Here is a 71,646-nt window from a genome sequence, read left to right on the forward strand (position 1 = left end):
CTCTCTTATTGAAGGTTGTGGACATTCTGTTCTGATAGAGTCGCCCATGGTAGATTACATTCATTCTCTTTCCGCCTATAAGGTCTAGTTGCTCATAACGACTCTTTACCCACTCTGCGTCGTCGAGCTCAACTTCCTGTATGATCCTTAGGGAAGGAATTTCTACCTCAGCGGGAATGACAACCTCTGTTCCGTAAACCAGCATATAGGGGGTTGCCCTTGTTGATGTACGGACTGTGGTGAGATACCCCAATAGAGCAAATTATAACCTCTTGTGCTACTATTTATGCTTCTCTATCATTTTCCTCAATATATTGTTGATATTCTTGTTGGCGGCTCCTACAGCTCCATTGATTTGAGGCCTATAGGTTGTGGAATTCTTGTGTCTGATCTTGAAAGATTCACACATAGCTTTCATCAAGTCGCTATTGAGGTTGGAGCCATTATCAGTAATGATTGACTCCGGAATTCCAAATCGACAAACAATGCGGTCGCGAACAAAGTCTGCCATGACTTTCTTAATTACTGCCTTGTAGGATGCTGCTTCGACCCATTTGGTGAAATAATCGATGGCTACTAGGATAAACCTATGTCCGTTAGATGCAACAGGCTCAATTTGTCCAATAACGTCCATTCCCCAGGCGACAAACTGCCATGGTGAGCTTGTTGTGTGAAGCTCGCTTGGAGGTACCTTTATCATGTCTACATGTATCTGACAGCGGTGGCTTTTCCGGACATACTAGATGCAGTCCGTTTCCATAGTCATCCAAAATTAACTAGCCCGGAGTATCTTTTTTGCTAAGACAAAACCGTTCATATGTGGACCGCAAGTCCCAGCATGAATTTCCTCTAGTAGCCTGGATGCTTCCTTTGCGTCGACACATCTTAATAATCCCAAATCGGGAGTCCTCCTATACAGATTCCTCCGTTGTGAAAGAAATTGTTGGACCATCTCTGCAGTGTGCATTTCTGAGTAGGATTTGCAAGCTCTGGGTACTCCCCTTTTGCCAAATATTTCTTGATATCATGAAACCAAGGCTTTTCGTCTGCTTCTTCTTCAACATAGGCACAGTATCCTGGATGATCATGGATATTTACCAGAATGGGATCAATGAAATTCTTATCTGGATGCTGTATCATGGATGAAAAGGTAGCCAATGCATCGACGAACTCATTCTGGATTCTGGGAACATGCTGGAATTCCGTCTTTGTGAACCTCTTTCTCAATTCCTATACATGATGCAGATACGAGAGTATCTTGGAGTCCTTGGTTTCCCATTCTTCTCGTACCTGCTGTATAAGTAAGTCTGAATCTCCAGTTACTAGCAGCTCTTGAACGTTCATGTCAATGGCTATTTTAAGCCCTAAGATGCAGGCTTCATATTCAGCCATATTGTTGGTGCAGGGGAACCTGAGTTTGGCAGACACCGGATAATGCTCACCGGTTTCTGATACTAGGACTGCTCCTAGGCCAACTCCTTTTAAATTTGCTGCTCCATCGAAGAACATTCTCCAATCATCATACGGTTCTGCAATGTGTCTTTATCAGGAAAATACATTTTTAGGGGTTCGTATCCTCCATCCACAGGATTTTCAGCAAGATTATCTGCCAGTGCCTGTCCCTTGACCGCTTTCTGAGTTACGTAAATAATATCGAACTCACTCAGCAGGATTTGCCATTTGGCTAGCTTGCCAGTGGGCATGGGCTTCTGAAAGATGTACTTCAAAGATCCATTCTCGATATGAGATATGTGGTATAGGCACAGAAGTAATGTCTTAGCTTCTGAGCTACCCAAGTCAAAGCACAACACGTGCGTTCCAATAGAGAATACCAAGCCTCGTACGAGGTGAACTTCTTACTGAGATAATAGATGGCTTGTTCCTTTTTCCCCGTTTCATCATGCTGCCCCAGGACGCAACCAAAAGCTCCATCCAATACTGCAAGGTAGAGTAATAAGGGTCTACCTAACTCGGGCGGGACTAAGATTGGTGGTGTTGACAGATACTCTTTGATTTTGTCGAAGGCATTTTGGCAGTCATCGGTCCATTTGGTTCCTTCTTCAACATCTTAAAGATTGGTTCACATATAACTGTAGTCTGTGCTATGAATCGGCTGATGTAGTTAAGCCTTCCCAAGAAACTCATCACATCCTTCTTGTTCTTTGGCGGTGGTAGTTCCTGAATAGCTTTGACTTTCGACGGATCCTGCTCTATCCCTCGGCGGCTCACAATAAACCCAAGCAACTTCCCAGCAGGAACCCAAATGCATACTTTGCAGGGTTTAGTTTCAGGTTGTATCTCCGCAATCTACTGAAGAACTTCCTCAGATCTTCCATGTGGTTAGTGGCCTTCTTGGATTTGATGATAACATTGTCCACATATACCTCTATCTCCTTGTGTATCATATCATGGAAAATGGTAGTCATGGCCCTCATGTAGGTGGCCCCTGCGTTCTTCAGGCCGAATGGCATCATCTTGTAGCAGTACATTCCACATGGCGTAATGAAAGCCGTTTTCTCAGCATCTTCCTCATCCATCCAGATCTGATAATAACCAGCGAAACAATCTACGAATGACTGTAACTCATGCTTGGCACAATTGTCAATCAATATGTGTATATTTGGCAAAGGGAAGTCGTCTTTCGGATTGGCCTGGTTGAGATCTCGGTAGTCGACACAGACTTTGACCTTCCCATCCTTCTTTGGTACTAGCACAATATTGGCTAACCATGTCGGGTATTCTACTACCCTGAGAACCTTAGCTTTGATCTGCTTGTTGACTTCTTCCTTGATTTTCAAACTCATATCAGGCTTGAACTTTCTGAGCTTTTGCTTTACCGATGGACACATTGGATCGGTTGGTAGTTTGTGAGCTACAATGGACGTACTCAGACCAGTCATGTCATCATACGACAAGGCGAATATGTCCTCATACTCTTTAGGAATTTTGTATATTCTTCCTTCTCTGATGGTGATAGGTGAATGTTGATTCGTGTTTCCTTGATGTTTTCTACATCTCCCAAGTTGACAATCTTGGTGTCGTCCAGGTTGGACTTAGGTCTGTTCTCAAAGTTCTCAACTTCTTTAACAATCTCGTCAGGTATGTCATCTTCCTCTAAGTCAATGTCCGTTTTTTGTGTTGTTTCATTGCATGTCACAGTCATTGGTTCATTAAGACAAGTAATAGTAATGTTGTACAAGTAAAGTAATAAGAGAAAACGATAACAATGAGTGTTGATTCATAAGAAAAGTCAAAATGCTTTGATAAATTGCATAACTGTTTTGAACATTGAAGATCTTATTGCGGGAATTAAAAATGCGAAAAGAAAATCATTTAGTAAAAACAATGGATAATGCTTGTTTTAGCCTTACTACCCCGAGGCATGTCGGGCTTTGGTTGTCCTGATGGTCCAATTCTTGAGATAGGCCCCTCTGCTCACAGCATGTATGGAAGGGCCTTCCTTCCCCTCTTCCTCGAGAATAACACAACAGTCCTTAACAGGACTAAGATGAGGAGTGGGTGGAGGGCCCCTGGATCTTGTAAAATAAGATGATGATGCCAGAGTGCACGAACTAACCTTTGGGGAGGGGAATAATAAAAACAAAAATAAAAACAAAAGGTAATCAAGTTAGTGAGGATTATAGAAAGTATTGCAATATTTAAACACATCGTGCGGGAATGTAAAGTGTGTCCTAATTTGGAAACCTCTTTTGTGCCCGAGGTAGGCCTAGCGACAAATTGATTTGGAGAACTTAGAATGCTAAATGCCTCACTTTATTGATAAAAAAATAGACGAATCCCAATTCTTCAAGTTGAATGCTCTCGTTGATCAATTCTTCCAGCTCGCGTAGGTTCACCAGTAAAAATGCCTTTGCCAGGTGTTCTTCTTCATTTCCCTCAGCGTTCTGGCAGTCGGTGACTCTCTTCCTCACTTTTCCTTCCAATTCCAGCAGACTGTATTCTAGATATTCCAACATTTTGCTAGCTTTTGTGGCCCTCTCTTTCCATTCATTGATTTGGTCATTTGATGGAAGACTCATCCACCAGTCTAGTAAGAGTGAGAGTGTGCTAACCATATCGAAGCTGGGGACCTCGTTCTTCATTTTCTGCAAAACAAAAGGGTTTAGACCATACCTCCACCGGACTCGACTATATAATATCAACAATTTAGCATGAAGCATTTAGTTCTCCAAATAAATGCACAGAACGTGATGATGTCCGTTTGGGTTTAGGTAAACCCAGTGGACTTTTGGACAAGGCTATCTTAAAGGATCATTATGTGGATAACATAACTGACCCAACTAGGTTTGACCATGATGCATGCACAATTTAAATAGAGTAAGGTTTCTATGGGGTTTTAGACTGGTACCCTTGAGCGGACAACTAAAGGGAGAAGGCTCAGAACCGTCAACTGCACCACTGACGGACTAGTTTTACCGCAAATATGCCTTTCCGAATTTAGGGGGTAATGATATAGGAAGAGCGCAACCAATCATCAAGCGTTGCTATGGTATTTGTTTGGCACGAGTGGAGTATGATGTTGAGCATTATCATGCAATAATTAAAAGTATGTTGACATTTATTTGCACATTAAGAAAGCAATAAATACAATAGTTTTATAATTTAAAGCGACAATAAAGGAAAGCAAAGAAGATATGTCAGTTTCGCTTTTGAAAAAGAAATTGAATGCTTAAAGAAATTAAACAAGTAATTGCACATAGGTAGGTATACAAATCCACAAAAAACAATATGAAATGGTAAAAGCCTAAAAATCCCCAGCAGAGTCGCCATGCCGCCACGCCCCCTTTTTTCCTCTTCACATCGGAAAATCGGGTTTATGACATTCAGTATGGGATAACTCATTTCTTTTGGGAAGGGGTTGAAGAGTCGCCACCTAATGATTTAAGGTGCATTAGGACACCTATAAGGTTCATCTACAACTATGTTAGATAACCAGAGACAGGGTAAGAGCTTAAAATTATCCTAAGGGGAAGGTGTTAGACACCCCTCAGGATCCACTAGTGTGGTTCTCGGCCAAACAGGTTTTGTGAATTTATACAAATAGGAAAGTATTGGCTCAAATAGTAGGGGATTTAAGTTTTAATACACATATATAAAAAAACAACTAAAAAGAGGCGAGATTTTGAAAAGAGTTACAATTTTAACATACTTGAGAATGTAAAAGGGATGGGGTCCTAGGTTTGTTTATAATATGGATCACAACAATGCAATACCCGGTATGACACTCCTCAAAAGAGGGGCTACACGTGGTATTAATGCATCGGTCATCATATCCATATCTTCCCTTTCCCACCCTATAAAGGTAATTAGAGCGATGATTGGTCTCGACTCATATTGCATGCTGCTACCTGTCCCTTCCTATCAGTCCCGGAGGAATTTTACGACTCCTATTCCTAAAAGAAGGAGGTTCTAGGCAGACTTGAGTTTTAAAGGTAAAAATGCTAAAGCGACATACAAAACATATAAGACTGCAATTAGGGGGGAAACATGTAAGCAGATAGAAGGCTCAGTTATACCTCCACAAATAATGCACACAAACAACATGACTTATACACAGTTAAGGTCTGAATTAAAAAAATACCAAAGCATGGTGTTTAAGTTGTTGAAGCAGAACCAAATTTATTACATGACTCAGATAAGAAGTCTGAATCAGGCCTGCCTGCTGGTTGTAGTAGTTGATAATTAAATAAAGGCAGTTCTGTTTTTAGTCAGGTTATTACCTAAGGCTTGCCTAGGTATAAAACCATATGCAGTAGTTATTCCAAGTCATTAAGACAGTTGCAGATGATTATTACCTAAACAGGTCGTTCTACTCGTAGAAGTTGTTGCCAATTTTATTCAAAAAACGCAGTGCGAAAATTATTACTTTACTACTTTTTTCATGAATCAGTAGTTAACTAGGGGTTTGGACGAAATGTAAACAGGATCCTAGACAGGATATCTAATATGCATATGCAAATGGCAGAGTTGTTAAAGAAATAGAGTCCCTAAGACATGATTTCTAAATGTATGCGTGAGTTACAGAATTATCAGAATATAACTTTGTGAATACAACTTTTATAGCAATACTATTATTGCCCTAGGAGCAAGATTTCTAAGCGATAGAGATAAAGCATGGATTAGTGAATGAGATGCTGAAGCAAGAAACATGAATCCTAAGAACATGATTTCTAATGCATTGTATGAATTCCTAGACATGGTTTCTATTGCACGATTTGAAAATGTAAACCTAATAACATGTTTTCTACCCTTTAACAACTATAGCATGCATATTTTCCACCCCATTTCACTAACCAACCCCATACTTGTTTACAAATTATTACAGACCGTGCGATTGAATTACATAAGAAAAATGTAAAAATAAGAAGTTACAACTACAGGAAACCTGATTCTGACTTCCTCTCTGAGTTATGGAATAAACCACCTCAAATGCCAATGTTGTTCTAAAGCCTTCTCATATCTGGGTGTGTCAGAGTTCCCTAAGGACCTCAAGGGATCCCGGACAGTGCTCACACCCAGATTTGCATAACCAAATAGAGTAAGTGCAGTGTGAAAGAGCCAGTCTGTCACGACCCGGATTTCCCACCCTCGGGAGTCGTGATAGCGCCTATTCGTAGAAGCTAGGCAAGCCATAAAATATATAAAATTCAATCTCTTTCATTTTTAACTCTTTTTAACGAATTGAATTAACAGGTGATCAACATTTAAATAATAACAAAAAATATAATTCCAATATCAGTACGAAAATGCCAACATGCGTCTCTACCCAGAAACCGGTGTCACAATATCCACGGAATGTCTATAAATACTACATACAAATGTCTGAACAAGGAAATACAGTCTGTCTCGGAAACAAGTAGAAACAGAACATATAAATAGATAGAAGAGAACGTCGGGCCTGCAGACGCCTGCAAGACTACCTCGGGATCTCTGAGTAGACTAAAGTCTGCTCCCCAAGTGCTACTGTCCAAATGCTGCTCTGGTATCTGCACATAGTGCAGAGTGTAGCATCAACACAACTGACCCTATATACTAGTAAGTGTCTGGCCTAACCCCGACGAGGTAGTGACGAGGCTAGGACCAGACTCCCGATAAAACTGTGCAGTTATATAATATACATAAAAAAACAGGAATAAACAATGTAAATGGGAGGGCAGGTACATGCTACGGGGAACATATCAAATCCAACAGAAGCTAAAAAGTGATAAGAGAGAACAGTTCAAGTTCTACAACAAACAATAATAACACTATTGCGGCGCGATTTCCTTCATGATTCCCAATTGCTATCGTCGCAACTATGGTGCTTTAGTCCATTTGCTTCTTCATTCCCGATTGGCTACTCAATTTCCACTTTTTTGCTTCTTTTCTTCTATTTTCATATGCTCTTTCTCCTGCGAAGTATGTTAGAGAATATGGGAGAATATGATATATTTATTCATGTTTTATTTAAAATCTTTAATATTTAACATATAAAATATATATGAATAAATTATACCCATCATACGTGTTCACGTAGAAGGAATTTTCTTCAGCATAATTAACACATCGCGTTCGCGAGGGTCCTCCCGCGAACGCGAAGAAGGAAATATCAGAATACCAACAGCTGAAAACCTGCAATTTTTTAAGAGTTTAAAACCTTCCGAAACTCACCCGAGCCCTCGGGCCTCCAAACTAAACATAACACGAAAACACTATATGAACTTATCCGTGCGATCAAATTGCAAAATTAACATCATTAACATCGAATTAAACCTCAAAATCAATGAATTATTTCAAACTTCTTAAAACATCAAATTTTGCAATTTAGGTCCGAATCACGTCAAATGACATCCGTTTCTTACCAAATTTCACAGAGTTATCTTAAATCACATATAAGACCTGTACCGGACGCTGGAACCAAAATACGGCCCCGATACCAACATGTTCTAATCAAAGTTCATTTCAAATTCCTTTAAACAATTTCAGAAAATAATTTTCTTTAAAAATTCATTTCTCGGGCTTGGGACATCGGAATTCGATTCCAAGAATACGCCTATATCTCATATTTTCCTATGGATCCTCCGGGACCATCATATCATAGGTCCGGGTCCGTTTACCCAAAACATTGACCGAAGTCAAATTAACTCATTTTATAGTCAAAACTTATCATTTTTTATAGATTTTCATATTTAGGCTTTCCGGCTACGCACCCGGTCTGTGCACGCAAATCGAGGTATGCTAAATGAGGTTTTCAAGGCTTCAGAATACAGAATTCAATTTAAAAGAAAGTGATGACCTTTTGGGTCATCACACAACCCTTATGTGTCCAGATTTAGAGGGAGCTCAAGAGTCCCAAAGCAAGGCTCACACAAGAGGGGCAGAACCTAGATTCTAAGAGTATAGTGAAAGTGCAGAACACACGTTGAAAGGAATTTGTTTAAAAAGCTGGATTGATAGTCGATTTTGGAAAGCAATCAGTAACAGAGGTGATTAAAATCAGTCTTAGTAGCAAATAAAACTCAAAACTCCCGAGGTGGGATCACACACAGAATCAGTAGTCACAAAAGGGGTCAAGGAACTTGGGACACACAGACATTTGACTATAAACACATAACCCCATCAAGGGTCTTAGGACTAGTAGGACATGCACATCAATAGCTGATACTGGCATGATCATAGGCTAGTCAGAAAGAACATAAGCACATTGAAAGGATAGGGACTTGGGATGACAAGTACACAATAAGTTATTGACAGGTCATGCTTTGAAACACACATAGAGGAGGGCATTAATCTAAAGGGAAGGTGGAACATTATAACATGTTGGTAATGTAACTTAGCAGAACCACAAGCAGAAATAGACCAAAATGAAAGAAGCTGAAACAATTAAAAGAGCCTATTGTTGTTGAAGCTTTAAAATTAAACTAGGACATACCAGTTGAGAAAGCAAAGTGCAGAAAGATAAGGCAAATAGGATTCCACAGTCTAGCCCTGGCTTTCAGCCGGCTAGACAAAACAATAACACAAGTAGTAGTAGAGAAAGAGAGAGTTTTTGAGTGTGTAAGTGTGTGTTCTGAACTCAATTGTTCATGTGTTTAAAGAAAAGTGGATAGAGTATTTATAGCTTTGAAAACGAGTAGAAAATTAAGGTAACCAGTAAAGTTTTAATACAAATATGGAAATAATCAGAATCAGAATCTCATTAATGCAAGTATTCCCTTTAACCAAGGAATTACTGCTCAAACAAATACTAACAGGGATAATTAAGGAAAGAAAATCAATTCGAGGAAGATTGATTTCTGACCATATAAGGGATAGTAAAAGTATAAAGTAAATATTTTAGTCTAAGTAAAAAATATACTTAATTTTGGGAAAGGATTCAGCTGGGGTAAAACATCACAACAAAGGAAGGGAATCAATCAATTTAAACAAAACGAGTGAACTTAAGGGTTTACAAGAAAACTTTTGCAATTAATCGTAACTTGAGGAATGAACATGCATATTAGAAATGCAGGGTCAAACATATTGACAAAAAGGAGCAAATTAAATGAACATAAACATACAAGAGTGACATGAATAGGCTAGGGACTATTCAAAGCATGGTAATCAACAAGGTCAAGCAGTCATGGCTCTCACGAAGAACCCAAGTGAAGAAACCAGTCTAACCGGTAAAGAGAGTCGGAAATAAGTAAAGAAATCACAGTAACAAGTGAGGAAAACCTTTTAAGAAATTAGGATTTTAACAATAGTCGAGTTTAAAAAAATGGTAAGAACTCAGAATCAGATAAGTCAAATATGGAAAAGGATTCAAACACAAAGGACTTAATCGAAACAAGTATACACACAAACAAATAAAGACAGCTTCAGAACTCGGATAAAACCAAATATACCTAGGGTTTTAACACGATGAACTAGGTAGAAGAAAAGCATGAACAAATTGTTTAAACATGGTAAAATCATAAAACAATACTTAAAATCGGAGAAGAGATCTTTTTAAAAGAGGTTGAGAAAACCCTAGTCGTTGAAGACGAAGATTCGCTTTGAAAAATCGGAAAGCCTTTGAGAAAAATACTTAAGAGGTTCATAACATACATAGATCTAAGATAGATCTGAAAGAAAATCAAAAGATCTTAAAGGTTAGGGTTTCAGAGAACCTTGAAAAATGAGAAAGACTTTGAAAAGTTACCGATCTAGCCGGAAAAGTCAAGGATCTGACTCGAACGGCCATGGATGGCCGAAAAAAGACCAAAGATAGAGGTTGAGCAAGGACTGGACCAGATCTCTTCGAGATCTGTCCATGAAATCACACAAACGGGCCACCAGAAGACGTAGGAGACCGGTATACATCTCAAACAGCCATGAGAGTCCAAGGATTGAGTGGGGATTGAAAGGGATTAATGTGGATTTGGGTGGCGGTGGCTAGGGTTTAGGTGAGGTTGCAGAGAATTGGAGAGGAAGGGGATTCAAGGGCGGCGGGTTGATGGAAATGATTTAGGGTAAGGGGGTCGTTTGGGGTTAAAAATGGTAAGGTGGAACGGTGGCCGTTGATCTGAATGATCAACGGCCTAGATTAAAAGGGGTATGTGGGGATCCGAGTTTGGGTAGGATTTAATTGGGTAAGGATCGGGTTTCAATTAAAATTGGGTTGGGGAATTGGGGATTCGATTTAGGCTAAAATTGAAATACAAATGGGCTATTTTTTAAATAGCCAATTTTCCCCTTTTTAAATTATAAAAAATAGTAAATGGCTTCTGGAAATTAATTTAAAAATCTAAAATGATTTATAACATATAAATAACAATTTAAAAATACAAGACCCCATTTTATAAATATAAAACCTAATTAAACCTCGAAAGGGCTAATATTGCAATTATATACAATTTAGCTTTAAAAATACTAAATAAAATTGTAAAAATATGTAAAAATTAAATTAGCCATAATTTGGCATAAATATAAAAATCCACTACATGAATCATCAAAAATAATAATTTTGGAAATAATTATTGGGATTTTATTGATAAAAAGGGGGAAATAAATCAATTAAAACCTTTAAAAATTGTGGAAAAATAATAAAACCTTTGGACATGCTTATATATATATATATATATATATATATATATATATATATATACTATTTTGAAGGTATTTTGCATATTTAAAAATATATAGAAAAAATTGGGTATCAACAGATGCCCCTCTTTACCCGGGAAGGATGAAGGAGTTTTCGGGTAAAGAAATGATAGCCAATTTTGACCGAGCGAAACGGTTTGAAGAGGTTAGGACGCACCCAGGCTTTTAAGCTGCCTACATATCTCTGGTTTTATAGGAATCGAGATATATGTAGTTCAGGATGCATCAGCGGAGTATACCAATGAAGACTTTTCAAGAACGGACGCAATATCTAGGGCCAGGTGAGCGAACAGTCTGCAAGAATGGTCAGGTTTGATATGGCTGCAGGAACGGGAGCAGGATTGCTCTTGCTAGGATGGCAGTTACTTGTCGGTTTACCTGCAATTAGAAACAATACAAGCATGTATTGTGCATAAATTTAAACATGATGCAAATTCCCGTCGGACCATGAATGTTGTCTTTGGATGGTGAGGATGACGTCCTTAGACCATGATGTCCTGGGCCATGAAGCATATAATAAAGGATTCGCAGGCAATGAAATGATGTTCTTGGGCTATGAGGATGATGTCTCCGAACCATGACACCTTTGAATAATGGTGCAAAAGATTGAAAGCGATCCTTAGGCCATGACATGGTATTCTCGGGCTATGAAGATGGTGCCTCCGAACGATGACGCCTTCGGATGAGTTGGCGATATTTTAGTCCATGAAAGATGTAGTAGTATGATGTGGACAAGACAGAGCTTAGTCTTGCGAATTGAAGGGCAGAGCTTAGACCGTAGGAAAAATGATATTAATAATGCTTGGGATAATGCTTAGTTTCGAAGAAAATTGGAGGCAGAGCTTAGCCTTGGAAGGCAGAATGATAGCCTTATGCAAGATGCGAATGCAGATGGAGATAGAGCTTAACCTCGGAAGGCAGAATGATAGCCTTATGCAATACAGATGGAGGTAGAGCTTAATCTCGGAAGGCAGAATGGTAGCCTTATGCAAAGATACGAATGCAGATGGAGGTAGAGCTTAACCTTGGAAGGTAGAATGATAGCCTTATGCAAGTTGGAAGGCAGAATGGTAGCCTTATGCAATGCAGATACAAATGGAGACAACGTTTAGTCTCGAAAGGAAGAATGGTAGCCTTATGCAATGCAAGAATGCAGATGGAGACAACGTTTAGTCTCGGAAGGCAAAATGGTAGCCTTTTTCAATACAAGAATACAGACGGAGACATCGTTTAGTCTTGGAAGGCAGAATAGTAGCCTTATGCAATAAAAATGCAGATGGAGACAACGTTTAGTCTCGGAAGGCAGAATGGTAGTCTTATGCAAGAAATAAGATAACAAATCACAGTAGAGTTTTCTTAGCTGATAGAAGATTGCGGCGTTGTGATTATTGGGAGCATTGCGACATATGGAGCATTACTTGTGTGTGCTGATAGAAAATGTTGGCAAGTGCAACGGTTTTGAGAATCGTATTTTTGAACAATGTTGGTCCCATGGTCGTACGGTATGTTTAATGATTTCGCAATCCTAGTGCATGCATCCAAAGAAAAATCGTGAGTTTTGTAAGGGGGAAGGTTAGTTCGTATCCCCACTGGCTTTGCTTGACTCGTTCGGCTTTGATTTGGTGACATCGTCCGTATCATTGGGGTAGCATTGCTAAACAAAGTAGTTTCAATAATAAACATGCATGATTTTGTAAAAGTATGACATAAATGTATAATTAAAAATAACTTTTAGATGAATCGACGACTGTGACGTAGTTCAGAAATTGCAACCTCTCCTGCTACGAAATTTTGAGGTCCTCCTCAAAATTCTGCCCCAGTTTGATGGGTTGACATTTTTGACTGTTGCTCTCGTGATGATCGACTGAAATTACTTCAGAATTTTGAGGGTCATCCTCAAAATTCTACCCTAGTTTCCAATTGCGGGGGAAAATGAAATTTTTATTGAATTGTGATCGAACCCTTAGGGCTGCCTACGTATCCCCTCTTAAACGGGAGTCAGTTCAGGCGTAGTTCAATTTACATCATATAGGAAAGCATAAAGATTACACATAGTAATGCTTGACTGTATCTGAATTGATCGACTTTGGCCAGACTTCTCTATCCATTTCGGCAAGTATGAGGGCTCCTCCTATCAGAAACCGGTGAACCATGTATGGACCCTACTAGTTGAGAGAGAAATTCCCTTTGGCTTCATCTTGATGCAGGAAAATTTTCTTTAACACCGGCTGCCCTGGTGTGAACTGTCTTGGCTTGACTCTCTTGTTAAAGGCTTTGGACATTCTGTTCTGATAGAGTTGCCCATGGCAGACTGCATTCATTCTCTTTCCACCTATAAGGGCAAGTTGCTCATAGCGGCTCTTTACCCACTTTGCGTCATCGAGCTCAGCTTCCTGTATGATCCGTAGGGAAGGAATTTCTACCTCAGCGGGAATGACAACCTCTATTCCATAAACCAGCATATAGGGAGTTGCCCTGGTTGATGTGCGGACTGTGGTGCGATACCCCAATAGAGCAAATGATAACCTCTCGTGCCACTATTTATGCTTCTCTATCATTTTACTCAATACATTCTTGTTGACGACTTCTACAGCTCCATTCATTGAGGCCTGTAGGCTATGGAATTCATGTGTCTGATCTTGAAAGACTCACACATAGCTTTCATCAAGGCGCTATTGAGGTTGGAGCCATTATTAGTAATGATTGACTTCGAAATTCCGAATCGACAAACAATGCGGTTGCGGACAAAGTCTGCCATGACTTTCTTAGTTACTGCCTTGTAGGATACTGCTTTGACCCATTTGGTGAAATAGTAAATGACTACTAGGATAAATCTATGTCCGTTGGATGCAACAGGCTCAATTGGTCCAATAATGTCCATTCCCCAGGCGGCGAATGGCCACTGTGAGCTTGTTGTGTGAAGATCGCTTGGAGGTAGCTTTATCATGTCTGCATGTATTTGACAACGGTGGAATTTTCGGACATACTGGATGCAGTCCGTTTCCATAGTCATCCAAAAGTAACCAGCCCAGAGTATCTTCTTTGCTAAAACAAAACCGTTCTTATATAGACCGCAAGTCCTAGCATGAATTTCCTCTAGTAGCCTGGATGTTTACTTTATGTCGACTCATCTTAATAATCCCAAATCGGGAGTCCTCCTATACAGGATTCCTCCGCTGTGAAAGAAATTGTTGGACAATCTCCACAGTGTGTGTTTCTGAGTAGGATTTACAAGTTTTAGGTACTCCCTTTTTGCCAAATATTCCTTGATATCATGAAACCAAGGCTTTCCATCTGCTTCTTCTTCAACATAGGCACAGTAAGCAGGATGATCATGGATCTTTACCAGAATGGGATCAATGAAATTCTTGTTTGGATGCTGTATCATGGATGAAAGGGTAGCCAATGCATCGACGAACTCATTCTGGATTCTGGGAACATGCTGGAATTCCGTCTTTGTGAACCTCTTTCTCAATTCCAATACATGATGCAGATACAGGAGTATCTTGGAGTCCTTGGTTTCCTATTCTTCTCGTACCTGATGTATAAGTAAGTCTGAATCTCCAATTACTAGCAGCTCTTGAACGTTCATGTCAATGGCCATTTTAATCCCTAAGATGTAGGCTTCATATTCGGCCATATTGTTGGTGCAGGGGAACCTGAGCTTGGTAGACATCGGATAATGCTGACCGGTTTCTAATACTAGGACTGCTCCTATGCCAACTCCTTTGAAATTTGCTGCTCCATCAAAGAACATTCTCTAACCGTCATAGGATTCTGCAATGTCTTCTCCTATGAATGATACCTCTTCATCAGGAAAATACATTTTTTGGGGTTTGTATCCTCCATCCACGGGATTTTCAGCAAGATGGTCTGCCAGTGCATGTCTATTGACCACTTTCTGAGTTACGTAAATAATGTTGAACTTACTCAGCAGGATTTGCCACTTGGCTAGCTTGCCAGTGGGCATGGGCTTCTGAAAGATGTACTTCAAAGGATCCATTCTCGATATGAGATATGTGGTATAGGCGCAGAAGTAATGCCTTAGCTTTTAAGCTACCCAAGTCAAAGCACAGCACGTGCATTCCAATAGAGAATACCGGGCCTCGTACAGGGTGAACTTCTTACTGAGAAAATAGATGGCTTGTTCCTTCCTCCCCTTTTCATCATGCTGCCCCAGGACACAACCGAAAGCTCCATCCAATACTGCAAGGTAGAGTAATAAGGGTCTACTTGGCTCGAGCGGAACTAAGACTGGTGGTGTTGACAAATACTCTTTGATTTTGTCGAAAGCCTTTTGGCAGTCATCGGTCCATTTGGTAGCGGCGTCCTTCTTCAACATCTTAAAGATTGGCTCACATATAACTGTAGACTGTGCTATGAATCGGGTGATGTAGTTAAGCCTTCCCAAGAAACTCATCACATCCTTCTTGTTCTTTGGCGGTAGTAGTTCCTGAATAGCTTTGACTTTCGACGGATCCAGTTCTATCCCTCGGCGGCTCACAATATACCCAAGCAACTTCTCAGCAGGAACCCCAAATGTGCACTTTGCGGGGTTTAGTTTCAGGTTGTATATCCACAATCTATTGAAGAACTTCCTCAGATCTTTCATATGGTTAGTGACCTTCTTGGATTTGATGATAACATCATCCATATATACCTCTATCTCCTTGTGTATCATATCATGGAAAATGGTAGTCATGGCCCTTATGTAGGTAGCCCCTACGTTCTTCAGGCCGAATGACATCATCTTGTAGCAGTACATTCCCCACGGTGTAATGAAAGCCGTTTTCTCAGTATCTTCCTCATCCATCCAGATCTGATGATAACTAGCGAAGCAATTTATGAATGACTGTAACTCATGCTTGGCACAATTGTCAATCAATATGTGTATATTTGGCAAAGGGAAGTCGTCTTTCGGACTGTCCCAGTTGAGATCCCGGTAGTTGACACAAACTCTGACCTTCCCATCCTTCTTTGGTACTAGTACAATGTTGGCTAACCATGTCGGGTATTCTACTACCCTAAGAACCTTAGCTTTGATCTTCTTGCTGACTTTTTCCTTGATTTTTAAACTCATATCAGGCTTGAACTTTCTGAGCTTTTGCTTTACCGGTGGACACATTAGATCGGTTGGTAGTTTGTGAGCTACAATGGACGTACTCAGACTAGTCATGTCATCATACGACAAGGCGAATATGTCTTCATACTCTTTTAGGAATTCTGTATATTTTTCCTTCTCTGATGGTGATAGGTCAATGTTGATTCGTGTTTCCTTGATGTTTTCTGCATCTCCCAAGTTGACAATCTCGGTCTCGTCTAGGTTGGACTTAGGTATGTTCTCAAAGTTATCAACTTCTTTAACAATCTCGTCAGGTATGCGATCTTCCTCTAAATCAATGTTCGTTTGTTGTGTAGTCTCATTGCATGTCACAGTCATTGGTTCATCAAGACAAGTAATAGTAATGCTATATAAGTAAAGTAATGAGAGAAAACGATAACAATGAGTGTTGATTCATAAGAAAAGTCAAAATGCTTTGATAAATTGCATAACTGTTTTGAACATTGAAGATCTTATTGCGGGAATTAAAAATGCGAAAAGAAAATCATTTAGTAAAAATAATGTATAATGCTTGTTTTAGCCTTGCTACCCCGAGGTACGTCGGGCTTTGGTTGTCCTGGTGGTCCAATTCTTGAGATAGGCCCCTCTTCTCACAGCATGTATGGAAGGGCCTTCCTCCCCCTCCTCCTCGAGAATAACACAACAGTCCTTAACAGGACTAAGAGGAGGAGTGGATTGAGGGCCCTTGGATCTTGTGAAATAAGACGATGATGCAGAGTGCACGAACTAACCTTTGAGGATGAGAATAATAAAAATAAAAATAAAAACAAAAGGTAATCAAGTTAGTGAGGATTATTGAAAGTATTGCAATATTTAAACACATAGTGCGGGAATGTAAAGCGTGTCCTAATTTGAGAACCTCTTTTGTGCCCGAGGTAGGCCTAGCGACAAATTGATTTGGAGAACTTAGAATGCTAAATGCCTCATTTTATCGATAAAAAATAGATGAAAGACTCGACTATTTAATATCAACAATTAGCATGAAGCATTTAGTTCTCCAAATAAATGCACAAAACGTGATGATGTCCGTTTGGGTTTAGGGAAACCCCGTGGACTTTTGGACAAGGCTATCTTAAAGGATCATTATGTGCACAACATAACTGACCCGGCTAGGTTTGACCATGATGCATGCGCAATTTAAACAGAGTAAGATTTCTATGGGGTTTTAGACTGGTACTCTTGAGCGAACAACTCAAGGGGGAAGGCACGGAACCGTCGACTGCACCGCTGATCGACCAGTTTTACCGCAAATATGCCTTTCCGAATTTAGGGGTAATGATATAGGAAGAGCGCAACCACTCATCAAGCATTGCTATGATATTTGTTTGGCACGAGTGGAGTATGATGTTGAGCATGATTATGTAATAATTAAAAGCATGTTGACATGTATTGCACATTAAGAAAGCGATAAATACAAGTAATTGCACATAGGTAGGTATACAAATCCACAAAAAAAAATCTGAAATGGTAAAAGCCTAAAAATTCCCAACAGAGTCGCCATGCTGTCGCGCCCCCTTTTCTCTCTTCACATCAGAAAATCGGGCTTATGACATTCGGTATGGGACAACTCATTTCTTTTGGGAACGGGTTGAAGAGTCGTCATCTAATGATTTAAGGTGCATTAGGACACCTATAAGGTTCATCTACAACTATGTTTGATAACCAGAGACATGGTAAGGGCTTGAAATTATCCTAAGAGGAAGGTGTTAGGCACCCCTCAAGATCCACTAGTGTAGTTCCCGGCCAGACAGTTTTTTGTGAATTTGTACAAATACGCAAGTATTGGCTCAAATAGTAGGGGATTTAAGTTTTAATAGACACATATAAGAAAATAACTAAAAAGAGGCAAGATTTTGAAAAGAGTTACAATTTTAACATACTTGAGAATGTAAAAGGGAGGGGGTCCTAGGTTTGTTTATAATATAGATCACGTAAATGCAATACCCAATATGACACTCCTCAAAAGAGGGGCTATACGTGGTATTAATGCACCGGTCATCATATTCATATCTACCCTTTCCCACCCCGTAAAGGTAATTAGAGCAATGATTAGTCTCGACTCTTATTGCATGATGCTACCCGTCTCTTCCTATCAGTCCCGGAGGAATTTTAGGACTCCTATTTCTAAAAGAAAGAGGTTCTAGGCAGACCTCAGTTTTAAAGGTAAAAATGCTAAAACGACATACAAAACATATAAGACTGCAATTAGGAGGGAAACATGTAAGCAGATAGAAGGCTCAGTTATACCTCTACAAATAATGCACACAAACAACATGACTTATACACAATTAAAGTCTGAATTAAAAAATACCAAAGCAGGTGTTTAAGTTGTTGAAGCAGAACCAAATTTATTACATGACTCAGATAAGAAGTCCGAATCAGGCCTGCCTGCTGGTTGTAGCAGTTGATAATTAAATAAAGGCAGTTCTATTTTTAGTCAGGTTATTACCTAAGGCTTGCCTAGGCATAAAACCATATGCAGTAGTTATTCCAAGTCCTTAAGACAGTTGCAAATAATTATTACCTAAACAGGTCATTCTAATCGCAGAAGTTGTTGCCAATTTCATTCAGAAAAACGCAGTGCAAAAATTATTACTTTACTACTTTTTTCATGAATCAGTAGTTAACTAGGCGTTTGTACGAAATATAAACAGGATCCTAGATAGGGTATCTAATATGCATATGCGAATGGCAGGATTGTTAAAGAAACAGAGTCCCTAAGACATGATTTCTAAATGTATGCATGAGTTGCAGAATATAACTTTGTGAATACAGCTTTTATAGCAATGTTATTATTGCCTTAGGAGCAGGATTTCTAAGCGATAGAGATAAAACATGGATTAATGAATGAGATGCTGAAGCAAGAAATATGAATCCTAAGAACATGATTTCTAATGCATTGTATGAATTCCTAGACATGGTTTCTATTGCACGATTTGGAAATGTAAACCTAATAACATGTTTTCTACCCTTTAACAACTATAGCATACATATTTTCCATCCTTTTTCACTAGCCAACCCCATACTTGTTTACAAATTATTATAGACCGTGTGAATGAATTAGATAAGAAAAATGTAAAAATAAGAAGTTACAACTACAAGAAGCCTGCTTCTGACTTCCTCTCTGAGTTATGGAATAAACCACCTCAAATGCCAATGTTGTTCTAAAGCCTTCTCATATCTGGGTGTGTCAGAGTTCCCTAAGGACATCAAGGGATCCCGTGAAGTGCTCACACCCAAATTTGCATAACCAATTAGAGTAAGTGCAGTGTGGAAGATTCAGCCCTTATGTGTCCAGGTTTAGAGGGAGCTCAAGGGTCCCAAAGCAAGGCTCACACAAGAGGGGCAAAACCTATATTCTAAGAGTATAGTGAAAGTGCAGAACACATGTTGAAAGGGATTTGTTTAAAAAGCTGGATTGATAGTCTATTTTGGAAAGCAATCAGTAACAGAGGTGATTGAAATCAGACTTAGTAGCAAATAAAACTTAAAACTCCCAAGGTGGGATCACACACAGAATCAGTAGTCACAAAAGAGGTCAAGGGACTTGGGACACACAGACATTTGACTGTAAACACATAACCCCATCAAGGGTCTTAGGACTAGTAGGAAATGCACAACAATAACTGATACTAGCATGATCACAGGCTAGTCAGAAAGAACATAAGCACATTGAAGGGATAAGGACTTGGGATGACAAGTACACAATAAGTGATTGACAGGGCATGCTATGAAACACATATAGGGGAGTGCATTAATCTAAAGGGAAGGGGGAACATTATAACATGCTGGTAATGTAACTTAACAGAACCACAAGCAGAAATAGACCAAAATGAAAGAAGCTGAAACAATTAAAGGAGCATGTTGTTGTTGAAGCTTTAAAATTAAACTAGGACATACCAGTTGAGAAAGCAAAGTGCAGAAAGATAAGGCAAATAGGATTCCACAGTCTAGCCTTGGCTTTCAGTCGGCTAGACAAAACAATAGCACAAGTAGTAGTATATAAAGAGAGAGTTTTTGAGTGTGTAAGTGTGTGTTCTGAACTCAATTATTCGTGTTTTTAAAGAAAAGAGGGTAGGGTATTTTGTAGCTTTGAAAACAAGTAGAAAAATAAGGTAATCAGTAAAGTCTTAACACAAATATGGAAATAATCACAATCAGAATCTCATTAATGCAAGTATTTCCTTTAATCAAGGAATTACTGCTCAAACGGATACTAATAGGGATAATTAAGGAAAGAAAATCAATTCGAGGAAGATTGATTTCTAACCATATAAGGGATAGTAAAAGTATAAAGTAAATATTCGAGTCTAAGTACAAAATATACTTAATTTTTTGAAAGGATTCAGCAGGGGTAAAACATCACAGCAAAGGAAGAGAATCAATCAATTTAAACAAAACGAGTGAAATTAAGGGTTTATAAGAAAACTTTTGCAATTAATCGTAACTTGAGGAAATCAAGATCAATCAAGAAGTGGTCATGATTCTGCACTTCAACATATACATAGAAAGGAATGAACATGTGTATTAGACATGCGGGGTCAAACATATTGACAAAAAGGAGCAAATTAAATGAACATAAATATACAAGAGTGACATGAATAGGCTAGGGACTATTCAAAGCATGGTAATCAACAAGGTCAAGCAGTTATGGCTCACACGTAGAACCCAAGTGAAGAAACCAGTCCAACAGGTAAAGAGAGTCAGAAATAAGTAAAGAAATCATAGTAACAAGTGAGGAAAACCTTTTAAGAAATTAGGGTTTTAACAATAGTTGAGTTTAAAAAAATGTTAAGAACTCAGAATCAGATAAGTCAAATATGGAAAAGGATTCAAACACAAAGGACTTAATCGAAACAAGTATACACACAAACAAATAAAGACAACTTCAGAACTCGGATAAAACCAAATATACCTAGGGTTTTAACACGATGAACTAGGTAGAAGAAAAGCATGAACAAATCATTTAAACATGGTAAAATCATAAAACAATACTTAAAATCGGAGAAGAGATCTTTTTAAAAGAGGTTGAGAAAACCCTAGTCGTTGAAGACGAAGATTCGCTTTGAAAAATCGGAAAGCCTTTGAGAAAAACACTTAAGAGGTTCAAAACATACATAGATCTAAGATAGATCTGAAAGAAAATCAAAAGATCTTAAAGGTTAGGGTTTCAGAGAACCTAGAAAAATGAGAAAGACTTTGAAAAGTTACCGATCTAGCAGGAAAAGTCAAGGATCTGACTCGAACGGCCATGGATGGCCGAAAAAAGACCGAAGATAGAGGTTGAGCAAGGACTGGACCAGATCTCTTCGAGATCTGTCCATGAAATCACACAAACGGGCCACCAGAAGACGTAGGAGACCGGTATACATCTCAAACAGCCATGAGAGTCCATGGATTGAGTGGGGATTGAAAGGGATTAGGGTGGATTTGGGTGGCGGCGGCTAGGGTTTAGTTGAGGTTGCAGAGAGAATTGGAGAGGAAGGGGATTCAAGTACGGCTTGTTGGTGGAAATGATTTAAGGTAAGGGGGTCATTTGAGGTTAAAAATGGTAAGGTGGAATGGTGGCTGTTGATCTGAATGATCAACGACCTAGATTAAAAGGGGTAGGTGGGGATCCGGGTTTGGGTAGGATTTAATTGGGTAAGGGTCAGGTTTAAATTAAAATTGGGCAGGGGAATTGGGGATTCGATTTAGGCTAAAATTGAAATACAAATGGGCTGTTATTTAAATAGCTAATTTTCCCCGTTTTAAATTATAAAAAATAGTAAATGGCTTCTGGAAATTAATTTAAAAAGCTAAAATGATTTATAACATATAATTAACAATTTAAAAATACAGGACCCCATTTTATAAATATAAAACCTAATTAAACCTCGAAAGGGCTAATATTGCAATTATATGAAGGTATTTTTCATATTGAAAAATATATAGGAAAAAATTGGGTATCAACAATATAGCTCCTTTCCCTTTTATCCAATGGTTTTTGACCGACGTGCTTTAGTACAGCTTGGTCGATCCCTTATTATTCCTCTTGAGGACGACCACTATGGTCAGATTTTGACCCATACAGTTAGTCCCTCCTTCCTTCGAGGCCGCCTCTTAGCGGGCTCAACGGGCGGACTTTGTCATTTCAAAAGTTAGGAGAAATATGAATGTTCACACCTTTGAGCGAGGCCCTTGGATCGAGGTGGCGCACATGACGTTTCAATGGTACCATTCAACCGATACGTCCGTTCGGAGTCGAACCGCTGTATTGATTCGGTGCATCATGAATAACCATTGTCCTTATGGCGCACGTTTCCCAAGAATCGTATCATTTCATGTGCCCTATCAGTTTTGATTGGTGGCTCTTGGGTTTCCCGCTCAAGACATTTGTGTTCCTTTAAATAGGGGAAAATGCCATTATATCGCTACACTTTTCAACTTATCAGAGGAGTTTTGAAGACCTTTACCTTCTTTAATACTTCAAACTTCAGAGTTTACTCTCCTGTCAGTCAGAAATTGACGCCGCCATCTTCTCTTTCCCCTTCTCTTACTCATTTACTCTGATTAATCGGGATAAATGGCTGGTACTTCTTCTCACACTGACAGACTCGTCGAAGCTCCGACACCGGAAAATGATGCACCTATTCTCGGAGAAGGAGCAGAGGTGGCAGAAGACGAGGGAGTTCCAACAGCAGCTAAAATATTGCCCCGTTCATTATGGAATGATTTTAACAGCCCTGCCGGGGAAGGGTCGGAACCTGCGTCATCTACCATGGATGAAACGGCGATTGCGGCGCTCAAGACCAAGTGGGGGATCCTGAATCACATTGAGATGGTACCGGCGATGGGAACGGACATTGTGCATCTGTACTGCCCAGGGTACTGCACATTCTACGCGTACTCTTTTGTTGTTGGGTATACACTTCTGCTCCCCACCTTAGTAATAGTCTTCTGCCGCTTCTACGAGGTGTTCCCGGGTCAGCTTTCACCGTACGTGTACAACCTCTTTCTCATGTTTCTCAAGTACTCAGAGCTCGCCGGTCGAGAGGTCACTTTGGGGCATATGCTTAATATTTTTGCTCCCCAACTTATTCGAGGCTCAATAATCCACATGAGCCATCGAGGAACAAAAAGTTTGGTGGTGAAGATGGACGACAAGGCTAATCGTCATTTCTGGGAGAGTTATTTCTTCGTACGGACTTAGCACCTTGTGGCGGACCTAGCAGGGCTTCCCGAGACGTGGAATTTGCCCGTAAGTTTTCTTTTGTTTAGTTTACAACTCCCCTCGAGGTGGTGGCTGACCATTCCTCTTTAGGTGGTATTGCTTATTTGTTTTTTGCGTTCACAACTAAGAGATTGCCTTCCCTGCCCATTGACGACATCTGCGAATGAGTTAATGTTATTCTTCCCCATACGGCGGGGGTCCGTGAGTGGGCATCCTTCTATGAGAGATACGGGCGTAAGCCTCTCACTGGTAAGTTGGCCCATTGCAGTTTCCTTGATCTTTGTCTTGTAAGTTGATCTCGTTGCTTACATGGTCATTTTTCCCGTTTAACAGGGAGAGTGAGAAGGTCGAGGGCTCCTCTACTCGCGTTCCGTCAACCAATGCCTTCTTCCCAGCCCACACCGAGGTCTGCTGCCCAGCCTACATCAAGAGCTGCTCAATCTACTCCTACAGACGGGGCCGTGTGCATGGAAATTACTCCTCAATCTGAGACTCTGGCTCCTACTACCCGCTCAACGGGTGAATCTTCCCGTACTGATGGCGGGGAAGGTTTGTTAAAAAGACGACGAGTGGAGTCTGAAGTGGCTCCTTCAGCCACAGTATCTTCGAGGGGTGACCTTTCCTTGACAGAGTCTGAAATTGGCGGTGATGCTAACCCGGTCACAGAGGCAAAATAGGTGGCCGAGGCCAACCCGTCGGCAAAGGCTTCGGCCGTTGTGAATGATCAACAGGCTATTATGATGGGAAGCCGGGGTCCCGAGGCCGCTGTTGCCTTTTTGGACGGGCCTTCGTCATCCAGACCGAATCGAGCTTCTTCTTCGGCCACAGAGAGGGAAAAGGTGTCGTAGTCGACAACTACGAGTCTGACTCCAACCTCGATCCTGATGATGTCAGGATGTTCGAGGAGGGCTTAACCCATATTGTGGTAAGAGCGAGAGGTCCTTCTCGTATACTTAAGATTCCATCGGAGCTCAATCTTCTGCGGGACACGGAGGGTTTGGTGCCGCAATTTGACCTTTATGCTCCGAGGCTGAGTGCGAGGCTCTTCGAGACCTTAGCAACGTCGAATTAATGCATGAAGTGGCCGCTATGGGCCTAAGGGTAGGTTTCTCCTCTGTTTTTTCTTTTGGTTAATTTGTTTTTGGCTTCAATGTCCTTCATCGACTTTTTCTTTGCTTTCAGTCTTACATGCTGGAGATTGAAAGTGCTCGCAGGGCCGAAACTCGGGCCAATATCTTTCTGATGATGCTGGAAAAGTATCGACGCTACCGCAACAAATGTCGTAAGATGCATGAGCGGCTCAGGGCGAGCACAAGTAATCAATCTCTCGGGGAGGAGTTGGAGAAAATGGATCAGGAGCTGATGCAGTCTATTCGTAGGATCAGTGAGTTCTAGGAGTTGCTTCGTGCAAAGGATAAAGAACTTGAGTTGGGGAAGGGGGTCACTGCAGAGTGAGAGCATCTTCAAGCGAATGTGTTGTCGTTGCAGTCTGAACTTGATCAAAATGTCACCAAAGTGGAGGTTTTAAGTGCCGAGTGGATGGGGAAATTGGCCAAGCTGGAGAGGAAAGTGTCCGAGTTGGAGAATGCCGAGAACGCTCGGGTGTCGACTGTGGCAAGAGAGGCAGCGTTGGAGGACATTATCCACATCCTCCAATCTGAGTAGGAATCTCATAGAGCAATGGCCATGCTAAAAGAGGCGAGGCTCGAAGAGCACATTGGCAAAATTGACCGTGAAGTTTCGAACTTGGGAGATCATGTCGCTGTTCTCAAGGCTGAAAAGGCGCAATTGTTGGCCCAAGTTAAATCTTCCTCAGCCGTTGTTCCTAGACACTTGCATGAGCTCTAGGTTCATGCTAAGGCCCAACGAAACATATAAAAGAGTTTGTGGGAGGTGGGCAATGTTCCTGAAGCTGCTTATGAAGGAGCTCGGGCTAAGGCACGAGAGGCTCGCGTCAACTGCGGCTATGACCCTGCGACACCGAAGGCCAGCGAAAGCGATGTTGAGGAAGAGTTTCCTGGAGAACATGATAGGGAGGACGGAGGTGATGGCACCGAGTGAAGATTTGTTGCTGCCTTAGTATATTTATTGTTATTATTTTTCGTTTTTTTTTATTTGGCCTGTTTCGGCCATGTGTAAGGTGCAGCCATTGCGCACGTACATAAAAATGAAAGAATTGTTTCGCCTTTGTATATCCTTTGGATTTCTTTCCCTTCCTCTTGCCTGTTACATCTTTTGTTTTGGCGTAGACTTTCGGATTTTTGTATGGAGAGTCCCATATTTTTTTTACTTTTGGGGATTCAAACTTCGACCGGACCGAGTAGGGTCTCGTCATGCGAGTCTGAATGGAATCGTTTCGAACTTGTTTATTTGGGAGAGGTTGGCTTTCGATTTGTCGATTTAGGCGAAATCATTTCTGGTTCGACCGAGGTCGAATCTAGAGTCGTCATTTCGGATGAAGTCAGTTTCGATTTGAACATTTGAGTGGGATTGAGTCGACTTACCAGTTTAGGCGAAGTCGACTTTTTCATATATGTTCAAGCAGGGTCAAACTTGGGGCGAAGTAGATTTCTGACTTATTGAACGAAGTTGAAAGAATCTTTCTTCTTTTCCCCCTTTTTTTTCTTTTCACGATGGACGGTGGCCACAAAGGGGTTATTTAGGGTAAGATCGAGATAACAACCCATTTGGTTCGGTGAAAGTCATTAGCCGTGAGGATGCTATTTTGAACCAGGGTTGAAACGTTAACCGGTTACGATTCGAAAGGAGTCGAATCTATCTTTTGGTGGTGGCCTTTGGCCGTGGGGGGTCATTTCGAATGTCGAAATGTTAACCCATTATAATTTGAGCGAGGTCGAATTCTTCTTTCTGGCGATGGCCTTTGGCTGTAGGGGTGTTATTTTGGGCTAAAGTCGAAATGTTAACCCATTGTAATTCGAGCGAGATCGAATTCTTCTTTTGGCAATGGCCTTTGGCTGTAGGGGTGCTATTTCGAGCTAAAGTCGAAATGTTAAACCATTGTAATTCGAGCGAGGTCGAATTCTTCTTTTGGCGATGGCTTTTGGCCGTAGGGGTGTTATTTCGAGCTAAAGTCTTAAATATTAACCCTTTGTAATTCGAGCGAGGTCGAATTCTTCTTTTGGCGATGGCCTTTGGCCGTAGGGGTGTTATTTCGAGCTAAAATTGAAATATTAACCCATTGTTTCATTGTCAGATTTTGGAGAACCACAAGTCACCAAATTGTCTGTGTAAACGTCAGAGTGGATCCTGGCGTGCTCGTTTTTTTTTGTTGAGAATTTTAGGCGTTCCCTAGGGAAGTCCCAGTTTTGCTTAATTTCTGTGTTTCCTGGGTGAGTCCTAGTTTGCTTAGTTTTGCTTGCATTGGAGAATACAATACGTTTCCTGGGTAAGTCCCAGTTTAATTTTTCTTGCATTGGAGAATACAATTCGTTTTCTAGGTAAGTCTCAGTTTGTTTAATTTCTCTTGCATTGGAGAATACGATGACATGGAGTATAGAATGTTGTTGTTTCGCTTACTAGAGAGTGTTGTACATGTTCATTTCATACATATATTGAAGAAGTTTCTATGTATCTAATCCTTTCATCACCCGGTCTGGGGAAGTAGTCAACATGCGGGGTGATGAATCATATTTGAATTTTGAGACATCCCCTTCGTCGCCCCATTAGAAACTTCTGCGAGAACCCGATTGGGGCGAAACCCAGGTGAGGGAACGAGAGTACGACTTGAGGTGTGTCCTCTTTCAGGAGTTGAGGTATTTGAGGTGGGCGGCATTTCAATTATTTGGTAGTAGTTTTCTTTCCATTGTTTCTAGTTGGAATGTTGGAATGCTCCTTAGCTCAGTTGCCCGTGCGGGTGCTCGTGTTCCTGTTTAAACCTACAACAGAGGGTAAACCAAAATGAAATTTTCCGTACCTCGATCTAACAGATCGGCGAAAGGGGGGCGGCGTTGTAGCGTTGCTTGCTCTGTCTGTTGTTTGAATGGTTGATGGAATGGTGGTTTTAGATTTGGAGGCCGTGTTCAGCTCCGTTTTTTTAGCAGCATCTAAGCTTTGCGTGGGTTGGTCTTTCCCTCACTTACTGCAATGTTGAAATCGAGTCCCGGTCTGATCTCGTTCAATTCGTACCCACAACAAGAGAGACATGCCATACTTCCTTCATGGACCATTCGATGTATGGGGGAATGTGAAAGTAGGGCAGGATGTGCCCATTCTTTCAAAGGACCGCACATCGAACTGCCATCCTCTCATAAAGGGTGGGAACATGGGTTAATATACAAGGTGAATGTGTCAAAGGGGATGTGGTCACGCCATATGACCATGATCCTATTTTAAATGTGCATACGTCATGCTAAATCTATCGCTACTGGCGAGATGTGGGTTTTGCGTGGATATTGGTTATAAGTTCTACTTTTACGTAGCAGCCTGATCTAGATTAGCATGTAAGGTTTATTTATCACTCTTTCGAGTGAGTGGTTACATTTCGCTGGTTTTAGATCTGAAGGAAACTAAAAAAATTTGCTAAGAAATCCCCATAGACGGCGCCAAATTGTTCGGGCAAAAAGTTTAAAACTCTTTTGTCAAACTAATTATTGATAATAAAGAAGGTAAATCTTAGCCAAACATAATTAATTTCAGATCCAAGCATGTAAAGTGTGAAACAAAGAAGAGTAGGAATGTATAAGATTTATTAATGTAAAAATCGTACATCAAACATGAGAGATGATCTTACATCCAGAGCAGAGATGCATCATGAACAAGGGAGCAAAGAAGGGGAAGTGAAGTAGCTGTCGATAAACAAGAGATTTTTCTTATTTCCTCTGTTGTGGTTGCTCTCCTTCTCTGAGCTCCCCCGTATATATAGCTCTTTTCCCTTTTATCCAATGGTCTTTGATCGGCGTGCTTTATTATAACTTGGTCGACCCCTTATTACGACCACTATGGTCATATTTTGACCCATACAATTTGTATTATCTTCAAGTGAATATTGAATTAATTGAGAAATTATTGTATCCAATGTGACATAACGGTGTAATAATTTAATCGTTTATTGGTGTTAGATTAATGTAACAACGGCTGCTCTTTGAACTCTTAAAATCACAATTTGTGTATACATTTCTTATATAAGTGTAGTTATTTACTGACGGTATTTTATAATACAAAAATAATTAATTTGAGATGTGTTATATGACACTGCATTTACTAGTCGCGTTAGATTAATGTAACAACGGCTGCTCTTTGAACTCTTAAAATTACAATTTGTGTATTACATAAGTGTAGTTATTTACTGACGGTATTTTATAATACAAAAATAATTAATTTGAGATGCGTTATATGACATTGCATTTACTAGTCTTAGTGTACACGCGTTGTACCTATATAAAGAAGATTTTTTGTCACGACCCAAAATCCCAACCCGGTCGTGATGGCGCCTCTCGTGAGGACAAGACCAGCCAATCAACAAAACAGTACATCTCTTTATAATTGCTTAGCAGGAATAAATCTAAATCATGGGCAATATAATCTTAAATGCGAAATAAACGTGATAGAACAAGGAAAACCCTCCCAACTCAGCCCGAAATCGGGGTGTCACAAGTCATGAGCTACTACAGAGTTTACTAATATTTTACAAAGTCTGGAATTATCATAAATAACAAAGATAAGGGAGAAAACGGGGCTGCGGACGTCAACAGCTACCTCGTTACTCCTAGTCACCGCCTGGTCTGGAAAGAATCAGCGCTCAGGAGCGAACTCAGCTCTGCCTGTATCTGCACACATGGTGCAGGGAGTAATGTGAGTACTCCGACCCAGTGAGTAATAAAAATAAATAACGACTGAAAACATGAAATCTCATAACGGCACAATATAGCGCTATCCCAAGCAGTAAAATCAGTTATACAGTAAAATAGTGAGTATCAGATAATTCTTCTTTTAAAACAGTAAAGACAAATAATTTCCACAGTAAGGATAAATCAAAAGCTTGCCCCTCGGGCTCAATATGTAAATCTCAGTATAGTATCAGCCCCTCGGGCTCACTCCCAACTCACCAGCACACAACATCAGCCCCTCGGGCTCACTCCCAACTCACCACACACAAGCAACGGCCTCTCGGGCCCACTCCCAACTCACCTGGGTACCCTGCGCTCACTGGGGGTGTGTACAGACTCCGGAGGGGCTCCTACAGCCCAAGCGCAATATCAATAGGCCTGAAAGCCTTCACACATCACACACGAGGCCTGAAAGCCTCCTCATATAACACTCGAGGCCTGAAAGCCTCCTCACATCACTCAACATATCCTCACGTATGGCCCTCGGCCTCAATCAGTCCAGAAAATAATCATAAGCCTCTTGGGCATCAGTAAAACAATAGTGCTCAGCTCAACAGCATTATAAATATCATTAAATCTCGAGTTGAGTATAAATGTAGCTGAGTTCACAAAATAATATAATTCAATTGGACTGAGTTCAAATAATATTTCAATTCGTGAGGAAAATAGTGATATAAATTCACAAAAGATTTCAAATAATTGGCACGAAGCCCAAATATGGCAATAAGCCCAATCATAGTGAAAAATAATAAATCTTTATCAATTACACGGTAAAAATATCAACTGGGATGGACCAAGTCACAATCCCCAATAGTAAATGACCCCGCGCTCGTCATACAACGCGTGTCTCATCTCAACATAGCAGTATGTTGTGCAATCCGGGGTTTCAAACCCTTAGTGCATCATTTAAAATCATTACTCACTTCAAGACGGTCCAATGTCTACTCCGCTATGCCCTTGCCTCTCGAATTTACCTCTTCGCGCGTCGAATCTGGTCAAAACCACAACGAATACATTACAATAGGCTAAGGGAATATAACCCAATCGAAAAGACTCGAAAAATATCGAAATTCACGAAATTCGCAAAACCCGAGCCCCGGCCACTTCTCGAAAAATTACGAAAGTCACATCACCGGATTCCTCGTCTCGCCACGAGTCCGTACATATAAAATTTACCAAAATCGGAGTTCAAATGGCCCCTCAAATCTTCAAATCTTATTTTCAAATCCCTAGGCCTAAATCTTCAATTTACTCCTCAAAAACATGTAATCTAGTCGGATTATTCGATGATAATTCAATATTATGGAGTAGAAATAATCACAAGTGACTTACCTCAAGATTTTCCAAGATCTCTTGCTAAAAATCGCCCAAAATCCGAGCTTGGAAGTCAAAAAAAAAATGACCAAACTCGGACTGCTGGACATTAAATCTGTCCAGAAATTTTTGGTACTGTTCACTCGGGGGGCACTTTTCATGCACGTGAGGTCACTGTTCACTGTTCACCCGCGCGGTTACTGTTCACGCGCGGATACTGTTCACTGCTGCAGAAAATACAACAGCTTTTAAGAAATTTGCAGCACAGCCATTTTTTTACTAAAATGGCTCTAACTCCATCATACGAACTCAGAATTAGACGATTCTTGTTCCTATGAGTCACAAATAATAATCGAACATAACCCTTCAATCGAAACTCAATTCGGAGCTCGTTTGCCCAGTTCAATACCCATTTCGCTCGTTAAACAATTAACTCACATTTCACGTCAAAAACCCAATCGCGACTTGATGAAATTAAACCAAAATTTCCAGATCAGTCCTATAATTCATGATTTAAATTCTGGAAGTCTCGAAATCAAATTTGGATCTCTAGAACTAAAAATGAACCTTTAGATCATTACATTTATGCTCAAAACGGCAAAAATCTTCCAAAAATGACCCGTTGGGCATCCGAAACACACCCGAGGCCCCCGGGACCCCGACCAATAATACCAACCAGTCCCAAAATACATTACGGACTTGCTCGAGGCCTCAAATCACATCAAACAACGCTAAAATCATGAATCAACCTCCAATCCAAGTTTTATGAACTTTAGAATTTCCAACTTCTATTTCCGATACCGAAACCTATCAAATCACGTCCGATTGACTTCAAATTTTGCACACAAGTCCAAAATGACAAAACGAAGCTACAGAAATTCTCGGAATTCTATTCCGACCGTCGGATCAAAATTTCACCTATCAACCGGAAATCGCCAAATTGAGCTAATTTCTTCACCGGACCTCCAAAATTAATTCCGATTGCGCTCCTAGGCCTTAAATCATCCCCCGAAACTAACCGAATCATCGGAATTCAATTCCGAGCCCTCTAACTCACAAGTCAACGTCCGGTTGACTTTTCCAAACTAATTCTTCCTTAAAGAGACTAATTGTCCCATTTCATACCAAACTCGATCCGAATTGACTCAAATTCACCAAGTACACATATTGAAACATGAATAAGCATTTAACGGGGAATACGGGATGAAAATATAGGAAACGACGGTTCGGGTCGTTACATTATTTTTTAAAAAATAGCATAATTAATTATTCGAAAGAAGTATTTGTGTTATATCTCTTTATTTTCACTGTCTCGATTCGGTTCTAAAGCCAAAAATTTGGTAGCTTGCGGTCTTAGATAATGAGGATAATGATCGTCGCATGAACTTCTATAAGAAGTTAAAACAATTCTTTCATGTAAAATAAATTTTTTTTTTGGTTTTTTAGTTCGGTCACAGTAAACTTATTTCTTTTGTCATTAGAAAAGAATATTTCTTTTGTCGATTGGAATTGAGATCATTTTGGCGCAAGCAGTCATGTATTTTGTGATTTGATTCATAGTATATTCTAACTTCTAACAAATATTTTTAAAAAAAGATTGTATGCAGTAAAAATATAATTTGATTATTCATTGTACGATTATGCATGCTATGAATATTCTTGGCTCATTGTTTTGGAGAAAATTGGCAAATAAGTATATTTTTATAATTTTCTAAATTTTTGAGCACGCGCACAGAAAATAAAGCTACATATCAATTGTGAGATTACTTCATATCAATAATATTTTGAATGAGCAACCGGATTGCTTTGTATTTTGTTTACTTTGTGCTTAATTTTTGGAGCATGCTCCGAAAAGAATCATCAATGATATTTAAACATAATAATAATAATAATAATATTTAAACAAGTAAACTTTTGTAGTATTACTTCGCGTTGATGATGGCAAGGTTTTGTGGCGTTAGTTTTTTTTGTGGTTTTTAGCTTCGTGTGAGATTTGCAGCTTTAAAGGATTTGTTATATTGTCTAACAAAGAGAGAAAATCTAAGTTGAGGAATTTATTATACATTGTAGTCCTAAATATTAGGCTATGTATTAATTGAAGTTGATTTGAAAATCCTAAATATTAGGAAGTTAATTTAAGTTACAATTTTACCCCTTGTGAAATCTATTTTTAAAGGGTAAAAAAGACGAACGACATTTCGCTAAGGGTGTTCGTATTTTTAATATAGTGTAGATATATCATAAAACGTAATACTCGAATTATTTAATGTTTGCTGCTCTTAGGGCATCTCCAATAGTGCATTATTTTTTGCACCAAATCTAAATTTGGTATTTTTTTGCTCCAATAGAACACCAAATTTTTTACCATTTTAGTGTGTGAATAGTGTCACACCAAATTTGGTGTGACACTATTCATCAACACCAAATTTAATTTATTATTATTTTATTCATCTTTTTATTTTTTTTTGAACTTTTAGTTTATCATATATTGTGTATATAATTAATTTTTATATTAAGATCTTTATAATTTTAATTTTATATCCTGTTGTTTTGATATATTAATTTTGTATATATTATATTTATATAAAATTATAAGTTAATTTTATTATTATTAAAATTGTATAAAAAGAAATATAAACATTTAAAATGAAAAATGCAAATGTAAGATATCTAATGTTGCTAAAATTGAAAAGTGAAAACTAAAATTTAAAAAAGAAAATTAACAATACATAAAATAAAAATACATTAAAATTAAAAGTACATCAAAGGAGGATACATTAAAATTGAAATTACATTAAAACATAAAACATAAGTTTATTTAATTATCTTTTATCAATGATTTCATTTTTAGTTGATTTATCCTTTAAAATAATTTTGTAATAACTGATTATATAAGTGGTGAATCTGAATTATATGTGATGAATATGGAAAAAAGATAGAATTTGTTTGAAAGTAATAAAAAATAAAATTTAAATAGAAGATAATAATATAATATAGAAGAGAGAGAAGAATATAAAAAGAAATATTCTTTTTTGGTGTAAAAAATGGTGTAATGGTTGGAGTAAATTTGGTGTTACACCATTTTGATGTGAAATTTGGTGTTAGGGTTGGAGATGGTCTTAGAGAGTCATGTTCATGACTCAATAATTATGATTTATTATATTTATTACTCCATACTTGAAATTATGGAGGCTTCATCCTCATATTAGCAACTATTATGAATTTTGGAAGGAATCTTTGGTTCACTTAATGCTTGTAGAAGATTCTTTGTAAAACTGTAATTTGCTTAATCCCATATACACTTGGATATCATTATATACAGATTTAATTATTATTTCTTTCTTGGTGATTCTTTTAACATGGCTCAAACCACTTTCCTGGTTTAGTATCTTATAGGTATTTGCAACTTTGTGTTCCGCATTTTCAAATACATATGAACTTTTGCAAAGTTGTTATATTTAAAATTAAATTGTTTGATTTAATATAATACTAGAATATTATATATAAGTATTTTCAGACTCTTATCACCTTTTATTTAATTGTTAGCTATAAATGTGATTTTGATAGCTTGCATGTGTATTCAATCTAAGTGTCGCAAGTCATTGTAAGAGTGATTTTGATTACCTTGCATGTATTCAATCTAAGTATCGCAAGTCCTTTTTTATTTAAACTTCATGCTTAATTAAATAAATAGAAAAATCTATACTATGCAGCCCTTAAAAATAATAGTCAAAAACTGTATATTTTTTTGTTAATATATAGTATAAATAGTTTTTCTGTAAAATTCCAGAGACCCCCCACCCCCACCAATAAAAGAACGTTCGCCCGCGTATCTGTCATAATTGTAAAAATTGCACGTTTAATCTATACCCATTTTTTAAAAAAGTTTTAACTTGTACCCACTTTTTAAATAACTTCAGCCCCTTTCTCCTCCTCTTTCTCCTTCTCAAAGTTATATCCGCCCTCAATCCGATAGGCCACTTAACATTGTGCGGTTTACAGACTTTTCGAGAGGTCGTTGTTCAATGCCATTTCTTTAATGCTCTTTTATTGCTATTCTTCTTCTGAATCTTGATTATGTTAATAATATATTTCATCTTCATGTACCTCTAAATCTCAGAAATTTACCCCCCCCCCCCCCCCGTTTGCTAATATTTGGTGGTTCTGGTAATTAATTCTAAAGATTTTTGCTTTCATTACACGTAGGAATGTAAAAACAAAAATGATTGTTCTGTTTCCTTGCAGAAGATTTTGAGATGGGATTCATAAGCACAATATTGGGATTCTTCGGATTTGGAATAGGGATCGTGATAAAGCTAGTGATCGGAGCTGGAGTTCGTCAGTTACAAAACAAAAACTTTAGCTCTAAAGCTGAAGTTTGTCAGTTACTAAACAAAACTTCAGCTCTAGAGCTAAAGTTCGCCAGTTACAAAAACAAAAACTTTAGCTCTAGAACTGAAGTTCGTCAGTTACAAAATAAAAACTTTAGCTCTAGAATTGAAGTTCGCCAGTTACAAAAACAAAAACTTCAACAAATAGAGAACCAAAATTTAACTACTATGCTTAAGTTCAGCAATTACAAACAAAAACTTGAGCACACTTGGTTCAGCACACTTGCTACTTCAGTCTCGTCTACTAGAATGCTGAAGTTTTGCGTGATTATCTTTGCTACTTCAGCCCCGTATGCTGAAGTTACGCGAAAAATTGGGTATGCTTACAATTTTTTTGCAAAGCAGACACAGGTTAAAACGTGACCCAAAAAGCGGGTATAGATGCAAATGCCCCGTCATAATCCCGGAAAGAATGAACTCCATCGATAGATCACATATAATCAAAAGCATATGTTGCCCGGAAACAGTTTCAGACCTGGATTCCAAGGGAGAAATGATTTATGACAATGGTAACCATATATTAATAGTGCTCTCCATTTCGGGGCAAGTTACATGATTTATAGGGTGAAGTGCCAAACCGCCCTCTCCTGAAGTTACATGTCCAATCAGCATGCTACAAAACACACAAAGAGCGAGGGAGAGAGAGAGAGAATCTGCATGGAAAAAAAGACGCAAGTCTTACGAACTCAGCAGATGATTTCTGTTCTTTATTGATATTGGATTAGGATTCTAAAATGAGCATACAATCATTAATCACAAATCTGACTGTTATAATTATGCTAAATCACCCTTAATCCTCCAGAGAAGTAATTAGCAACAAGCATATGCTCTGCACACTCTGTTTTACACCAAGTTATTCAAAAACTCTCCTAACCACGAAGCGATGCACGAGGGACAGCAGGTAATCCTAGTTCATCTTCAGCCTGTGCATCACAAGTCAGAAAAAGTTGTCAACATAGTTAAACATTAAACAACAAAAGAAGGAACATGGGCAGTATTGAGAAACTGCCAAGAGAGAAAATTCAGGATGGGGGTGTTGTGCTTTCAGAAAGATGCAGCCTAATGCTTAAGATATATGATGTAATTTATGTAAAAACAGTGTTTCTAAAAGCAAAAAGCGCAAAAAGGAGATAAGGTCATGTTGCTTGAAGCAACAATCAAGGGAAGCACACAATTTACGGAACATTATAAATTCGAAAAATATATGAATTTAGTACTATAATGATCAAATATTTTCAATAAGCAATTAATTTTAGCATCCAATATTCAATAAGGTTGATACTAATCCAACTCTTTTAAGTTAGATTAAAAAAGCAACTTCTCATTGGGATCAATTTGCGCATCATTCTTTCACGCGCACACTTCTCTAACGCACATAGCTTCCCTCAAAGAGCGATAATGCGCTGCTTCATATTGCTTCATCGCTTTAAGCGACAAAGTACACAATTTTTAATAACAATGGTAAAATGTATACTAAAATTAAGTAATTATCTCCAAATATACATACATAGATACACATACATACATACATGTTTAACAGTGAAGAAGTCGATTAATTTCGAGGTTATGCTCTATCTGATTTTACCTGGGTGTTAGCTCTGCCTGCTGGTGTTGGTGCATACCCCATTGGTGCTGATGGCAAGTTAAGCTCTGAATCAAGATCTGGTTCCTTATCAGGCTGTAGATATGAAGGGACACCTTCACCTTCAGTCTCCATGTCCGCTTCCAAAGCATCAAGCTCTGATAAAGAAGTAACTAACTGCTCATCAAACATGCTTTCACTAGAATATTCAAATGTACAAGTGCTAAAAAAATCTTACCACCCATGAGCTCTTCTTCGTCAACGTCATCGGGCACACCATAGCTTCTACCAAGAGTCTCTTGAATTTCATTGCTTACATCCATCAGGTCCACCATTTCATCTTGTAAGTTCTACATTTACACAGAAGACCATCACGATATGGATAAAATTCAAAACCATAGATATAAATAAAAAGGAAAAGATGAAACTTAGGGGTACTTAAAAGAAAACATATAACAGTAATGGAGAATACATACATCTACGTCTTGAATATTCACAGTTTTCATCACTCCTTTTAATTCTTTGTTTGCTGACTTCAAAGCCGCCATCTGAAGAGACAAAACCAAGTTAATAATCGCCAATCCCACTCCAAACAAATGAATCCAATTGTTCAATTGTGCCTTCAAACACCAATTTTCAAATTAAAATGGAACGAATTGGAGAATAATAAACTCTAGGGGACACAAAAAGAAATCCCTTCCTCATGACAAATTGGTTGTCCTCCTACCTCTAGGGAGGTAGGCAGCAGGTTCCAATCAGGTTACAGAATAAGCTTCGCTTGACAAGCCTTGAGCTGTGCCCGATGGGGCGCTACCAAGAAAAAGACAACTTTAACATGAATTTCACATAGCTGAAAAGTCTGTCAACCACAGCAACTCGTAAGCCTAACTATCCGTAATCATGCTGGATGATTGCCAGTCAATAATTTAAGCTAATTTTTCTCTACTTCCATAAATATAAATCAGTCAAAAGTTTAAAGTAAAGCATTTTAGAATTCAAGCAGCATGTGTTGTTAAAACAAAATGATGCTTCACAATATGTTCTAGATCTCCGATTTACAGGCTACTATCCATACATGAACTTAAACAAAAAATGTTTATGGACTTGTGGATCTGTGGAATATCAAGATGGAAATGGTGTCTTCTCCTTTTGGGGTAATGCAGTTAAGAATTATCCACTCAAGCAATCGATATACAGTAATATGCAATAGGACAAAATTTGGACTTTGGAATTGTGAAAATGTAACTCAGGAAAGAGAAGAACTCCATTTAACATACTGTTTGCTGAGCATCTTTGATTCCCTCAGCAGCAAATGAGACCTGGTCCAGGTTATACGTCTGATTGTATAGCATGTCACGTTGACCTTCATACCTGTCGATTATTCAATGGACAGCTTAAGCATTTCTGAAAACAAAATGTCAACACATGATCTAAGACTGAAAAAACAAGCAAAAGAAGTGTGTCTCGGCTGATAGAGAAAGTTACGCCTAAGTAGTGTCTGAAAATGTAATTTCGACCACAAACAACAAAGGGAAAACAAGAGTGCAGTTAAGTGTTTCGATTCTTTCAACTGAAATTAACGGTCCGGCTACTTTTGCTTTGCTTCAAATATAACCAAGTGATATCAGTAGAAGAATCATATTAGAAACACAGGAAGCTAGATTGTCTCCTCTTTTTTCTTATCTTTCTTTAAAAACCCGGCATGGCTTTTGTAGGAACTGCATTAAGGAACCAGCTCAATTTCCTGAAGCTCTTTAAAAAAATGGACCTCAGATAAAAAGTCCTTAAACATGACTAACCCACTGTTTCTATTTCTCGTTATATTGTCACACCAAGGAGCACCAAGTTTGTATCTTAACTTTCCATGTCTTTCAAAGTTCTGAGGGAGAGAGGCTGAGTGTGTGTGCACGTGTGTGCGTGTGCTAGAAGAGAGCGAGAGAGCGAGCGAGAGAGAGGAGCCTGGTTTACTGTCCTTTAATAGTTTATTCCAGACCTCAAATCGTTTGACTTGAAATGTCAGTATACACTCATTAACAACTAATTGAACTTGATTGTTGACAAGCCACTTTAACTTCATCACATTCGAGGTAACAATAGATTATTATAGCTCACACCTGGTTTACTGTGCTTTAATAGTTTATTCCAGACCTCAAATCGTTAGACTTGAAATGTCAGTATAACTCATTAACAAGTAATTGAACTTGATTGTTGACAAGCCACTTTAACTTCATCACATTCGAGGTAACAATATATTATTATAGCTCACATTCTCTTTTGCTTCAAAACCCTCATTGCTCGAGCTTTTATAGCTTCCTGAGCTGGACCCGGTCGAGTCTTCTTCAGCTGTTCCTTGTATCTTGCAAGTTCAGAATCAAGCTTCTTGATTTTCTCTTCCACTGTCTCACCTCTTTTATTAATCTGGACAATCAAGAAGCAATTTAAAATATCAGATTACTCATTCCTGCAACCAGTAGTAATCATCAAAACTGCTGAGAGTGAAAAATAGATAAATATTCCGGGTGAATCAACTGGAAACCATAACAAGCAACCATATTTTCATTCTACTGCCAAAGATTGTGAAACAGCCCAAGAAAAGAAATGAAAGAAGTTCAGTTCCGCTGCAATTCCCTCATGTAATTTTGGTTCATAAAATACTCGTATCACATTCAAGGGATAAAAAATAAAGCATTTTCTTTTCCACACTCAATACTAATCGAGCAACCATTTTGACACATATCGTATGATCAGATCATAAGAAGTCATAAGAAGCATGTTTGCACTAAAACTATTTCAAGAGTAGCAATATTTCGTTGACTACGATTTTTTCAACATTTTCTAAAACTTTTGCCAAAAGGGTTATACTTTTTATCTAGTTTCTATGACTAGTTTAAATTATAAAAAATATAAAGATTTGATCTAAAATTTACAAAATAGATGCAGTGATCATCAAGCTCGAATTTACATACTGAAGGATACAACACGAGGACTTCCCGTAGCAGCAGAGGGCGATGAAGAATATAACCAATGTGTTCCACTGAACCAGTCTTTTCAACACGGAGTATTGATATATGTGAAAAATCACTAATTATACCAGAAATTTGACAAATACTTAAATTCCGAACCCATAATTCCAAAAGTGTTACGGATTCAGTCGTTAGAATAGAAAGTCTGAAACCATCAAATTTAAATCCTAGATTCGCTTCTGCATGACACCTATCCTACCTCAACTACTACAAATAATAATAATAACAATAATATAATAGCTCATTGGGATCTGGTGTACTTGTGATGGTATACATCCTCGAACCCGCCACTATTTTCAGATCAGAGGAAGTTCAATTGATAGTAAAAAAAATGCAGAAAACATTGAATACCCGTTCGAAACAGCCCCAAAAAACAATAACAAAAAAAACAGAAAATGATAGAGACATTGCAGTGCATGTGCATAGTTGAGCAGTATTTACAGTACAGCTTTGGTTTTGTTAGAGAAAAAAGATTACCCTATCGGAAGCATCTTGAACGGAGGGAGGAGGTTGTGTTTCTTTCTTAATGCCGAAAACCCTCTTCATCTTTCTACCTTTCCTCTTCTTCGTCGTCGGTCTTAAAATTTAGGGTTTCTGATTCAATCGGAGTTGCTAAGTTGTAAGGCAATTGCGCTTCACAACTGATTGAAATTGATAAATTTGTACGAGTGTACTACTCTGACAAATGATCCGTTGTGCTTTGTCCGAAAAAAGTTAAAAATATGTAAAACCTTTTCAGTTCCTTACATATAAAAATAAAAATAAAAATATGCTACTAATTATTTTGTGTTTTAAATACTTTAGGCTCGTACCAAAATTTATACATTTATGAAAATAGACCTGAAATTAGGGTCGATAATTAGAAAATAAAAACATTTATTCTTGACACCCAAAGAGGGAGAATATATTATTCTTGTTTCGTGTGTCACGAGTTTTTTGCATTTACCTTGTTTTTCTTTTTGTAATAGAAAGATATATAGATATATTTTTGATGACTTAATATTGTAAGAATATATTTACACTGTTGGTATATATAAGTTCTATCCATTATGGCATTTCGTGCTAGTTGTGCACAAAATATTTGTTCAAATAATCACAAATTTGTTAAAAACGGAAAAATTGAATTTAGTTCCTTAATGATTACATTAGAAGTGAAATTCAAATACAATACAAAAAGAAGAAATACAATGCACGTTGGAAGGTGATTTGCCTTTACTACTACAAGATCTGCTGCCTTTGGATTTAGCTTAAGCATGTAAGATTAGACCATTTTGTCAACAGCAAGTCAAAAGGTCAATTAATTTCGAACTCATAACAATATAATTTGAATTTGAATGTGACCGCTTGGTCATCAAGTTGTCCCACAAACTTGAATTGCGGCTCAAAAATCTAATAATCATGCGTTCCTAGGGTCAAAAGGTACTTTTTGAAAAAAGAATTTATAGAAAATACAAGTACTCCACTTCAATTTCTCTTTGGACAAAATAAATGGTGACAAGTAATAAGAATTGGGAAAGAGACTGCCTTTTCATGATGATGAAAAATTGTCGAGAGCGGAGATTATAAAGGTATTAAGTTATATAAAAGATTTCTTACAGGATCAATCTAATTTAACCAATTGTAACAGGTCAGTTATTATTTTTATGAGCTTGCTCATGAATATGTTTAAGAAAGAGGTTTATGTATAATTACTTTACAAGTATTGAATGTGCGAATAAAATATCACATTGATAACTAAAAAGATTAGAAACCTATATATAAATTAATGTTGTGAGACCTTTTGGGAAAAATTGTGCGGACTTGGTCCAAAGCGAACAGTACTACATCATGTTAAGAGTATCTTTGAGCTGGTTTAGCCCAACAACTTAGTATCAGAGCCCAAGTTTGGCGGGGCGAGTATGCCGATAGTAAAGCGAAGGTGTGGGTCTCGGTTGGCTTACCCTTAAGAGCTTGGAGACGTGCACACCAGAAAAAGCTAGTTGCAGGCTTCGATTACGATGAATACTCTGACGATGTGGGTGACGCACGGTGAATCTCGAAAAATGACCCACGAAAATTTAAATTCAACAATAAATTGCAAACTGTAATACTCCTATATGTTTACTAACATTCACAACAAGCAGAGGATAAGCAAGGAACAGTAGGTTACAGAGCCCCCACAATCTAGTACAAGAACAGAAAGAGAAAATCAAAGAGAAGAACAAGACCCCATCTAACTGAATATAACCATATTATTAACAACTATGATGTTTACAAGGGAACTAGCTAAAAGAATACATGTTAAACCTGCAGATAAAATACAAGTTTATGAAAGTTCAGGTAGCAAACCAAGTTGCCTCCGAGTTCTTCCAACGAATAAATCTCCAGATTTTATCATCCCTGGAATACGTCCAATCATCGATAAACAATAAAACTGAGCTACAGCCTCTCTTCTGCCTAGAGCAATTAATGACAATGGCAAAGCAGCCTTATATACATTCAAGTTGTTGTCACTTGGGTTCTTCATTAATAGTCTGATGTTCTTGGCAGCTACCACTGCGTGTCGTTGAGCCAAATATCCTAGTTTAAGTTCCTGGATTTTCACCAGTACTATGTCATAATCTCTTATTGTAATAAAATGTATGCATCATTTATATAACAACACATACAAGTTATTGTCATTTATATTGTAAAAGACACACAGTAAAACAATGCAAATATAGAAGTAAGAAGCAGTAAGTGAAACTGTCCTAATCGACAGCTCAGGTTTATATCATGTTTCTTACTGTTGCTTCTCAATTATAATACAAAGTTGGTTTTTGCATGTAATAAGAAGAAATTTGACATCGGCTATATACACATCAAAACGAGATATAGGTAAGCGAATCTTGGTGAGAAAAATGGACAAAAAGCATAACAAGTGGTCTCTCCTTATGCAGGACTCATTGCTTAAAAACAGAGGCGCAATCAAGATTTTAAGGCGACGAGGGCATCAGTATTCTGCTCAACCAATGTCCCCTAAAGGCTTGTAGAATTAAGAGTGCTACGTAATTTAAGTTAACTATTTTCAAGGTATACACATATACATATACAAGGTTTCTACCGAGATTTACAGGGTCTGGTGACCCCCTCAAGGTTACACATAGGTCCGCCTCTGCTTAAAACAATCTAAAAGAAATTACGTATCACAAGCTGCAGTTTGGTTGTGCAAAATGGAGATTATTTACAGAGGAAGTACACATGATACACATTAAAAAGTACTCCATCATTTAAGGAAAAAAGACTGAAGTCTTCTGTACATAATGCAGAATAGCTCAGTTCATATGATTAAAACAAGCATGAAACTGTTGATTCCTTGAGAAGCATCTCACAATATTTGGCACAAGAGATCACTATAACCTCTTTGGTATTTCTTGACATAGTATTATATCAGCTGTTTACGGAGTGAGACTTCCAAGGTAGTAAGGGAAACATGTTTCAATTTTCTTACCATAATCATTTTGTTATAACAATGTAACAATAATAAATATGAGTTTTCAAAACGAAAAAGAAAGGTACTATAGAGAAAGGCTTGAAGACTTACAGGGATATCAGTAATATCTCCGATGCCAAAGACATTGCTTCGACCCTTAACTCTCAAATTAGAATCAACCATCAATCTTCCATGAATGTCCAAACTATCCTTCAATGCCGTTTCTTTTATCCATCCCGAACCAATTGGCTTCCCAATGCAAATAAAATGACACTCAGCATCTATACTTTCTCCACCAGATGTTTTATAAACATGACCATCTTTTACAGCACTTACATCTACAGATTGCCCCAGAATTATTTCAACATTCCTTGATTTTAGCCAATTCACTACCTTTTTGCTTGCCCTTTCTCCAATAAATTCCAACAACATTGATCCCCTATGCACAATGGTAACCTTCTTATCGGGATAATCTACAGAAATTTCAGCAGCTAGTTCTACGCCTGTTTGTCCTCCCCCGATTATTAATATGGAGCTTGAAGATTTAATCTTTTCATGATCTGTTAACAAAGAAAAATGAGTAAAACTGAAGCTGTTCATGAGCCCTGCAAAAAGGAAAGAACAACAACAACAACAAAAAATCCAGTGGATTCCCACAAGTGGGGTTTAAGGAGGGTAAGAAATACAGTTGTACACAGCCTTACCCCTACCCTGGAAGGATAGAGAAGTACTTTCCGATAGACCCTCGGCTAAAGAAAGGATGAAAAGAAGTAATGACAACAAGTTACAACAGCATAACAGTTAAACGCTAGATAGTTATAGCAATCTAAGAACAAAAAGATATCACACTAACACTAATGCTATCGAACTGAGGAAGACAAAGGGAAATGTTCGACTACCTACTAACTTCTACCCGAATTCTCGATCTCCATATTGTTGTGCCATGTCCCGCCTAATCAGCTCTCCCCAAGACTTCTTTGGCCTACCTCTACCCCTCCTCATATCCACCAAGACTAACTTCTCACGCCTCCTAACTGGAGCTTCTGTGTTTCTCCTCTTAACATGTCCGAACCATCTCAACCCTGCCTCTCGCATCTCAATAGGAAAGGTACACAATAACTAAAACTCAATCGCAAACTATTCGAGTTTGATTGTATGAATCCTCTATATTCATTTTGCTTTGTTCGGATTCATTTGGTTCCATTACTAGCAAAGTTTTTAAGGAAAAAAAAGATCAATCATGCAATCTATACAAGTATATCAACTGATCCATGATGTTACCCGTTTGATATTGACAGAACTTCTCATCTTTTGTGTAACCACTAACATCTGAGTGACCAGTAGCAATCACAACGTAATCATATGCAACTCTGTCGCCTTTTGCAGTTACTACCTCCTTATCTGTGATGTCAACAGCAGAAGATGTAATGACATGTCCATGGGGAAGGTATTCGGAGTGGCTAAAGATTGCTCTTTTTGCAAATGAAGGATCACACATTGACCTTAAAGCTGCCCAAGGAATCTCAAAATACTCCTTCCTGTTCACATTTCTTGCATTCAGTTAATTAAGAACACACTACAAATAATAAATTAATACTACTATTAACCATGTTATTGGCCAATAATTTCTTCCATTGGTACAAAATAAGCTATGTTCAAAAAATGGACATTGGACCTAACTCAACCTTCCCTAACTCAACCTGAAGAATAACTTATGAGATGAGGATAGTCCAAGACCACATAAGGAGACAATACTTATTCCTCAACCAATGTGGAACACGTTACACCCCCGCAAGCCCACTACGGGACATCTGGAGCGTGAACAACATAACATGGAGGCCCAACACAAGGGTAAACTAAGAATAGGGAAGGGTATAGCTCTGATACTACGTTAAAAAATGGACCATGAATTTAACTCAATCCAAAAAGTTAGCTTATGAGGTGAAGGCAATTAAAGACTATATAAGAAGACAAACAACTAATTCTCTCAACCAATGTGGGACACGTAACCCTATCATTGAAAGAATATACTATGTTTCGTTTCCAAATTAATTTGTGTCGGGCTATAATAATTTCTTTGTATCTATTTAACCAATAAAAACATTCAAATATCAACTAAACCTCAATCTTAAATTAGCTATAATCGGCCTTTACCTGATGATAGAATGACCAAGGCTTATAGTCAGTTGTATCCGTTGGAGTCTCCTATACAATAAATTTAGTGGCGGAGACAAATTCTGACAAAGGGATTAAAAAGCATACATAAATGTCACACCTGAGATTTGAACTCGTATTCTCTAATATCAAGGATCTGAGAATGCCACTTATATATGTGGGGGTCGCTAATTTTTTTCCTATTTGCCATAGAGTATTTCCACTTATTCTCTAATAATTTCCCATAGAGTATTTGTTTCAAAAAAATACATGCTCGTTAGGCTTGAGTTTAGAATAGGTTATATATGTGGGGGTATCTAATTTTTTTCCTATTTGCTAGTATAACTTTGCGACGAATCCTCTTCATTGCATGCGGCTCCGCTACCTGATAAATTTAGGTTTGATTCCCACTACCCCTTCCCCCTATGTAACGCGAAATAATAATAATGATAGAATGTGGAAAAAAGCAGAAAAGAATGCTCACGTATCGATGAGAAAAACATTGGCCTCGTCTTGAAGTGTCTTTGCAATAAGAGAGCCAGCAACTCCACCTCCAATTATCACTACTTTTTTCTTCTCTCCCCCAATATCCGCCATGCTCATCAATTCGTAAATGCAGCATATAAACTAATCAAGATAATCAAGCAGTATAATACCCAAATACCCAATAAAGTTTTAAAGAGAGAACTTATCCAAAATGGCCTCCAAAATATACAAATAACAGGATAAAGTTGAAAATTTTTTAGAAAGAAAAAGAATATGATGAAACCAATTTCCTGGTTTTTTTTTCTCAGGGATGAGAAAAGACAGCCAGGAAACGTAAACAAATCTTGAAAAAATTGTTGGTACCTAGAATATTATTGTTTCTGCTTATGAAAATGGTTCTTGTTTTTATTTTTATTTTTGTAAGGGAAAAATGGGACACCGGCGAGGTTATCGCCGATACCACTGTTTTCTGTAGGGGGGTGAAGGATTGAAAGATGATGAATAAATAGCGGTATAATAGAGGTAAAAAAGAATGTAATGGTGAAGAGTAGAGCGAGGGGCTGTTTTTGAGCTTCCTCTGGTTTTGCATGGCAGGTCTTGCGTATTTCTCGGTAATTGTTTCAAACCGTTCATCCTTATGTTAATCATTATTTGTAATTCGTTTTATGGATAATTCTTGCCAACCCTTATTGATGAGACACAAAATCATGATACTCAATGGACAATGTACCTAATGTTTACATCAAATTATATGAATGTATCATGATTAAGTAATAAATTAAGATAAAAATGAGTATTGGTTAATTATGGTTTTCGTGAGAACAATCACGTGTGATATATTCATTGAGTTGATGTATGCAATAGATAAAAAAATTCTCAGAAATTATTCCCTTACATGCTATAATTAGTATCGGTAAAACCTTACTCGCGTCTGGTATTTACTTCGTGCCAATTGATGCAAGACATATTGTATATGCACGTTTATTACTTCGGCATTGGTCAAGTGATGTGTGCTCTCACCCATATCCTTTAGGCTTTAGCTAACCAAGGATCATACCATCTTTGCATTTTTCACATTGGGCACATTCAATATAACAAGCTAAATTTAGATGTTTACATGAAGTTATATCAATTTATCATGATTAAGTGAAAAAGTTATATATAAATACATATGTAACATTATATGGTTTAGTGTAAATAAAGGATGCGGATAAGTTTTTACTTGACTTACCTAAGGTTGAAAGTATCTACTTCTAGTCCTACCCCAAATTTGGAGGTGTCTAACCTTGACTGATGCGTGAAAAGTATGGGTGTTTAACGGATGGGCGGGGCCGGGCTGGGTAGGGAATTTTAGTACCTGTACAGGTTATGGTCCGGGTCGGTTACGGGTTGGGGCATACCGGGTTTAATGGATTCGGATTTATCCGGGTAAAAATTGAACCGTAAGAGTTACGGGTTGAGGGGGTCGGGCCGGGTTTAGTGTTTTTTTTTGTATTTTGTATAACTATTTTAAGTTATATTAATACTTTGTATTAATATAAAGAATATAAGGAAGATGGGAAAAAATTGCACTTATAAATTGCAAGTGCTATATTTATTTCAAAATTCAAACTTACAAATTGAAAGTTTTACATTTAACAACAAGTAAACTAACCAAAAAAGAATAAATTCAAAGGTTTTGCATTGCCTTAGTAAGTTCTTCATAATCAATATGAACTGAGTGACCTTCTTCTGGAGTGTTAAATTCGGATGGGTTACCATGTGTTAATATATCTCCAAGTTCCTCGTCTTCTGGGCTATCAACATCTTCACGTCCTTGATTTCTTCGTTCCGATCTAATCCAATCTGTGAAACATACTAAAACTTCCAAAGCATTGCTTCCCAATGAGTGACGGGTGTCTCCAAGTTGTTGTCTTGCTTGGCTAAATGCACTCTCTGATGCAATAGTTGAAATTGGCACATTCAGCACGTCCCGAGCCATAGCGAAAAGAACAGGAAATTGCTTTCCATTCTCATGCCACCATCCTAACGGTGAAAATTCCTTTGTGTGAGGCTCTTTTTGCTTCTGCAAGTAGAATTGAAGTTCATCAATGTTCCTCCTACTGATTTGAATGTTAGAAAATGTAGAAAAAATATTAAAACTATCAAGGCCTTCTTCATCATCCACAGTAGCAGAAGTGGTACAGTGCATAGTGGGATTAACATTGCCTACATTAAGAGCAGCATCATTAATTATATTTGCATAATAATTATATAATTGTTATAAATATTCATTTAGCTTGTTCATACAAGTATATAAATCTGGGGTTTCAGTTAGTTCAATCTCCATATAAGTATATAAAGCATTCATTAATTGGTGACAATCAGACATCTTAATAGAAGGATTTAAAACAGCACCAATTAAGTAAATCGGAGGAATTGGAAGAAATATTTTTTGAATTTTGCTTGCATTTTTTCAACAACATCCCTATATTTTTCTTTCTTCTTAAATTTAAAGAGTAGAAAAGAAATTTCAGCTTTATGTACTAAAGCCATAGTAACAGTAGGATAATATGCTCCAGAAAACTCAACAACAGCTGTATAAAATTTATATAAAAATTTAACAACATCATTAATGACCTCCCACGTAGTAGTTGTTAACATACGGTTTGGATCAGTACAATGCGCATTAGCAACTTCAGTTATTGTGAATCTATATTTGTAGCAACATTTTAAAAATATATATGTATAATTCCATCTAGTAACAATTTCGTATGGCATGAATCTGGGTTTAAGGTTATACTGGACACACTTATTCTTAAATTCCTTTATTCTAGATTGTCTATTATTTCCTTGAATAACATCAACTGCTCTTCTAACATGAGAAAGCTCAGTTGAAAATAAATCAAGGCCACTTTTAACAATTAAATTATTAACATGACATGCACACCTAACATGAAATATTTCATCAAGAGGTGGTTGCAAATGCAGTTTTAATATTGAAATTGCGGCATTATTGTTAGAAGCATTATCAAAAGACATACACAATACTTTTTGCTTGAGATTATAAAATTCAACAACTTCACAAATAGTAGTACTTATAAACGCAGCAATATGACTCTGATCTTCATCATATTTAAAAGCAATAATACATTTTTGCATACAAGTAGTATCATCTATCCAATGACATGTAATTGTCAAATAATCATTTTCATTAACAGCATGGCCAATATCAGAAGTTAGAGAAACTCTACAAGGAAGGTGGCTAAACAAATAACGTATGTATGTTTGATATTGTCCATGAAGTCTAAAGATATCAGCTCTACAAGTACTTCTAGGGATACCTTTAAATAAAGGATTGTAAATCCTTTGAATATACATAATAAGATATGATGAAGAAGCAAAAGAAAAAGGTAGACAACCCAAAGCAATCATTTTTGCTAACTCCTCACGATCCTTCATTTTATCATATTTCACAAGACCTCCAGTAGTAGGGTTTAGAGTTGATTGATTTCCATCTCCATCAGATCCTCATTCTATAGGATGCTCAATTCTCATATGTCTACTAAGTGTCTCAGTCCCCCTAGTTGTCCTCCAGTTTTATGTTTAAAAGTATCATTACAAAGTTTGCATTTAACTCTATCAGTACCTTCTATTTTCTCAAAAAAATTTCAAACCTTACTTCTTTTTCTACGATTACTAGTCCGGGCCACAAGTGGTCTACTACTAGCACCATGACCATCACCCCTGCTAGCAGCTCCAACACTACTAGGTGTAAGTGGTATCTCATCTTCCATTTCTAATTCATTATCATCTATACCAAAATCTTCCTGCAATTGTTCATAATCTATATTATTATCAGGTAATATTTCAGGAATATTTGGAGAGGTATTTAAATTACTACTAGATGTTGAAGCTGAAGAACTAGTTTTTTTTTATTTCCCCGATTAGTGACCTTGTTATAAATTTTTTTTGCAGCATTAAACATATTGTAAAAATTTAACTACTAGCAACAAATAAATATGCAAATAAAATGTAAATAAGAGAAAGAGTTGGAGGGAGTGCATTGAATTCGGCAATAAATTGAGCACTTGATGATTTCACAACTCCAATGTTACCACGAAGAAACGTCAATTGTTCCAATTTTGAAGTTCAATTGTTCAAACTTCAAATAATAAATACTACGATAAATTAAATTCCAAAAAAAAAGAGCCAAATAGTTGATTGCACTTTAATAGGTGAAGAATGAAGATTGAAGAATGAGAGAATATGAGAATTAAGAGATGAGTGAAGAAATGAGGAAGAGGGGGGGGGGTATTTATAGTTTTTCAAGGGGGGTTAATTTTTTTAAAAAAAATAAAATTGGGCTATTTGTGCAATTCAGCCGTTGGGCAACGACCATTTTCTGAAATGGACCGTTGCCAACGGTTAGATCTGGGCCCAATTTTAAAATAAAAAATTTTAATTTTTTTTTTACCGTTAAGTCGGTCTAGGCCGGTCCGGTCCGGGTCGGGCCGGTTAACCGATTTAACAACACTGTTCATCGACCGGGTTATACCGGTCCGGGTAACCGATATTTCAAATGTAAACGGTGCAACCCTCCAGTCGCCCTTAACCCAGCCCCCTTCTACCGGTCCGGGCCGGTTTTGGTTTTAACCGGTCTGGGGTGGTCCGGAACCAGGCTGACCCGGCCCGTTTAACACCCTTAGTGAAAAGACATAATTAAGTGAATGAGATGCACTTTTTCAGTCAAAATAGCACGGTCTAGCCAGTTTTCGGACTGGTCATTCAAAAATAGCCAGCGTTTGCCAAGCCATTGAAAAATAGCCACTATTTTGTTGCAACAAAGACCAATCCAGCATAATATACTGGAGTTCGGTGCACCTGTGTATGAATTTCCAGCATATTATGCTGGACCGATATACTTTGTTGGAGACTGGAGCATCGGTGCTCCAAACTCCAGTATATTATGCTAAATTTCGATTACTTTTGAAACTGTGATTATTTTTGAATGACCACTTGTAAATCTGGCTATTTTTGAATTTCTCCCACTTTTTCATCATGCATCTTCCTTTTTTTTTCTTGGTCCGGGCTTAAAAGCCTCCTTTTTTAATGGACTCCAAAATTTTTAGCCCAAGCATATAAAATACGGGCTAGGTTTGGCCGGTCTACTGGGTGTAGCTCATATTGACAGCTCTATTGTAAAGATTGCCTGACATGTGACTTTACCAATTCAATCTGTCGTAACAAATTTAAAATTTAAATTTAATGAGAGTTTAAGGTTCTAAATTCTTCATAAATATGAGTTACAAACTTGACATTTATTCTAATTCTTTTCAGGATTTTCTCACACCTATGTGATTAAGTAAAAAAAAAAAATGATCAATTCGATGGTACCTATTCCCGTCACTATATATCCGCCCCTGGCTATGAGATTCATTCAGGATATTGCTAAGACCTTTTTGAACCCAAAGTGCGAGCAACATAGTCTCACAGTGGAAGTAGGAAGGATGGAGAAAGCAGGATAAAATGGTAAAAAGCCTTAAGAAGCCCCCCGAATTTGTCTCGAATTACCAGTAAGAAGCCCCCCGAATTTGTCTCGAATTACCAGTCACACGCCTGTACTTTGCAAGAACCTATTAACCCCCCCGAACATGTCCGAATTGGTACTATTACAGCCCTGAAATGCCACGTAGCACAGAGAACTTTACACAAATAGTTTCAAAGTAGTTTAATAGGGTTATGAGAGGAAGAATTTGATGCTAGTAATTAATATAATAATATCCAGTTTATACAATCACTACATCAAAAACTTTCTATGAATTGGCTTTTATATATATGCCTTCACAACCAGTTTGAGAGATATTCATTTGTTGGTTTCAAGCCACTTAAGAATGCCTTGCTCTGCTTCAGTGAGTTGCTCTTTCTTTTGCTTTAGGTCACCTTCTAGAAAGCCAAAATAGTCTCCGTAGTTGCGCTTATAGTAACTGTCCAATCTCTAAATAGAAGAAACAGAGGTAAAAAGCTGTAAATAATTAAAACAAAGCAGAGGATGTAGAAATGATATAACTGAGCAAATTGTAGAAAACCAAAAAAAAAGAAAGAAATTTATAATTCACAAATATTTTGACACTATGCACTTTATAGGATGTAGAAATTCCTTCAGCAATATGTCAGCATAATTTTTGTACTATCAGTGTATTTAATCCGGTTGTCGCAAGCAATTGCCTTATTTTTAAAGAAGAACTAACCTAAATAGCCGTCTTCCCGATCATTTATACTAAAAATAACCTACGGATATATAATATATGTATAATTCATATATAATATGTGTATAATTATGTAGAATCAGTGTATAATCTATATATACCGGCTAGAAAAAGTAAAAAGTGAATCTGACTGGCTATTCCTGTAAAACTTCCTTTAAAAGATTACTTTAGCTTGCTGCAGAACTATTTGCATCCGGTAGTCAAAAAAAATATATAAAATGGTATATATAAATGTATATATATACAAAATATATATATTTTTCGGCTATTATTTTGAGAGCGGCTATACAATGTCATTTAGCTGTAGTATCAGTGACCTGATCGTATAAAATTTCTTTTACACTGCTAATGTATAGAAAGTTAAACTCATGATAGTTACCTCCTTATCATTCTTGGCCTTGTTCTCTTCTGACTTCTTGAGATATCCTAAGAGCCATAATGCAAAAAAAATATATTATTTTCAATAGTTGTGATAAAATTTTAAAAAATCAAATAGGAAGGAAAATGTGAAATCCAAGCAACACACTCTGAAGAAGCTCAGTTTTAGAATCATTGACTTGGACAGCTGCAATAACTGTTGAAAATATAAGCTCTCTCCTTCCATGCCATGTCTCTTTTTTTGTTGTCACTTTAATTTCTTTGGTATCAGCTGCTTGCACATAAAATCTTGAAAGAGAATAAGCATTACTTCCAGCAGTTAAGGCCATAGAGAAGACAAGTTATTTACTTGTTATTTCTCCATTTCAAAGGTTGGTATAGAAGCTAAAATCTTATCTTTTGTATGTGACAACTCTTGAAATATCTATATATGTGGACCCTTGGGGGACCATTACTGTGGTTCAGGAGTTATATAGCCATGTAAAATCTACTTAGCATATTTTCTGGTTCTTGTTGATTTTTCTATTTATAGTTTCGTGTTCCTAGATCTTTGTTATTTTATGTTGCGTCATTCTTATCAGTATTGCTCGTAGTATTCTTGTATTTCTTTTCTTAGATCTTTGTTATTACATGTAGTGTCTTTGTTTTTTTCTTGTTGTTGTTATTGTTGGTTACTTCCAGTTTAGTGTTCCTTAAGCCGAGGTCTATTGGAAACAACCTCTCTACCTTCACAAGGTAGGATAAGGTCTGTGTACTTACTACCTTCCCCATACCCTACTTGTGGGATTATACTGTGTTTATTGTTGTTGTGTTGTTGTTGATTTTTCTTTGATAACACTGGTGTATGGCCAGCTTGTGCGGATCTCTACTATTTAATGGAGTACATGTTACCTCCTACCAGCACAGATACCGGGTAACTTTGACCATCAAGACTTGGGAAATGGGAGGAAATCACTTAGAAATCATATAGTCTTTGTTTCTCTATTGCAATTTGAGCCCTAGTCTCCCACTGTTTTTTTTATCTGTAATTATTTACTCAAAGTTATGTTTTAATAACGTTGATAATTTTACAACACCGTACCATATGCTACAAGTTTTGACATACACGTGTAACGCGCGTGCCAAGAAACTATTATATAAAAAAGGAGAGTAGATTTAGTGCTTTTAATTTTTTGATAAGTGATATTTCATTACTTTTTTTTTAAACCATGTATTCCTAGTCCATTGGCCCGACTAATCAAATTTCGCGTCAGGTAAACAACTAAAGACGGTAAAGCGCTCCTTGCCAAACAGTTCTCCGAGACCTTTGATTAAGGATTGAGAGATCTCAAAAGTAAGTAGAAGTTGTTTATATGACTCACTTCTGAGTAATCTCCGGTCATCTCTCAAGTTTGCTAATTATATATACAACATGGTATTGCATAAAAGGCATCTTAGAGCTACACTTGCTTATAAGGGTGAAATTGGTGTATAGAAGAACTAACAAAGTAAAAAATGATTAAGACAAATTCCATTTGTTGGATTGAAGAAGTAATTGCATTATGTCACAAGAAGCAAAAGCTACTCACTTGTAAAAGGCATGGAAAATGACCACACATAGTTTTCAACACCAATGGCATATAAAATTATAGTATATACTAAAAACAGATATATCATTTTTTTCAAACCTAGAAGAGATGTGACAGAGGACTTTGTCAAAGTAAACCACCTTCTCTGTAAACAATTTGATAATTGCTGGTATTAACAGTGAAATGAAGACACCTTACAGACACTCTATCCATTTTTTTCCCCTATTAAATCAAGTTTCTGGAGAATTTTGATAAACATAAATTAAGTCATTGACCTTAGAATGCGAAGGGGAATCTTGAAGCAACGATAAAGTTATCTCCGTGTGACCTATAGGTCACGGGTTCAAGCTGTGGAAGCAGTCATCACTGCTTGCATTAGGGTATGTTGTCTACATCATACCCCTTGGGGTGCGGCTTTTTTCGGGACCCTGTTTGAAAGCCGAATGCTTTGTCCATCGGGCTGCCGACCGTAGAATGCAATTTTTTTCAATTTATTAGTAAAAACCTAGACAAAATAATGCTGTTTTATTCATGAAGACTTTCTAGGAAAGAAACTTATGAATAATTTAGTTTAAGTGTTTAGCTAGACAATAAGCATTTAACTGCTGTATAAATCTTAACACTTGACAACCTAGGATATTGTTCATCATCTTGAAGCTATGTGGACCCTCAAAATATTCCTTATATTTGCTACTTTATTTTGTCATTTTTCGATCGTTTATGGCTGCCATGAAAGTGAAAGAGCAGCTCTATTGAGCTTCAAATCAATGCTGACTGATCCATCTGATCGGTTATCTTCATGGCAAGGCGGAAATTGTTGCAATTGGGAAGGAATCAAATGTTCAAGTTCAGGTCATGTTGTAGTTGTCAATCTCCGGAATCCTAATCCGGATGAAGTCATAATCAATGTCAATAAGGAACTTGTTTTAGATCCTAACAACACATCAAATGCCCTCAATGGTACTATATCTCCATTGCTCTTCACTCTTAACCATATGCAATATCTTGACCTGAGTTTCAACAACTTCATGCTCTCAAAACTACCTACTGAGATATCAAACTTAACAAAGTTGACTTATCTTAACCTCTCAAATGCCATGTTTCAAGATTCCATCTCCACACAATTTTCAAACCTTACATCTCTTAGGTCGCTTGATCTTTCGTGTGCTAATTTAGTAATTGATTTATCTTCTATTACTATTAGCTTGACATTACCACCAAAGTTGGATTTCGGCTCACTGTCGTCTTTTATCAGCTATGGTCGATTATCCAGTCCAAATCTAAGGTGGTTAGAAGGACTTCGAGGCCTCAGATATCTTGTATTGGCAGGTGTTGATCTATCAAAAGCCTCCGAATCATTTCATTGGGCTAAACCAATATCAAGCCTTTCAAATCTCAAGTCACTTCAATTTCCCTACTGCAAAATTTCAGGAAGAATTCCAACAGGGCTATTACTTAACCTTACTAAGCTTTCTATTCTAGAAATGAGTTCTAACGCTCTAACATCCTCGATGCCTGATCTGCTATCGAATCTCACAACCCTCTCAACTCTTGATTTTAGCTCCAATGATTTAGATGGTCATATCCCTTACCTTCCTCAACTTGAGGAACTTTATGTTGCTAGTAATCCTGCTATGATCATCAATCTTGTTTCAATGTTTTCAGTCCCATGGTCAAAGTTGACATTTGTTGACATAAGTTTCACAGGGGTAGGTGGAACGATTCCTCCTTCGTTAAGCAATTCAACTTCATTAACTTTTTTCCGAGCTGATGGATGCTCGATCCAAGGGTTGATACCTTCTTCCATCACAAACCTTAAGAAATTAAGTGTACTGATGCTCAATGACAACAATATCACAGGCCAACTCCCGGTAATCATGTCCAGTTTAACAGGTCTTCAGTACTTATCTCTTTTCCAGAATAGATTACAAGGGCAAATTCCAATTTCAATTTGTCAAATCCCCTCCCTTGAGTACCTGAATTTAGAATGGAATGAGCTAACAGGTCGGTTTCCCTCGTGCATACTTCAGCTTCCTAAGCTTTCATATCTTTATATTCAGATGAATGAGCTGAATGGCAATATGCCATTGTCTTTGTTCCAAAAGTCTAGATTGGATCAAATTAGTATAGGTGCTAGTGGATTGTCATTGGAAATTGACGATCAAGATCAACCCTTTGTGCAAACTTTTCAGCCCATGATTTTGGAATTTACATCTTGCAACATGAGAGGAGAAATCCCAGATTTCTTCTCAAATTTGACAAACCTCACAATCTTGAATTTGGCTAACAACAGTCTATCAGGAGCCATACCATACTGGTTGTTCAATCTCCCTTCCCTCTCTGTACTAGATTTATGCATGAATAACTTTGAGGGAGTTATACCTTCAACAATTCAGCTGAAATCTTCTCCTTTTCCAACAATAATAAATTTGGCCAGTAACAACCTTCAAGGTCCAATTCCTTCTCAGCTCGAGAATGTTAATGTCATTGATTTGTCAATTAACAACTTCATAGGGTTAATACCAACACAGATAGGAGAAGTTCCCGGTATCAGGTCCATATCCTTATCCGGAAACAAAATTCATGGTCCAATACCTGAATCATTTTGCCAACAACCTAATATTCTCCAAGTTCTTGATCTCTCCAATAATAGCTTGTCAGGCACCATTCAACGTAATCTTGGAAACTGCAAGTCTCTCATTTACCTTGATCTTGGACAAAATAAGCTCACTGGAATTGTTCCAAAAGAACTTGAACGCGTTACAAGCCTTCGTTATCTGGACCTGAACGGGAATGAGTTTGAAGGATCTTTCCCAACGGTGATTGAAAACTTTCAGGATTTGGAGATTCTGAACTTGGCAAGCAATAAATTTGAAGGAAGGATACCAAAGTTCATCGGTAACCTACACCACCTCCGTATCCTCGTGCTCGCATCAAACTGTTTCAATGAATCTATCCCAGAAGGGCTAGTGAAGTTGGAAAATCTACAATATATTGGTTTTTCCAGGAATAATCTATCTGGCCCCATTCCTGAGAATCTTGACGGCTTGAAAACAATGATGAAAAGACAAAATGAGGCGACCATCTTAGGTTATGTTTATTCCCTCAAGTTCACTGGTGCGCAGCTAGAAATTGTCACCAAAGGACAGACACAATTGCTTGAGTCAGTGTATTCCTACAACACTGGATTTGACATCTCAGGCAACGCTCTCACTGGTAAAATCCCTGAGAAAATTGGCCTTTTAAGTGGACTTCCATTGCTGAATCTCTCACATAATAATCTTTTCGGACTTATCCCAAAGACTATTGGTGAGATGAGTTCCCTCGAGTCATTGGATCTCAGTTACAACCAATTAACAGGGGAAATTCCAGAGACATTAACACTGTTAGATTTCCTTCAGGATCTCAACTTGTCTTATAACAATTTGAGTGGAAGGATTCCAAGCGGTCTGCATTTTGACACTTTGTATCAAGATGGAACAGCATATATTGGAAACAAATACTTATGTGGTGCTCCTGGTGGGATGAACTGCAGTAACAATGGTCCATCTATCACTGAAACTGTAGAGAACAAATATGATCAAGAAAATGTCCTTTTTATTGTAGTTATATTCTTGGGCTTTGTAACAGGACTTTCTGCAGTATTTCTACTCTTATATTTGATAGATGATAATTGGAGGAACATGTACTGGAGGGCAGTAGACAGAATTGTGTTGAAAATAGTAAACAGTGAATCATGATGTATATGCACTATATTTTGTTTGAAGTATAATAAAATTTAGTATCTGCATAAAATTCCGTAGTACTTACACAATGTTTGGTTTCCAACAAAAAATCTGCATAACTAATATAATACAAGAGCAGTTTGTGCAGCTCTTGACATCTCTAGTTGTATGTATCAAAGAACTAAGTATAGCCTACTGATCGAAGGCAACTCTTGGAAATCATACAACTTTTATATAGTGATGATAAAGGAAGTACATCATCTGCAACTACCAAAATATGGGACTTGGGAATAGCTTATATATTGAGATTAAACTAAGTATAGCCTACTGATTACCAGTTATGAGCAACTATCACTATATGAAAATGGCTATTTGATAAACTGGTACCTAAGAGTCTGATTTCGATCCCTAAAACATAGGATCAGATAGCTAGTTGCTAGTTGCCACCCATTCTGGGAAACACTTCTCGCTGGCCTTGCGCCGCGAGAGAGCATTCCAAGCATAGGCATTAGGGAAAGCGGAGACAGAATTTAAAGCTAATGTGTGTTGCGTAAGCCAAATGTATATAGTGTGAATAAGTCACAACTACTATACGAAAAATTTATGACAGCCGCCAAATAATAAATAAGCCAATAAAGCAACATTAAAAGGAACTCCAGAATTTACGAGGTTCGGCTAATTTTGCTTACTCCTCGGACACAACCAATATTTTATTCCACTCCAAAATACAAGTGAAATAATACTAAAGAGAGAAGATACAAATGTCTTAAGAAGATAAGAAGGCAAATGAGAGGTGTATTTAAATCCTAAACATTAGGCCTTCTTTTATAGGGGGAAAATCCCCCCAACTCTACTTCCCAACCGATGTGGGACAATTTGACATCTTCAACAAATCTCCACCTTGGCAAAATTCCACATCTTCAATTCTCTCTCAATAACAAATTTTGGTTGTGTTTTCATCTTCAATCTTCAGTGTTCAACAATGTTGATCAAATCCAAACAATGTTGAAACTTGATCGTAGTCACCACTTTTGTCAGCATATCAGCAGGATTCTCTGTAGTATGAATTTTCTTCACCGTGACTCCACCTTCTTCTATGATTTCTCGTACAAAATGATACCGAACATCAATGTGCTTCGTCCTTGCATGATAAATTTGGTTCTTCGCTAATTGAATAGCACTTTGACTATCACAAAAAATTGTGATACCTTTTTGTTCAACACCAAGCTCCTTTAGCAATCCTTGAAGCCAAATTGCCTCCTTTACAGCCTCTGTAATAGCCATGTACTCTGCCTATGTTGTAGACAAAGCAACTGTTGACTGCAAAGTAGACTTCCAACTAATTGGTGCCTTTGCAAAAGTAAACACATAACCAGTAGTTGATCTTCGTTTGCCCAGATCACCCGCAAAATCTGAGTCACAATATCCAATTACAGACTGATTGCATTCCTTCTCAAAAACTAACCCAACATCTACAGTATTATGAATATACCATAGAATCCACTTCACAGCTTGCCAATGCTCCTTTCCTGGATTATGCATATATCTGCTAATAACTCTAATAGCTTGTGAAATATCAGGTCTCGAACAGACCATTGCATGTATCAAGCTACTAACAACATTTGCATATGGTACCCTTGACATATACTCCTGTTCAGCTTCATCATTTGGCGACATAGTAGTACTTAGCTTAAAATGGGGAGCAAATGGAGTACTAACTGGCTTAGTCTTTTCATCTATGCTAAAACGTTGTAGTACTCTTTTCAAATATCCTTTATGAGATAAACAGAGTTTCTTTGAACGTCTATCTCTTATTATCTCCATGCCAAGAATTTTCTTTGCCTCACCCAGATCCTTCATCTCAAACTCCCTCTTCAATTGAATCTTCAACTTATCAATTTCTTCTGAATTCTTGGAAGCTATCAACATATCATCAACATATAAGAGAAGATATACAAAGGAACCATTTTTAAGCTTGCGCAAATACACACAATGATCGTATTTGCTCCTCTTGTACCCTTGCCGCAACATAAACTCGTCAAATAGTTTGTACCATTGTCTAGAAGATTATTTCAATCCGTACAATGATTTTTCAAGTTTGCACACCATATTTTCTTTTCCAGTAACTTTGAATCCTTCTGGCTGAGTCATGTAGATTTCCTCCTCCAAGTTTCCATGTAAAAACGCAGTTTTTACATCCATCTGAACTAGTTCCAAATTTAATTGTGCTACCAAAACCAACATAATTCTAATGGAGGAATGTTTTACAAGTGGAGAAAACACTTCATTGTAATCAATTCCCTCCTTTTGAGCATATCCTTTGGCCACCAATCTTGCTTTATAGCGAACATCTACTTGGTTAGGAAATCCTTCCTTCTTTGCAAATAACCATTTGCACCCAATTGTTTTCTTTCCCTTCGGGAGATTGGCCAATCTCCATGTATGATTCTGATGAAGGGACTGTATTTCATCATTCATGGCAATCCTCCACCTATCTTCTTCTGAACTTTGGACTGCGTCTTTATAAGTGGTAGGAACATCATCAGCTACAATTGAGGTTGCACAAGCAACCGTCTCTATGAGATGAACATGTTTCGTTATTGTTCTTTTTGGCCTGCTGGTTGCTATTGATTCAAGTTGTTATTGAGGTTCCTGAGTTGGAATCTCCTCTACTGGCTCTCCTTCCAGAGGGTAATCTTCATTTGTTTCCTCCTCTGCTTCTTGTGTAGGAAAAATAAATTTTCCCTAAAACTCCACCTGCTTAGAAGCATCTTCATTTTGTTTGGTATCTTCTGTTACCTTATTTACCATAGCAGATTCATCAAAGGTAACATCCCTGCTGAATATTACTTTCTTTGTCATAGGACACCATAAGCGATATCCTTTGACTCCAGAAGTAATTCCCATAAAAATAGCCTTCTTTGCCCTTGGATCCAATTTTGACTCTGTCACATGATAATATGCAGTTGAGCCAAACACGTGCAAAGAGTCATAATCTACAACAAGCTTTCCATACCATTTTTCAATTGGTGTCTTGCCATCAATAACAGCAGATGGTAGACGATTAATGAGGTGACATGCATATGTAATTGCCTCAGCCCAAAATTCTTTACCCAAGCCAGCATTGGACAACATACACCGTACCTTCTCCAGCAAGGTCCGGTTCATACGTTCTGCCACTCCATTCTGTTGTGGTGTATGTCTAATAGTGAAGTGTCGGACGATGCCATCATTTTCACAGACCTTATTGAAATGATCATTTTTGTATTCACCTCCATTGTCTGTGCGAATACACTTGATCCTCCTGCCTGTTTGATTCTCCACCATCGTCTTCCATTTGAGAAAAATTCCCAACACTTCATCTTTGCTTTTCATTGTATACACCCACACTCTTCGGGAAAAATCATCAACAAAGGTTACAAAATAGTGCTTCCCACCCAATGAAGGTGTTTTGGAAGGACCCCAAACATCAGAGTGTACATAATCCAAAATGCCTTTAGTATTATGGATCGCTGTACCAAATTTAACCCTTGTCTGTTTCCCTTTGACACAATGCTCACAAAACTCCAAGTTGCAAGCCTTTACTCCTTTTAACAATCCTTGATCTGATAGAGTTTTCAAGGATTTTCCTCCAGCATGTCCCAAGCGCATGTGCCATAGCTTGGTTGCTTCTGCCTCTTTGTCGTCACTGGATGTTACTGTCGCTGTCCCAATAACTGTACTGCCACGATAGCGGTACATATTATTATTCTTCCGATTAGCCTTCATTACCACTAGTGCACCAGAGCATACTCTCATCACTCCATTTTCTGCAATGATTTTGAACCATTTTGATTATAGGGCTCCCACAAAGATGAGATTCTTCTTCAAATCCAGTACATATCGAACATCTGTTAATATTCTGATCATTCCATCATGGTTCCTTAATCGTATTGAACCAATGCCATATGAGCTAAGAGGGCTGTTATCCGCTGTGTGGATGACTCCATATTTTCCTTCGTGAAAATCCATGAACCAGCCCCTGTCACACCTCCTTTTTGAGCGCCCGCCCCAAAGGGTTAAATGCGCGAGAGAGTTTTTCCAATTTAAGTGACAATATTCGAAATGGGATTATTTAGTTAATTCAGAGTCGCCACTTGGGAAAGGTTTGGTTTTTGGTGTCCCAAGTCACCGGTTTTATCTTGAATCCCAAATCGAGGAAATTTTCGACTTTTCCAAAATGAAGTCTGCGAACCAGAAATTCTAAGCAAGGAATTCTGTTGACCCGAGGGAAGGTGTTAGGCACCCTCGAATCCCGTGGTTCTAGCACGGTCGCTTAAATTGTTATAATGGCTAAATATTTAATTTAAATACATGTTATGGCTTACGTGCTTTCATTAAGTTTAAACCGCTTTTATTATTATCATTTATTTTTATAGAATTACAACGTCGTGAAAATGTATCTTGAACTACGTCGTCATCCGTAATTGTCAAACACATTTCGACTCCATTGAGATTTGGATTTGGGTCACATCAATGCGCACCCAAGTTTAAGAATGTAATTTATTAAAGGCGCGCCTAAAGCAACTAGCGCATTGTTATTTTGGGAAGGCCGTAAAATTCTCTGAAACGGCCTATCCTGAATTCTAAACATTTATTATGGTTATTTATTGAGGGCCCCGCGATTTACATCTCATTTGGCGAGGCTCGTCTTATTATTTTAGAAGGGTATCCTATAGTGACTACATTCCTACCACGTTTGTCTTTAAAAAGAAAAATGATACCGAACTTTACTTGTTTGAACAAATACAGACTGAATCTTTATTATGTTTGCCGAACCTAAATTTGTTTGATTACCTGATTGATTGTTTATGAGGTGAGAGTTACCTCATGCTTTGTCTTCATCGAGTGAATACGCTTATTAATTTGCTAAGTGAGATTGCAAGCAAACTAACAACATATACTGAGTTATATTTAACGACCTCCAAGTTTTATTTTTAAACTCTAACCTATTCGAAATTGATGAACGAAATTGGCTGTTTGTTAGGAAAATTACTACTAATTGAACTCAAAACGACTATTAGTTTTCCTCAACAGTCATCGCATTATTTAGGAATCTATACCGAGACCCGATATCGAACCTATATCGGAACAAATAATCTGACAGGAGAGCTGGCATTCATAGCCAGACTCTTAATGTGACTGCATGAGAGTTTGTTTGGGATACATTTATCCCAGACCAAGTACCACAGATTTGTCAATTCAGTGGTCTAGGCAAAATACATACAGGTGCTTGCCATGGTTCTATGTTATACAGTCATAACTAAGTCAAACAGAGTGTTATACTGAACTGAATGTATACTAAATCAAACATACTGTCTGTCATACTGTCATTACTATTGAACAATGCTATCTAATAGTTCATCTCAAACAGAATGTATGTTAGTCTATACAGAATGTTTGCAGTTTGCAGTTAAACAAATACAGGCCCAACTAACATTCAACCTATTTTTAACACCAATGTTATAACATAAACAGATGTTCATTTCTTTATTTCTGCTTCAACTTCAAACTTTCAACAATACATGGTTCAGAGGTTGTGTACCTGGAAATATTTGACAATTGAAGAAGAGGGCGATCAACAGAGTAACAATGACAACAAGTGCAGCAACAGTAACAAAATAGAAACAAAATCCCAGTGCGAGATGCAGCTGGAGCCAATGAAAAATGGCAGAATGTGGCAAGTTCCCAGTAATATGACTCAGAATTTAGGCAAAACAGATCTGAGAATGCACTGATGCTACACACAACTAAAAATCTCAAACAGAATTCAAAAGAAATCGAGATGGGACAGGGAAATCCAGGCCAGATGAGAATCAAGACAAAGAGGAAAAATGCAGTTCCTCTTTCCTGTGTTATGCCTCTCTCTACCTATTTCTGTCTGTGTGTGTATATACTATCCTTTCCCTCTTCTCAGATCTCCTAATTATCTCTATTATCCGATGGTATCCTTTCTCCTCTAATCTCTTATATCCTCACAGTCTGTGTGTTTCTCCCCTCTATCTGTCAGGTCAGCATCTATTTGTATGTATTTCAAGCTTTCAAAAAAAAAAACTCCTCACAGTGTGCTTCCCTCCCTCCCTGTGTTTTCTTTTTTCAGATTTCTAATCCTCTAAATCTTCAGGGTTCTCTCACCTCTAATTCCCTCCTCTTAGTTAGATGTCTGCCCCCTTTTATAAGCCTTAACACTACCCCTTTTAACAGCCTGTTTAGAATATCACAGTACCCCTCCCATGTGCCTTCCATTTTCAGTTCCACTTTAGCTAATTAAGTATTAAACCCCATCAACATTCCCTGGCAGACTTATCTTTCCCATTTTATTAACTAAAAGCAAACATGGGCAGCAGGATGTAGTCTGACAGCACATGCTGTCAAACTATTTAATTCAAAAAGGGCCTTTATGCCCATGTAGTGCACATGCCCTCCAGTTCAGATTACCATTACAGCCTAAACATTAGGTTTCTGAAATCACATTAACAACTATAAGTAAATGAACTTAGTTCTTAATTGATTCAGGCAATGTTCAACAGAAGCAAATCGATTCATTTTGTTCAGACAGTTGAAACTATTTGACGACACATGTCGACTCGACTATATTAGTTATAACACATACAATCGTAGCTAAAAATCGGACATTCAAAAGTATAGGACACATGACTCGACTTATACTGATTAAACAGAACTGTACTTCGAGGAATCAGTTAATCAGTACAAATTTGAAATTCAGACTAATTGCACAACAAACAACACGCCTTATCAGAATAGGAGAGGGGATTCAGACAAACACAGAGGTTCAGGTAAAGTGGACAAACAAAAGTTGATAAAATTAAAACAAATATGAACAGACTTTTAAAACAAATCACACGGACTAAAACAAGTAAAGGAAAGAAAGCAAACTCACCTTAAAACTCGAAAAATCAAAAGTTTGAACTCGGATTTGGACAGACCTTTCTTAAGGCTGAACGGACTTTAATCGAAGTGTTTCTCAGATGAGAAACACTTCGATTAAGGTCCATTAGACCTTAATTTCTTTGGCTCGAACAAGACACGGACCAGTGACGAGGAATCACCCAGTTCCAAAACTCAGATCTGGGATTCATGATTCCCTGATCAGATTCGGACCAAACCAAGTATGGTTTGGTCACGAGGGGGTCTGGGGAGTGTCTGGTGTGAAGCTGGGGTTAAACGGTGTAGATCGAGTTTTGACTTGAATTTTCAAATGAAGATTCGAGGACCTAGAGGATGATTCGACCTAAACGGTCAACGAGTCCATGTTCAGGGTGGTGAGGGGTTCTATGGTGTTCAGGTGGAGGTCACCGGCGTCCGTGCCGCCGGTTTTCATGGTGAAGAGTACAGGGCGGCTCTAGGGTTTGGGGGTTCTGGTGAAGACGACGAGGCTGGGGTTCGGATAGGGGGGCAGGGTAAGATTATGGGCTTATATAGTTAGTGGGTAGGCGGATCTCAACCGTTAGATCAATCTAGATCTACGGTTTGGATCTGATGGCTTAAGTGGAACGGTGTCGTTTCGAGGGTAAAGGGTTTGGGTTGGTCCGGGTAGAAACGGGTCGGGTTCTGTTCGTGGGTATGGGAAGTGTGATCTTGGCCGTTGATCAATCTGAGATCAACGGCCCAGATCAACCTGTATCAATACGACGTCGTTTGGACTCTCTGGGCATCAGCTGGACTAGACCGGGCAGGCCTGGTTTGGGTATTGTTTGTTTGGGCCAATTTTAATAAATTGGCCCAATCCGGAAGAAGAAAAGGGTCTTTTCTTTTTTATTTTTATTTTTATTTCTTTTTCTTATTTATTTTAAAAACAAAACTAAGCAAAAAATCAAACTAAAATTAAATACACACTCGATACAATTATTTGCACACACACTACAATATTTCAAAACAGGTAAAATCAAATAAAATAAAAGCACTGACGAAGATGCCTATTCATGATTTTCTATTTAACGACCGGATTACGGTTCAAATTATGCATGACACACACATTTTTTTTATTTTGTTTTAATAAAGTAAAAATGGGCAAAAATCGCAAATAACCAACAAAGTGCCATGTAAAAATCCAAAATTTGTACAGCGGGGCCGATTATTATTATTTTTTATTTCTTTTGGAGCGATTGTCGTGCGAAACAAAAATCACGTGCTCACAGCTGCCCCTCTTTGTTCGCAAAACATGAAGAGTTTCCGTGCAAAGATAAAGTGAGCGTGTATGAGCGATTTTTGCCTATGGACCACTCCGTATGAAGCATGTTTTTTTGAAAGATCTGACCGAATCTTGCTTCAAAGATTTCCTACATATCCTGGGCTAAACAGGAATCAGGTCAATGTAGTTCGAGAAGTTTTGGTAGCTGGGACTACCATGGGATTGCAATGCTTGCTGCTACTGCTGTTGCTGTTGTCACTGCTGCGTCACTGACCGCCTTATTACAACCAAACGAAAATTGGAAACTGAACTAACTACTTATATGCATGTCAACTGCTAGTTACAAGATTCCTATCTATGATTCTTTTACGACTTGATCTTGGGTCTTAGCTGATTCTGCTTGTAGACTCCGATCTGAATCTTGATGCTTGCGAGTTGCGGCGACTTGTTTAACCTCTGGGATACTGAGTGAGACGCAATTGGCAGGGTTTAGGACCTTAGTCAAATGTTGGAGTCGATCTGCTCTCCCATTTACTCCGATATCTCGGGACATCTTTTTTTTTTTCTTTTTTTTCTTCTTTGATTCCGAACTGGGACTCATCTCGTGGGTCATTTCGATCCATGTGGGTCGAGGTTAGACCTGCGGGAGAAAACAAACGAACGAAATTTTCTGCCCCAGTTTCACTAGGAAAATTTCGTTAATTATTCGCCAGGAAGTTCATAAAAATTGATGAAAGAGGATATGCATGCTCAGTTCAGGGTTGGAGCCCTAATACCGACTAGCTGGGGAAAGGTTCAGTTTAGGGTTTAAAACCCTAACGCCGAACAAAGGAAGAATTCAGTTTAGGGTTTAAAACCCTAATGCTGACTAAAGAAAAATTCAGTTTAGGGTTTAAAACCCTAATGCTGATTGCATGGGAAAAAGTTCAGTTTAGGGTTTAAAACCCTAATGCTGACTAAGGAAAAATTCAGTTTAGGGTTTAAAACCCTAATGCTGACTGAAAGGAAAAATTCAGTTTAGGGTTTAAAACCCTAATGCTGATTGCATGAAAAAGCTTAGTTTAGGGTTTAAAACCCTAATGCTGGCTGAAAGGAAAAAGTTCAGTTTAGGGTTTAAAACCCTAGTGCTGACTAAAAGGAAAATTCAGTTTAAGGTTTTAAAACCCTAATGCTGATTGCATGAAAAAGCTCAGTTTAGTGTTTAAATTAAAACCCTAATGCTGATTACATGGAAAATCTCAGTTTAGGGTTTAAAACCCTAATGCTGGCTGAAAGGAAAAAGTTCAGTTTAGGGTTTAAAACCCTAATGCTGATTGCATGGAAAAGCTCAGTTTAGGGTTTAAAACCCTAATGCTGGCTAAAAGGAAAAAGTTCAGTTTAGGGTTTAAAACCCTAATGCTGACTAAAAGGAAAATTCAGTTTAGGGTTTAAAACCCTAATGCTGATTACATGAAAAAGCTCAGTTTAGGGTTTAAAACCCTAATGCTGGCTGAAAGGAAAAAGTTCAGTTTAGGGTTTAAAACCCTAATGCTGATTGCATGGAAAAGCTCAGTTTAGGGTTTAAAACCCTAATGTTGGCTGAAAGCAAAAAGTTCAGTTTAGGGTTTAAAACCCTAATGCTGATTGCATGGAAAAGCTCAGTTTAGGGTTTAAAACCCTAATGCTGGCTGAAAGGAAAAAGTTCAGTTTAGGGTTTAAAACCCTAATGCTGACTGAAAGGAAAATTCAGTTTAGGGTTTAAAACCCTAATGCTGATTACATGGAAAAGCTCAGTTTAGGGTTTAAAACCCTAATGCTGGCTGAATGGAAAAAGTTCAGTTTAGGGTTTAAAACCCTAATGCTGACTAAAAGAAAAATTCAGTTTAGGGTTTAAAACCCTAATGCTGATTACATGGAAAAGCTCAGTTTAGGGTTTAAAACCCTAATGCTGGCTGAAAGGAAAAAGTTCAGTTTAGGGTTTAAAACCCTAATGCTGACTAAAAGGAAAAGCTCAGTTTAGGGTTTAAAACCCTAATGCTGGCTGAAAGGAAAAAGTTCAGTTTAGGGTTTAAAACCCTAATGCTGACTAAAAGGAAAATTTAGTTTAGGGTTTAAAACCCTAATGCTGATTGCATGGAAAAGCTCAGTTTAGGGTTTAAAACCCTAATGCTGGCTGAAAGGAAAAAGTTCAGTTTAGGGTTTAAAACCCTAATGCTGATTGCATGGAAAAGCTCAGTTTAGGGTTTAAAACCCTAATGCTGGCTGAAAGGAAAAAGTTCAGTTTAGGGTTTAAAACCCTAATGCTGACTAAAAGGAAAAGTTCAGTTTAGGGTTTAAAACCCTAATGCTGATTACATGGAAAAGCTCAGTTTAGGGTTTAAAACCCTAATGCTGGCTGAATGGAAAAAGTTCAGTTTAGGGTTTAAAACCCTAATGCTGACTAAAAGGAAAATTCAGTTTAGGGTTTAAAACCCTAATGCTGATTACATGGAAAAGCTCAGTTTAGGGTTTAAAACCCTAATGCTGGCTGAAAGGAAAAAGTTCAGTTTAGGGTTTAAAACCCTAATGCTGACTAAAAGGAAAAGCTCAGTTTAGGGTTTAAAACCCTAATGCTGGCTGAAAGGAAAAAGTTCAGTTTAGGGTTTAAAACCCTAATGCTGACTGAAAGGAAAATTCAGTTTAGGGTTTAAAACCCTAATGCTGATTACATGGAAAAGCTCAGTTTAGGGTTTAAAACCCTAATGATGGCTGAAAGGAAAAAGTTCAGTTTAGGGTTTAAAACCCTAATGCTGACTAAAAGGAAAATTCAGTTTAGGGTTTAAAACCCTAATGCTGATTGCATGGAAAAGCTCAGTTTAGGGTTTAAAACCCTAATGCTGGCTGAAAGGAAAAAGTTCAGTTTAGGGTTTAAAACCCTAATGCTGACTAAAAGGAAAATTCAGTTTAGGGTTTAAAACCCTAATGCTGATTACATGGAAAAGCTCAGTTTAGGGTTTAAAACCCTAATGCTGGCTGAATGGAAAAAGTTCAGTTTAGGGTTTAAAACCCTAATGCTGACTAAAAGGAAAATTCAGTTTAGGGTTTAAAACCCTAATGCTGATTACATGGAAAAGCTCAGTTTAGGGTTTAAAACCCTAATGCTGGCTGAAAGGAAAAAGTTCAGTTTAGGGTTTAAAACCCTAATGCTGACTAAAAGGAAAAGCTCAGTTTAGGGTTTAAAACCCTAATGCTGGCTGAAAGGAAAAAGTTCAGTTTAGGGTTTAAAACCCTAATGCTGACTGAAAGGAAAATTCAGTTTAGGGTTTAAAACCCTAATGCTGATTACATGGAAAAGCTCAGTTTAGGGTTTAAAACCCTTTTAAGCACGTGATTTTTTGCTTTACGAGCAATCGGTCCAAAAGAAAATAAAAATAGTGACAAATGATTTCGCTGTACAATTTTTCGATCTTTCCGTGACATGTGTTGTTAGTCGTTTGTGAGTCTGTCCATTTTGCATCTAGTCCTTATCAAACAAAAATACAAAAAATATATGTGGCGTTAAGAGAAAATTCAAAAAAAAATATAAATATACGTGCATCGTCCGTTTTAGGTTGTGATTTAACTTACTTGGTATGATAATTATGTTGAAATGCCATATTGTTATTTGTTTTAATTTCATTTGTTTTATTAATTATTTTTATTTTTATTTTTATTTTAAATTGGAAAACAAAAGAAGTTGAAATCAGTTGGGCCCAAAAAATAAGACAAAAACAGGCCCAAACCAACGATCTGACCCGGTCCAAACCCAGCCTGCCCAGGCACGGACTCAAACGACGTCGTATCGGCGTCCCCATTTGAAGCCGTTGATCTGATTCAAAGGAACGGTCCAGATCAGGTTGTCCAACTCACCTCAACGACGCCGTTTCAGGCAAGTTGAATCTGAGCCGTCCAACCTCATTGATCCAACGGTCCCTGGTTCCCTCATGACCCGACCTATTTAGCCGGTTTAACCCAACCCCTCACCTAAACCAAAACGACCCCGTTCCCATACCAAACGACCCCGTCCTGTTACCCACCAATAGATCTAAGCCGTTCAGATCACTTGATCTAACGGCTCCAATCTCTCTTCCCCTTCCATATATAAACTTGACCCTTTACCCCGCACCCCCTATCCGAACCCCCCCTTTCAGTCATCTCCTTCCCCGAACCCTGAAACCCCCAAACCCTAACGCCGCCCTGGTTTCCTTTCCACCAAAACCCGGCGGCACGAACGCCGGTGACCACCCCCTTCACACCCCTAAAGCATCCAACCACCCTGAACACGAATCCACTAACCACGAACCTCGAATCACTTTCGTTCGTCTCGAATCTTCATTTGAAGATTTGAGTCGAACCCGGATCTATGCCAAATCATCCCATCTTCATACCAGACACTCCCCTGACCTTCCTCGTGACCAAACCAAACTTGGTTTGGTCCGAATCTACCCACAACTCCCAAAAATCCAGATCTGGAAATCCAGACTTTAGAACACATGCACTTGGGGAATCCGGCCGGTTTGGACATAGGTTTGAGGTCTAATAGACCTTAATCAAGGTGTTCTCATGTGAGAACACCCTGATTAAAGTTTGTTCGGCCTCAAAAGTTCGAAGTCGAGTTTGATTTGAGTCCGTTTGATTTCAAACTTTTTCAGTAAGTTTCCTTTTCTCTTTGTTTGGTTCTAATTAAGTTGTCAGCATATTTCTTTGTGTTTGTTTGTTATTTTGTTATTTTTCATTCGGATTTCTTCCATCTCTGTTAAAGGCCTTTTATTTGGCCAATTGTCTTCTGTTTGTGTTCTGAATATACCCTGTGATATACGTGTTCATCAATTAGATTAATCGTCAAGCGAGTTTAATTCATATAAGTTCCCAGTGTTTGAACAAATTTATCTGAGGTCATTCGGGACTCTATACGTGTTGTTTATATGAACGATTGATTGTTATATGTTACGATTAATATAGTCGAGTCGATATATGTCGTCAATTAGTTTCAATCGTTAATGGTAACAACTTGATTCGTATTGCTTATTTCTGCTGTGATCGTATTTGAGTCTCATTAGGAACTGAATTGTATTGCCTGTTGATTTTGTTCAAATTAAATTAAAAGAACATCTAGGGGAAAGGTTATAATGGCAGATTCAGATTTTGGTTTTTAAACACAATGCCATTTGGTTTGGACTGTGGGCAGCATGTGTATGGTTTGCTTTAAGGAATTAAAATAATCGGACAGCATGTGCTGTCAGATTATATTCCTACTGCCCATACTTTGTTTAAACAAACAAGTGATCAGTACACTTTAACAACCAAAAAGAGAGAGGGGCTGTCAGGGATTTCATGGGGGCTTGGTTATTTAAAACAAGTGAGTGGAAAAGCAACATGGGGGGGGGGCAATTTTGAGTTGTAAAACAGACTGTAAAATGTTAAGGTTAGGCTATAAAAGAGGAGACCATCCGTTAGAAAAGGGGGTTGATTTTTGAGTCTTGAGAGGGTCTATGAGTAAGAAAATTGGAAAGGAAAAAAACAGGAATAAATTTCAGAACATTGTGAAGGAGTATTGCCTAGAAGAAACTGTGTAAGAATCCAGTTTGATCAGGTTGTCTTCGTGGCTTTGCTTTTTCTGTCGTTTGCCAAGTTTTCTTGTGGTCATTGGATTTCTGTTGCTGTTACATTCAACATTCTGGGCTGTTATTTCCTACTCTGTTTTACTGGGATTGTCCATTTGTTGTTCGACTCTTTGCTGAGCTTCATCATTATTGGCTGGTTGTTTGTTGCTGTGTTGTTGCTGTGAATCTGCTGATTGCTGTTGTTTGCTGTGTGCTACTCAGCTGAC

At 37.9% G+C, this 71,646-nt stretch overlaps 6 protein-coding genes across 6 annotated transcripts in view; 1 reads left to right on the forward strand and 5 right to left on the reverse strand.

Moving 5' to 3' along the window:
• The window catches only part of LOC138868434 (uncharacterized), a 3,369-nt gene extending 206 nt beyond the window's left edge, over positions 1-3,163 (reverse strand). Inside the window, exons 1-3 of the mRNA XM_070145988.1 lie at positions 2,935-3,163; positions 918-1,076; positions 1-234 (exon numbers count right to left, since the gene is read on the reverse strand). The exon at positions 1-234 is cut by the window's left edge and continues 206 nt beyond it. Coding sequence (XP_070002089.1) covers positions 1-234; positions 918-1,076; positions 2,935-3,163 — 622 coding nt within the window. The remainder of the gene's footprint in view (positions 235-917; positions 1,077-2,934) is intronic.
• Positions 3,164-35,691: 32,528 nt separating this feature from the next.
• Positions 35,692-40,343, reverse strand: LOC104245054 (vacuolar protein sorting-associated protein 60.2-like). Its single transcript, XM_009800610.2, has 7 exons — positions 40,096-40,343; positions 38,862-39,013; positions 37,873-37,966; positions 37,072-37,143; positions 36,834-36,945; positions 36,599-36,753; positions 35,692-35,936 (listed from the first exon to the last, which is right to left on the reverse strand). Exons 1-7 carry the CDS (start codon positions 40,162-40,164, stop codon positions 35,883-35,885), a joined length of 708 nt encoding a protein of 235 aa, XP_009798912.1. The 5' UTR covers positions 40,165-40,343; the 3' UTR covers positions 35,692-35,882.
• A 1,488-nt stretch (positions 40,344-41,831) lies between these two features.
• LOC104245053 (uncharacterized) lies at positions 41,832-46,187 on the reverse strand. The gene is made up of 4 exons (XM_009800609.2): positions 45,708-46,187; positions 44,351-44,607; positions 43,181-43,629; positions 41,832-42,190 (listed from the first exon to the last, which is right to left on the reverse strand). The coding sequence occupies exons 1-4, from the start codon at positions 45,824-45,826 to the stop codon at positions 41,924-41,926; spliced, it is 1,092 nt and encodes a 363-aa protein (XP_009798911.1). The 5' UTR covers positions 45,827-46,187; the 3' UTR covers positions 41,832-41,923.
• Positions 46,188-51,428: 5,241 nt separating this feature from the next.
• On the reverse strand, positions 51,429-52,724 carry LOC104245052 (uncharacterized). Its single transcript, XM_009800608.2, has 3 exons — positions 52,484-52,724; positions 52,337-52,383; positions 51,429-51,686 (listed from the first exon to the last, which is right to left on the reverse strand). Exons 1-3 carry the CDS (start codon positions 52,662-52,664, stop codon positions 51,555-51,557), a joined length of 360 nt encoding a protein of 119 aa, XP_009798910.1. The 5' UTR covers positions 52,665-52,724; the 3' UTR covers positions 51,429-51,554.
• Positions 52,725-54,670: 1,946 nt separating this feature from the next.
• On the forward strand, positions 54,671-57,643 carry LOC104245051 (receptor-like protein EIX2). The gene has a single exon (XM_009800607.2). The coding sequence runs from the start codon at positions 54,671-54,673 to the stop codon at positions 57,641-57,643; it is 2,973 nt and encodes a 990-aa protein (XP_009798909.2).
• Positions 57,644-58,057: 414 nt separating this feature from the next.
• On the reverse strand, positions 58,058-59,305 carry LOC138868435 (secreted RxLR effector protein 161-like). The gene is made up of 2 exons (XM_070145989.1): positions 59,002-59,305; positions 58,058-58,164 (listed from the first exon to the last, which is right to left on the reverse strand). The coding sequence occupies exons 1-2, from the start codon at positions 59,303-59,305 to the stop codon at positions 58,058-58,060; spliced, it is 411 nt and encodes a 136-aa protein (XP_070002090.1).
• Between the last annotated feature and the right edge of the window lie 12,341 nt (positions 59,306-71,646).

This window comes from Nicotiana sylvestris, chromosome 5 (assembly GCF_000393655.2).
Source record: "Nicotiana sylvestris chromosome 5, ASM39365v2, whole genome shotgun sequence".
Lineage (NCBI taxonomy): Eukaryota > Viridiplantae > Streptophyta > Magnoliopsida > Solanales > Solanaceae > Nicotiana > Nicotiana sylvestris.

Excerpts from the sequence above, each read along its gene's own strand:
- LOC104245054 (XM_009800610.2), bottom strand. The coding sequence starts at position 40,164 with ATGAAGAGGGTTTTCGGCATTAAGAAAGAAACACAACCTCCTCCCTCC. Across the intron at positions 37,144-37,872 it reads TCAAAGATGCTCAGCAAACA|ATGGCGGCTTTGAAGTCAGC; the intron begins GTATGTTAAATG and ends TTGTCTCTTCAG. Across the intron at positions 36,754-36,833 it reads CGAAGAAGAGCTCATGGGTG|AGCTTGATGCTTTGGAAGCG; the intron begins GTAAGATTTTTT and ends CTTCTTTATCAG.
- LOC104245053 (XM_009800609.2), bottom strand. The coding sequence starts at position 45,826 with ATGAGCATGGCGGATATTGGGGGAGAGAAGAAAAAAGTAGTGATAATT. Across the intron at positions 43,630-44,350 it reads GTTCTGTCAATATCAAACGG|ATCATGAAAAGATTAAATCT; the intron begins GTAACATCATGG and ends CTTTGTTAACAG. Across the intron at positions 42,191-43,180 it reads GAGATATTACTGATATCCCT|GAACTTAAACTAGGATATTT; the intron begins GTAAGTCTTCAA and ends GTGAAAATCCAG.
- LOC104245052 (XM_009800608.2), bottom strand. The coding sequence starts at position 52,664 with ATGGCCTTAACTGCTGGAAGTAATGCTTATTCTCTTTCAAGATTTTAT. Across the intron at positions 52,384-52,483 it reads TAAAACTGAGCTTCTTCAGA|GATATCTCAAGAAGTCAGAA; the intron begins GTGTGTTGCTTG and ends TATGGCTCTTAG. Across the intron at positions 51,687-52,336 it reads AGGCCAAGAATGATAAGGAG|AGATTGGACAGTTACTATAA; the intron begins GTAACTATCATG and ends TCTTCTATTTAG.
- LOC104245051 (XM_009800607.2), top strand. The coding sequence starts at position 54,671 with ATGCTGACTGATCCATCTGATCGGTTATCTTCATGGCAAGGCGGAAAT.
- LOC138868435 (XM_070145989.1), bottom strand. The coding sequence starts at position 59,305 with ATGTCGCCAAATGATGAAGCTGAACAGGAGTATATGTCAAGGGTACCA. Across the intron at positions 58,165-59,001 it reads CAAACGAAGATCAACTACTG|CTTTAAATTCTGTCTCCGCT; the intron begins GTTATGTGTTTA and ends AACACACATTAG.